At 39.1% G+C, this 72,089-nt stretch overlaps 1 protein-coding gene across 1 annotated transcript; it reads left to right on the plus strand.

Annotated features, from left to right (window-relative positions):
• Positions 1-2,395: 2,395 nt before the first annotated feature.
• On the plus strand, positions 2,396-52,844 carry Tmem182 (transmembrane protein 182). Its single transcript, XM_076833518.2, has 5 exons — positions 2,396-2,685; positions 2,919-3,018; positions 4,624-4,722; positions 35,165-35,302; positions 52,366-52,844. The coding sequence occupies exons 1-5, from the start codon at positions 2,554-2,556 to the stop codon at positions 52,584-52,586; spliced, it is 690 nt and encodes a 229-aa protein (XP_076689633.1). The 5' UTR covers positions 2,396-2,553; the 3' UTR covers positions 52,587-52,844.
• Positions 52,845-72,089: the final 19,245 nt, after the last annotated feature.

A 72,089-nucleotide genomic window follows, 5' to 3' on the forward strand; every position in this document is an offset into this window, starting at 1 on the left:
TATATTTTTAAGTTGCCTTGGCATCCACCTTTAAGAATAAATTTAGCTTTCTCATCTCCAGAAACAGGTATCCATGGCTCTTAACAGTTTTTAATTCTACACCACACCCAAATGGCTCAAGCTGATGGCCAGAGGTAACAATTCAGAGGCATCTCTCCTGCCTTGCTGGCTGCACTCCCCACTTTTGTGCCACTTCTTTAAAAGAACTATTTAGATATATGTCCATGCTTTTCACCTGTCAGACATAACATGGTTGTCTACGTCCAGTGCCTCTGGCATTTAAACCCACCAATCACAGCTCCCTGAAGGAAATCTGTTTGGGTGAGGGTCTGGCCCCAGCAAAGGAGTGGGCCCACAAGTGTGTCTCTCAATCTGCCTGTGTTCCCTGACCTCCCTGTGTGGAGGTCATTCTGAACATGGCATATACCCTTTAGGGGGTATACGTACTGAAAAAAAACTTAAAATTTCACATTATGGTTGTGTCATTGGAATAGTGCCTGCACTCTGAGTCTGATGATGAGGCACCGAGGAGAGACTTATGCAGGTGGATCTCCTGTACTCCTTCTTCCGTCTTCGCTTCTGGTGGTTATTAGAAGCAGCAGCAGCAGCCAGATTCATTCAAAACAATCATATCCAGAATATTTCATTATGCCTCACTTTGATCAAGTGCCTGAGAATTGTAGGAAAGAACCAGAAAAGAGAGATGTGGAATTATGTCCATGAAAAGGATATGTCAAGGAATAGAATGCTTAACACTGAAAAAAAAAAAAAAAAGACCGTATTAAGAGTGGATGTTTATCATTTCAAGTTGGAGAGGGATCAAGGCAATGGGTTAAGGAGGCATGAGATGATTATAAAATATCTTCAAGTTCTGTCCCACAACAGAGGATTTAAACGTGTGCAGTCTATTCTCAGAGGACAGATCAGGACCAATTCTCTGCAAACTCCTTTGACACAAACTTTGGCACAATTTTTGGCAGGACATGTAACAAAGCAGTATTACCATTATTGGTGTTCTTAAATGGTACAGTCTAAAATTGCTATAGCTGAATGGTGTGGAAAGTCTTATGAAAAAGCTTTGAGCATTAGATGAGGGATCATCTCAGATCAGCTTTCAAATTCAATTTAACCCCTACAGTTACTGAGTCTTTGGCTAGGATTTCACTCCTGGCTTTTGAACACTTCTAGTTGCATATAAGTGTAAATGAACAAGGATTGAAAGGGGGAAGGTGTTCAAGTGAACATAATATGTGTTTCTTCTTCAAAATACTGATGCATTTGCTACTGAGGAGGACAGCACTAGGCATACTTCCTAGGAGCTTTTGGCCTTCGACAGAATCCATCGTAAGAGTTCATCCTATGCCCACAAAAAGGGGATGCTGTGTAAATGGTTGTTTACATTCAGATGCCTCCTGAAAATATTGAGTGATCTGTGCTATTATTGAGAAACAATACTGTCCCCAGCCAGAAGGACAGTAGAGAATCAAAAATAGCACACAAATATTTTAAAAAGAACACTCTCTGGCATATTCAAATGTGAACACCAAACAAACAAATGAACTAGGAACAGGTAAGACTTTAAGAAAATGTAGATGCATTGCATTGGGTGGTCCGTATGGGCATTTAGTGTGACTTGTATATTGAGGAAGTTACATATTTTAAATGGAAGAAGAAAATTAAAAAAAAAAAAATAGACCAGATCATTTCATCTTATGCCTGAAGACAATCATTATTTTGAGTTATTTTTTTTACCAGTTCACTTTGGGGATGATTATTTGGATTCACTTACATCAGTTCTATGAGCTTCCATAGAAAGTGTTGTTTTTATGTCATTATGTGGATGCTGCTTATGAGTATTTCTTTAATATTTTTAGTAATTATGTTATCATTCATTTTCTTGATCTTTTCAAGGCATACCTACATTTTAAAATTATAAACCGAAACAAAAATTATTTTCTATCTCAGAAATGTCCACAGAAATTAAGAGGTTAGTTAGAATTTCAGTTGTATTTCAGAGAAATCTCCATCATTACTTTTAGCTGCGATTTATGTATCTTCAAGGAGAATCTGAAGTGTCTTTGAAGTTGTAATGGTCATTCTAGACTAAGAGGAGCTTGTTCTGACACTTAAGTTTTGTGTCCAATACGGTCAATGACTTCATAGCCTTTCCATCTTCTTTCCACTTCTACGGGTTACCCTACAGCAATAATGCTAATCCAAGTCAGCTCCTGATACGCTTTCTCTGTAGTCAGGGGAAGGTCAGCTATTTTTTGATCCCCATGGGAGAAAAGACAGCTCCTCAATCAGTATCTTAAAATAACCAGCCATTCTCAGCTGCCAGGTTGGAGTCCCTCCAGCGGGGACCAAAGGGAATTCAAATCCACGGGCTGGGTCTAAGGAGAGAAGCCACCAAAACATGAACTAGAACTGGCTTCTTGGGAAGATCTTGCATCCTCAAAGATCTTATTCTTTCTTTCTATTGTTGTTGAGAAGCTACGTGTCTGCCCTACTGCAATTTCTTATTTTATTTAAGAGGAAACCAGTGGACCGAAAATGAGACTAAATGTTGCCATCTTCTTTGGGGCTCTCTTCGGAGCTTTGGGGGTTTTACTGTTTTTAGTGGCTTTTGGATCGGACTACTGGCTTCTGGCAACGGAAGTGGGAAGGTGTTCAGGTGAACACAATGTGCGTTTCTTCTTCAAAATACTGATGTATTTGCTAGTGAGGAGGACAGCACTATGCATCCCCTTGAAGTCAGAGAATAGCAGTGGGGTGTCTTTCTGTATAGAAGAGATCTGTAGGAAGCTACTGGTCATCATTACAGGGAAAGAAGACATTTCTTTAAAATTTTCTGGATGCGGGAATTTTGATTATATTCTGTGAGTCGATGGCAAGTTACTGCCTCTGTTTCCTTACAGATAGAGAATATCACTTTCCACCATGAAGGATTCTTTTGGAGATGTTGGTTTAATGGGATGGTGGAAGAAAATAACTCCAACGTCTGGAAGTTCTGGTACAGTAAGTACAATTTAGCTTTATTTCACCCCTTGTCTATGAAACAAAAAAGCAGACTGTTTCCTGTTTAGTACATATCCCTTACGAAAGTACTGGATTCTTGATTATAAAATCTCAATGAGATGTTTTCAAAGGTCCCAAAGAGAAATGTCTGTAGGTATAATTATTTTATTTTCTACCATAAATTTAGGAATCTGAATGCTTATGGAAAAATGGAGGTATCTGCTGATGTTCTGCTCACATTTAAAATATACTAACTCTAACAAACAAAACAGATATTATCTACGGTGTTCCTTTTCAAGTGTCTATTTCTATGTTGCAAATAAATGTTCTTTTGCGGGGGCCTATAAACACATGAAATCTCAAATGTAAAAATTCAGAAATAATGGTATTATTTTATATTCATAGCTTCAAAGTTTTTTAAAAAATGTCTTTTTTTATGTAATGAAACTTAATTACCAGCAGTGGCACATGAAAGCTTTTTCATTTGGTCTTCACCCAAGTTTGTAGGCAATATCAAGAAACAGTTTGCTTTTGATGTTTTTATTCTTGTATAGAAACTTTAAAGTTCCCTTTTGAAGTCAAGTAACTTTCTAAGACAATGATGCACCCTTTCAACTGTATTCCTTATACTATAATAATCTTTGAAAACCAATTCATTGACAATAGCTAGCATTTATTTTATTGCCTCCCACAATGAAAGAATTGTTTATTAGCCCAAAGCCTATTGAGGGTTGAAATTGTTAGTGTGCTTATCAAATACTCCTGTGAAAAATCAAAGTGTGTATTTACACAGTAGTCAAGGTTACAGAATATATAATAAGAACATAAGGTCACTGAAGACTTATGGCACGTTGTTATATACAAAAGGAACAAAGTAGAGATGAAGTGGTCTTTTGAGAGGGGTGCCTGCACTGTCCTACAGAGCATTTGGGGCTGGAGAATAAGCATGCAAATTGCCAATGGAAACTTTTTAGACTCTATTTAATAAAGTGGAGTAAGTTGGAATGTGCAAGAGGAAGATTTTGCCAGAGACACAGAGAAAGAGAGGATATATTCCTCCACCTTACATTACACACAACGATATTTTTTCAGACAACATAAATTTCCTTCATGTGGTTTCCTCAAATGCTAAAAATTTATTTGAATCATTAACTTGGACTATCTATCATTTGTATCTTTTCTGTAAAATAGAATGGGTATAGAAAAAATTATGTTAATTGGAATCGATCTAAGTTATATCTAATTTTATTAGATTTTTTAAAGTTGCTTTTGAATACCTACTGTGTTAGGCATTATGCTAGGTATTGGGGAACATGTGAAAACAAATGAAACATAATGCCTTTGATTTTAAGATGATACAAAGGGCATTTATTTCATTAAATTATGTCATGCAGCTAGATGTTCTAGATCAGTCTAACTTCCAGGTCCCCTGTGCTATTCGGTAGAGGTTTTGTTTCTCATATAGAAAGTCTGTGCATTTGTTGATGGAACCGACAGTTTCACTGTGCTTGTATACCCCTGGCCCCATATTTCTGCTCCATTGGCAAAATGTGTCGTCTCAGAGCCTCTCAGTAACTAATAGCATTGGTGTGCTTTTCTTCCTAGCCAATCAGCCACCATCCAAGAACTGCACACATGCTTACCTGTCACCATACCCCTTCATGAGAGGCGAGCACAACTCAACTTCCTACGACTCTGCCATTAGTAAGTACCCCACACTCCACGTGCCTCTAAAAGTAACTTAACCTTCTGTTGTGAAATTTTTCTGGGAAATTAAAAAATAACTTAATACTTATAATTCTAATGCTTTACCTCATATTAATCTGTTAAATGTTAAAATACATTATCCTAACACATTGTTTATAATTTTAATATGACATAACTTTCATCTAAAAACAGAGCTATTTTGCCAGGCATAGTGGTGCATACCTGTGATCTCAGCTACTTGGGAGGCTGAGGCAGGAGGATTTCAAGTTAGAGGCCAGCATGGCAATTTAGTAAGACCCTGTCTCCAAAACAAACAAACAAAAAACAGGGCAGGCTGGGGATGTAATTATGTGGTAGAGTGCTATCCTCGTACCTCTAAATAAGTAAATCAAATAAAATCAATAAACAAAAGCAGAGCTATTTTGATTCACTTTTTTGCATATAAAAATAATATGGTTTTCAATATGAAGACAATGATGGATGTTTCTAAGAAGCCTAAGAGCTTAACTGACCTAAAACTAGTCTTATAACTCAAAACATTATAATACATATACTAGGTTTTTTTTTTATTTTGGAACCAGGAATTGAGTTCAGGGGCACTTGATTATTGAGCCATATCCCCAGCCCCATTTATTATTTTATTTGGAGACAGGGTCTCACTGAGTTGCTTAGTGCCTCAACTTTGCTAGGGCTGGCTTTGAACTCACGATCCTCAGGTGTGCTACACCATGCCAAGCTACACAGTTTTTAAGACATATGAGAATATGATTATTTTATTGTGTTCATATAAAATGGCTGAACTCTTTAGAGTGTGATATCCCACAAAAGATAGATAATCAAGCAGTCTTAACTGGAAGACATATTAGAAACATTTAGCTTTCAGTAACTAAAACCAAGGGTTTATACCTACTATCAATGCCATAAACAAGGCCAAAGAGTAAGTGTTTGTAAAAAAAAAATACCTAATATATTTAATTCTCTGCATAAACTGAAATAGAGCTCTCTGGAGATGGAGAACCAATTGAATATTTATGCAGTTGTTCTGCCATATCCTTGGTGGACAGGTCTTCTGCAGATACCCAAATCTCGGATGCCCAAGTCCCTGTATGTAAAATGGTATTGAATTTACATATAACCTGCACCCATGGTCCTGTTTATTTTATACTCTAGATGACTTATAATATCTAATATAATGTAAATGCTATGTAAATAGTTGCTATGTAGTATTGTTTATGGCATAATGACACAAATAAAAAGTCTGTACATGTTCAGTACAGGCACAATATTTTTCTGAATATTTTCAACCAGTGGCTGGGTAAATCCATATATGTGGAGTCTCCAGATATAGAAGACTGACTGCATGTGTGTGTGTGTATGTGTGTGTATGTGTGTGTGTGTGTTTACATGCAAAAAGAGAGGAAAAGGAAGGGGTAGAGAAAATTATTGGAATAATTTGTTTATCTATCTATCTATCAAACTATCTATCTATCTATCATCTATCCATTCATCTATATATTTAATGAGAGGTTGGTTTTAAGGATTTGGCTCATGCGATTGTGGGTCCTGGCAAGTCTGAAGTCTGCTGAGCAAGCTGGCAGGCTGGAGATTCAGATAAGAGTTGATGTGGCAGTCTCGAGTCTGAAGCCTCGAAACTCCAGCAGAATTTTTATGTTGCAGTCTGGTGGCTGAATTCCTTCCTCCTTAGGAAAACTTTGCTCTTCAGGCCTTTGACAAATTGGATGAGGCTCACCCACATTATGGAGAATAATCTGCTTTGCTCAAAATGAACTGATTATAAATGCTAATCAAATCTAAAAATACCTTCCTGGAAACATCTAGCTTAGTGTTTGACCCAACCACGGGGCACCGTAGTCTAACCAAGTTGACACATAACATTTACCATCCTAGAACTTAGCACATAGTGGATTCATCTGTTTTTCCAAGTTTGTCAAATAAGCATTTCCATACATTGTAATTTCACTTTGAGTTTGTCAAAGATCTTGCCTTTATCATATTAACACGACTCTTTAAGCAATGGGTTTGGGTTCTGGAGGGAAAAAGAGATGAGGTGATCTGCTTGTGCACCGAGGAATTCTTGGGTTCAGAAGACTGTGGCTGCTGGCCTTGGAAATGTGTGAGGTGTGAGTGTCCCTTCCCGTTAGAAGCACACCAGGCATCTCATCCACACTTGTCTGGACCCTGTTTCATGTAGAATGTGGATGATCTTACTGCTGTGAAAAGAGATGGTGGTATAGGAAAGAGTGGAAAAAACTACTTTTGGTTTATGGAAAAATTACAAAGAAGGGGTCCCCTTCCAGATATTCTTTCTTTTGTAAAATAAACTCAGAAGTCATGCAGGGATGACTTTCCAGAACACAAGGTATTTGCATTAATATAAGTATTGACATTGTTTTTCGTCTGTTGAGGTCCTTCTATGAGTCATGTATTATTGACACTATATATTTTTAAAAGAATCTACATATTTGAAAATTCTATACCTCAAAAAGGATAGTGGAGAAGTAGAAAAACAAGGTAACATAATCTATGCATAATAATTATGATGGAGATGGATAGTAAATACATGTCAGAGAAATTACACTGCAATTACACTTAGAATTATTATGTAGCACTGCATATAATTACTGTGTCATTTTTTGGATCTAGTGACAAAACCATTTCCAATTTTTTTTTTAAATTATCAAACTCTTCTTTGGCATACATATTGTAACTCCTTATTCACTTTAAGCTACTTTATCAGAAACTTTAAATAAAAATGACTGAGATGTGCAATACAGGTCCTATGACAGAAGTAATACAAGAATTTCTTATTTCCTCATAATAATGTACAAAGATCTCTAATGTTAGTATGCTCTGTGTTTTTCCTTGTTTCCTGTATCTAAGAGAATGACATAGATTTTTTTAAAAAATTGTTTTACTTATTGACGGACCTTTTTTAAAAATTCATTTATTTATATGTGGTGTGAGAATCAAATCCAGTGCCTCACACAACATGTGAGGCAAGCACTCTACCACTGAGCCACAACCCCAGCCGAAGAATGACATAGGTTTAACTAATAAAAGTATTCTACCTGGCTTTTCTGAATGCATTTCCTAGTTAATGAGACTACCTAGTCTTCAATACACTCCACAGCTACTACTTAGCTTTGGAGCTACTACTTAGCTTCATAATTATCAGGTATTGTATACTTACCAAGTTATTTCCAGTAAGTAGCAAGTATTGTTTATTAAATCTGATGCATTATGACCCAGAACATTGTTGGCAAAACTATCCTGAGTTCTCCTGAGCTTTTACAATACATGTGTCAGCGACAAATTCAGTGAAAATAATATCATGGTCTTTGATTGTTTTTTGAATGCTTATTTTTATTCTTTCAGAGTGTCAGAGGACAGTACTAACGGCATCAGTAACTGAGACTTGGAGAAAGCATGAGACCCCTTCACACAGTTGATTATTGGTAGAACCTAAGACAAAGATTCAAGTCTCTGGTCTTATTTCAATTGACAATCTTATAAACTCCAATAAAGCAAAAGAGTGAAAGCAGTGCTCACTTGTAAGAAGTGTAATTCTTCTATTTGTATCTTAATCAAAACCCAAATTAAACCCACATTGGCTTTTTTCTGCCTTTCTATCTGCAGGTGCAGATACACAGGTGACCTGTGTATATGCTCAGGTCTAATTCACTATTTCCTTCAGTTATTCTTTTTAACTCTTAAATACATATTCTGAAATCCAGTTTTTCTCAATTATAATTATTTGAATGATTGGCCAAGGCTAGGGAGAGTGGCCTAATTCTCAGACTTGTCTGTGACACAGGCTTACTATTTCAAAGTCCCTTAAATCATTCTATTACCTTTTGAGATTTGTTAGAGTTTAGATTTTCTGGTTTATTTTTTGCTTACATTCAGTCATAGTTCACTTTTTTTGGTATCATATGGTAATGATATACTGGACATAAATTAATTTTCAACATAATTCAACGCTGAGGGAATTAATTTTCCCTTTCTTGGGGTTCACATAATCTCTGACACTCCGCTCCCCTCATATCAAAGTGCTGTTAGCTTAGCTGTAATTGTTCACCTTAGAGTCTTTATTATTTCTTCTAGCTCCCTAATGGTACAGAAGATAAGTTATTTGTAGTTTTATCCCTAGGACTTTAAGTTATTTGTAGTTTTAAGATAAGTTATTTGTAGTTTTATCCCTAGGACTTTATCCCTAGGACTGGTAATTGAGAGATACTTAAAAATTTGTGTAGAATAGCTTTAAGCAAAAAAAAAAAAAAAAAAAAAAAAATTGCATTTAGTATTTTCATCAATAAGTCACTTAAATTTTAGGGTTTTTTTTTCAGGTGGAAAATTTTAGAAACTTAATTGTATTGTACTATTTTTTTTCAAGGGAGGACAGTGCTGGGGATTGAATCAGGGCCTCATACATGTTCTACCACCAAACCACAGACTCTGCTCTAATTTTCATACTTAGCCACATGTATTGAACATAATTTCACTTTTTCTTGGCAGATTGAAACACACACACACACACACAGCTAGCCACCCTAGCCTTTGAGTGTTGCAAATTCAGTGCTTGTCTCTGTCTTCAGGGCCTTTGTGCATTCTAAGACCTTCCCACAACGCAATTCCTGTTTTTGTATCCCATCCTCCCTTCATTTCTTTAAACAGATTTATTCTTTTGCTAATTCAAGTTCAAACCTCAGTGTTCAGAGGAAGGCTCCTTTGCTGTCCCTCTACCCCAGTAACATATGGACTAGATCAGCTTCTCCTTTATGAAAACATTTTTTCAGATAATTTATACAAAATAGTTTAATTATTTATTTGCATAATTACTGTGCTCATGTATTCTATTTGCAATTCAGTCTAAATTCCATGAGGATGGTAGTCTCATGTGACCAGCACACTGCTGTATTGTACCCACTCTAGGCTAAACTCCCAGCGAATATTTTGGGGACTTCTCCATTATTATACTGCATATGCCCAAGTATATATTGATGTGTGGAAGATTCCTTGAACGCTTTACAAAATGATCCCATATTTCTCACACATCTATTTTTGCATGCTTTGTAACTTTTGGTCTTTAGCATTGTTTCCACCTTTCAGTTGTGCTTTGTTTTTATTGCCAGTGTTTGTTTATGCATCTAGTTTTCTTTCCCAGTCTTTCCTTTTTTTCACACTTATAGAAATTGTAAACGGATGGGAAGAATGGGAGACTAGCAGGAGGAAGATAGTGGGTGTGCTATTAGTCAGCAGTGCAAGTAAGAGAAAACACAAATCGTAGCTAGAAAATAAGGACTACTTGGGTCCCGCAGCCAGAAGATCGGATGCAGCTGCCATAGTGATGCTCTCAGGGACCCTGGCCATCTTTGGCAAGAGGACAGTCATCTTCATGCTTTATTAGCGTCAAGGTTGCTAGAATTTTCCAGTAGGATTCTGTCAGTGTTTTATTTATCAGAGTGCTGATGGATGCTGCCACATGTCCCTCAGGCTGGGACATAGAGGAGGAGAAGGAAGAAGAGCTGGGAGTGAGTGTTGAGAGAATCAACTGGAGGAATCCTCCTCAGGGGACAGAATGATAGCCTTGCCAGAAAATCATCAGGGGTTGCACAGGTTGTGAGAATAAAGAGGAGGGGGGAATAATGGGCATAAATGATATTTGACGTGTTAATGAGTGAAATTTGGTAGCCCAATGCAAGAAAGCTTGAGAAGTCTAGGGTAAAACTTCTTTTGAAGAAGGGGTCAATCAGTTTAAACAACATACACTAAAAGGTAATATAGTGACTTACCTCCAAAGGATCAGTCATATTTTAGTCTTTTTTCTTTCCAGTCCTTTTTAGGTGAATAGTTGTAGTCACTCTGCATACTGATGTATATCTTGCTTTTATATTTTTATGTTAGCAAACATTTCCCCCATGTTTCTGCTGGTTTCTCAAATTTTCTGTAACAGTTTGTATTCCCAGATTAAAAATAATTTTGTGTCTAATATATTTCAAAATTTTTATTAATGTTTCAGGTAATATTTCCAGAAGGATGAACGGTGAATCCAAAGATAGAAATGGGTTTTCTTTGTTTCTGTTTTCCAACTGGTACTTGTTGGAAATGTACCAACAGTACCAATTGGAAAATGATTTTCACCTGAGAAAATTAGGTGGGGAGGGAGGACAGAAATGTGAGAGTTAAGAGAAGGAGTTGTGTTTCAAGGTGGAGGACAGAGTGTTAGGGGTTTGGACATAATTTGAGTTGATGATGGCATACCAGTTGAAGTAATTTGGCAGGTCATATGGTGTGCAAAATTGTTTGGTTTTGTTTTGTTTTTCCTGAAAGGCATCGTCATCAGCACAACAGGTACTGATGTGAAAGTTGCAGGGGTAAGTTTTGGATATCAGATGTAATCTTTCAGGAAAAATGTCGCAGGGAAAAAAAGACTGTAAAATATCAATTATACCTAGAGCAAGAAGGAAAAACCAAAGGCAGCTCACAAACAACAAAGAGAAAGACACAGGGAGGAAATGGAGGAACAGTCCAATGCAAGGTCAAAGGAGACCCTGGAGGGAGCAGTTGGGGAAGCAGGTCCTGGTCCTTCATGACCCCTCAGAACTCAGACAGAGAAAGGAGCACCTGCTGCCCAGACAGAAGTTCTGAAGGAGCCTCCTCATCCCCTCCCCACCAAGGGTTCAGCTTTATGTCCATAAAGACGCCTCTCTCCAGGTACTGCTCGCACCCCTACACCTGCAGGCCCCAAGGGTCAGCCTGAGACTTCCTGAGCTTCTGCCCTGGGGCCAGTTCCAGTTCACCGCCCATTCTCTCAGGCTGAACTCCAGGTCTCTTTCCCAGGTGAGACCCTTCCTCCCCGCCAGGGAACTCTTTCCTTTTTCTGGCACATTTCCTTGCCTGACGATCCTCCAGAGACCCAAGCCCCACCCCAGGCTTCTTCTTCCCTGCTGCGGGAAGCTGTGACCCTCCCAAAGGGGTAGGGCAGCAGAATGCTGGGAATGTGAAAGCTCACACCACCGCTGGGCAAGGCGTGGGCGGTGAGAGAGTGGAGACCTTGGTCTGCAGCCAAGTTTGTGCCTGGAATAGCTGCCATGGAAGACGGTATTGCAGAGAGTGTGAGTCTACGAAACAACCACACACACACACACACACACACACACACACACACGTCTTTATTATATAGTACAAAATATAATAATGAACGTCTTTACATTTGACAGCTTGAAACAATACCCGAATGAATTAGGGTTTGAATCAAAGTTAATATAAATGTAAATACTTAAGTTATTTAGGAAACATAGTCACTTGCCCTGGGTATCTAATAATCTCATTGACTTCCTCCTGCTTACCCCTCTCAAACTGATTTTCTGGGGTAGCCGGTCTGTTACTTTGAACTCAGGTTTTGGGATCCCAAACTTGTAGACTAACATTATGCTCAGAAAGGATTTGCACACAGGCTTAACTGTTAGGGACTTCTGCTCAAGCAGAGAGAGTCACAGCACTTGCAGGGAGGTGCCAGGGCCAGACAAGTGAGAACCAAGGGGAACAGCTTCTGTGACCTCTATGGGCAAGGCATGGAACTCGGTCACACGTAAAGGTGGGACTTTAGGGACACGCTGTTCTCTTCTTCATCCTGCCTTTCACATGCTGCCTGAATCACTACCATCCCAAGTCCCTGCCTAGGGGTGCCAGTTTTACTATGCTACTAAGGTCAAGGTAACTGTGGGTACTTTAGTTGACTTTTCTACACAGGCATTTGTCCCTCATCACTAAGAATTGCCTTCTCATCTAGAAAAGTCTCTAATATTATTTTTTTTATTTAATTTGTTTATTTTAATTAGGTATATATATATATATATATATATATATATATATGGAAGTCTCAGAAGAATGCATTTTGATTCATTGTACACAATTGCAGCAAAATTTTTCATTTCTCTGATTGTACATGATGCAGTATTGCACCATATGTGCAGTCATACATGTACCTAGGGTAATAATGTCCATCTCATTCTACCATATTTCCTGCCCCCCATCCCTCCCTCCTCCATTTTCCCCATGCCACCCCCTTACCCCCCCAACCCCCGCCATTATAGATCAGCATCCATTTATCAGAGAGAACATATGGCCTTTGGTTTTGGGGATTGGCTTACTTCACTTAGCATGATATTCTCCAACTACATCCATTTATTGGCAAATGCCACACTTTTATTCTCTTTTAATGCTGAGTGATATTACTCATTGTGTATATATACTACAGTTTCTTTGTCCATTCGTCTACTGATGGGCATCTAGGTTGCTTCCACAGTTTAGCTATTGTGAATTGAGCAGCCAAAAACATTGATGTGGTTGCATCAGTATAGTTTTCTGATCTTTCAGAATAGTGTAGACTCTGCTCTGTCTGGCAGGAACTGGCATTTTTGCTAATCACAGTCTTGAAAGGCCCAGCTGACCTTCCCAGCCTCCCATCTCCTGGTGGGTCATCTCACTCCCAGAGACTTGGAGACTAGTCTACCTTTTAATTCCTGCTTTTTCTGGTATGGCTAGTAACCCCATAAGACTGAGAGCTGGCTTGGCTCTCTTATTTCTCATGAGACATGTCCTTCTTTTAATACTGAGGGGTCCTGTTTTTAACTATATCAATTTTTAAAATATATTTTTATATGTTAATTCTGGACATTTAAAACATTTTCCCCAAATATGTTTAAACTGTCCTCTTCCACTTTTGTTGTGAAGAAAAAATAATGTATTACAAAATTTAATGGAAAATGCAATCTAGTCAATGCCAGGTACTTAGGTATCCAAAAATGTCTTAGTGTCCCCTGAATTTCCTGCTATTCATTCAAACATGTGATATATCACACAGTCATGACCACAGACCCAGCATATTACAGGGGTGGTTGCAATTCTTGATCAACAGCTGACTTTCCATGTAGGACCCAGGGCAGGCCCCCTGGTGCCCAGGTGTGAGAGCCACCCTCATGGTCCACACTGCTTTCTCATACGGCTCCTGAGAATAGAGGTAGCTTTGTACTCACAAGGCCCAACATTGAAGTTGTGGTTAATAATCTGTCCCTTTCTGGAGGGTGCCATTTCATGTTGTCTACAATTTATTCACGGGATTCTCAGGATTGTTGGCAGTTTATGAAACTTTGCTCCAATAATAGAAGGTGATTATATTGTGAAAACAAGACCATGTGGTCACTCACAGCACTGGGATGTGGCTTTCTTTTGGGAAGGACAGTCTCCCAACTCTACGGAGCTTTCTGGTGGTCTCTATGGAAATTTCACGCTGAAGTGGTGAAATGTCCCCTCATGGGGAACCCAGAGCAGCGTTTCTCAACCTGGGTGGTCTACGCATTGCTGACTACATCATTCTTTTTTCGGGTTGGGGGTGGTCTAGGAATTGAACTCAGGGGTATTCAACCACTAAGCCACATCCCCAGCCATATTTTATATTTTATTTATAGACAGGGTCTCACTGAGTTGCTTAGTGCCTCACCTTCACTGAGGCTGCCTTTGAACTCCCCATCCTCTTGCCTCAGCCTCCCAAGCTACTGGGATGACAGGCATGTGCACCACCCCTGGCCAACTAGATCACTTTATGTGCATTGTCAGATGTTCAGCAGCTCCCCTGGCTGCCAGTAACAACCCCTCAGTGTGACATCCAAAAAAATCTTCCAATATTGACAGATGCGCTGGGAGGGGTGGTCAGGTTGGGGATGTGCACAAAAATCACCCTGTAAGCAGAACCCTGAGACCTTTTAAACCTCCACTCCTGACCCAGGGTCCAAGCTTTTCTTTGGAATTACAGTTGTCCCTTGACATCTATAAGGAATTGGTTCCAGTATCCCCCATGGATACCAAAATCTAAGAGTGCTCAAGTTGCTTGATAAAATGGTATTGTTTGCACAGAGCTGACACACAACCTCCTATATGCACTAAATCATCTCTAAATGACTTATAAGACCTATACAATGTAAATGTCCTACACACAGTAGTCATATGTGTTGTTTAGAGAATAATGACAAAAAAAGTCTGTTGGTGTTCAGTTCAGAGATTTTTTTTTTCCTGAAGACTTTCCATCCTTGGTTGAATCCATGGATATGGAGCCTGCAGCTACGGAGGGCTGATTGGTACTCTTCCTACCCACACTCCACCCAGCTCCAGTTCTGGGACAGAAATCACATAATAATGCTTAGTTTTCTTCTGCCTCCTTCTTTCCCGCAGAATAGCAACTTAGCAAGACTCTCTCAAAATTAAAAATAATAATAATTAAAATGGCTGGGAATGTGGCTCAGTGGTAAAGCACCCCTGGGTTCAATCCCTAATACAAACAAACAAAAACCACAAAGATCTTGCTCCTGTTACCCCTTTACCTTAACCTCCACCACAACCCACCCTTAGCAACCACTGTAATTTTCCCATTTCAACAGTGTTACTTAAAAAGAATCATACAGTATGTGACCTTCAGAGACTTTCTTTTTTAAAGCATATGCCCTTGTGATTCACCCAAGTTGTTACATCATGTATCATTAATCCATTTCTTTTTATTACTAAAGAGCTTGTTTAATCAATCACCTACTGTAGAGCACATGGGTGATACTACAAAGAATGGGTACTGGGGCTAAGGGATGTAGATCAGTGGCAGAGCAGTTGCCCAGCATGTGTGAGGCCCTGGGCTTGATCCTGAGCACCATGTAAAAATGAAACAAAGAAAATAAAGACATGCTGTGCATCTACAACTACAAAAAAAAAAATGTATACCACTTTTGTAAGGATATGCATTTTGGTTTACTTGGGAGACATGCCCAGCAGTGCCACCACAGCGTCCTATGGTGATTGGATATTCAGGTTGCTTATGAACTGCTACTGCTGGCCAGAGGACCCACATCCTAAACAGCTTTTGATATGGTCTCGGTTTTTCACATTTGCCAGATTCTTTTGGTCTATGTCCCCTTTTCTTATTTTATTTTTTTGTTACATTCCAGTTTGGTCTATGTCCCCTTTCCTTAACGTCCAGTGGTGTGAACATCTACTCTTGTGCTTTGCTACCGACCCCAGATCCCCATGAGCAGAATTCTCCTACCATCTCTTGTTCATTTTCTAACTGGATTATTTACTGTTGAGTGTGGAAAGTGCTTTATCATCTACATAAAAATCTTTTATAAGATATGTAGTTTATAAATCTCTACCCGTAAACAGCTTGCATTTTTATCACCTTAACAGAGACCTTTGTAGAATGAAAGTAGTGAATTTTGATAAAGTTTAATTTATTGATTAAAAAAAAAAGAAGAAGGAAAACAGCCTGTAATCTCAGCAACTCTGGAGGCTGAGTTCAAAGCCAGCCTCAGTAACTTAGTGAGGCCCTAAGCAACTCAGCGAGGCCCTGTCTCTAAATAAAATATACAAAAGGGGCTGGGAATTTGACTTAGTAGTTAATGCCCCTGGGTTCAATCCTGGTACCAAAATAAATAAATAAATAAATAAATGAAATGAAATAAAAAAAAAAAAAACAACAGACCACTCTTTTGGAATCTCGTTTAAGGACTTCACTAATCAAGTCTTGAAGACTTTCTTTCATGTTTTCTTCTAAAAGTTTTATGGTTTTATGATTTATAATTAAATTCATGATGCATTTTGAGTTAATTTTTAAGTAAGATGTGAGGTTTTTGTTTTGTCAGTGTTTGCTCAGTTCTTCCAGCTCCTTTTGTTGGAAAAGACCTTACTTCTTCCACAGAGTCATTTTTGTATCTATGTCAAAAAGTAGCTAATCATACTTGGGTGCCACATTTTTTGAATTCTGTTTCATGACCTGTGTATCTGTTTCACTACCAGTACCATACTATCTTGAATGGCTAAGCTATATAATATGTGCCTAATTGAATACAGTGATTTCTCTATTCTTTTTTTTCAAAATTGTTTATACTGTATCCTTTGATTTGCTGTATAGTTTTTTAAAAGTTCACACACACACACAGTCTTGTTTGGATTTTTGATAGAAATGAAGTTATATCTTTATACTGATTTGGGGAGATTTGATGTCTTTCTGATATTGATTCTTCCAATCTGTGAACATGGTATATACCCATATATTTAGGGTTTTTTTTAATTTCTTCAGCATTTTACAGTCTTCAGCTTACAAATACAATGTGTGATTTGTTACATTTTTGTCTAATTGAATCCATTTATTATGAGCAATTATAAATGATATTGTGTTTTAAAGCTTAATTTTCATGTGTTTTTTTTTCTTTTGCTAGTATAAGAAACTTTCATTGATTTTAAAATATTTAACAGACTATTTTTAGAATAATTTTATTTTACAGAAAAATTGAGTGGAAAATATAGAAAGTTCCATTCCTATTACCTGTACAGTTTCTCTTGTTACTGAAGTCTTGTCTTACCATGGTACATTTGTTACAATTAATGAATTTATTTCAGTACTTTGTTATCAACTAAAGTCTATCATTTATATTAAGGTTCATGTTTTGTGTTATAAATTCTGAGGGTTTGGCCAAATGTGTAATGGAATGTGCCTGCCATTATAATATGGCGGGCATATGTCACCCTGGAAGTCCACTGTGTTCATCCATCTCTCCCCCCAACTCCCAGAAAAGATCTTTAAAGATGTATCTATAGTGCTTTTGAGTGAATCTCTTTGTATAGCTTCTGTGATCATTGCTGTAGGTATTGCATTATAAATATGTTATCACAGTCTATTATTTTGACATTTACCCACAGTGCAATGCAAAACCTTATCTCCCTTTATGTCCATTTGCGCGCTGACAACTATAATTGTCTCACCTATTTCTTTCACATACATTGAGAAACACGTGGCACATGACATTTTCTTTTTTTTTTTTTTTTAACTTTAATTGTCAGCCGTAATGGAAGACTTACGAGGAGGAGGCAATATGTATTGTGCAGACTAGGACTTTTTTAATCATCAAGTGCTCCTGGCTTCCTGGGTGTTTGATTAGCTCGCCACAGTTGCTCAATTGTTTCTCCCACTAAGGTGTTTCTTCTCCATTGTTCACTTTGGGATACTTTTGTCTTTGCCTTTTTATGAAAGAAGTTTGATTATTGTGTGTTTCATCAGGAGTTTCTTTGGCTATATCCTGTGTAGTTTTGCTCATCGCCTCAGATCTTTATGTCTTCTGAGAACTTTTAAAATATTCAACCATTTTTCTTTGAAGGTTTTCAGTCCTGTCCTATTTCTTCTCTTCCCATAAAACTCAAGGAAAAAAAATTACTTTTGGATCTTTTGTTACAATTCCATGGATCTCTGAGTCTCTTTCATTTTTTTTTTCAATTCCATTTTCACTCTTGTTCAGATGGGGTAATTTCCAACATCTGATTTGGAAGTTCATTGATCATTTTCTCTCTTCCCTTCATTTTTTGGCAAAAACTTAATTGTCAATTTTTAAAAACTTTTAATTTCATATCTTCCAAATACAAATGTTCCATTTTTTATTCTATTTTCTGATTTTTCATTTGGTCCAAGTATTTTTTATATTTGCTATTGAGGCAATTCTGTTTTGAATATCGCTGCTTCCAATCCTCTCCCGTGTTCCCATGTCTCTCATCTTGGTGCTGGTGTCTCTGGACTGTCCTTTTGCATGGAAGTTGTGGTTTTCCTGGTTCTTGCTATCACTAGTGATTTTTTTTTAATGCAAATGGGACTTTCTGAATATCATGTTATGGAATATGGTTCTTATTTTAGTTTTTGTTACACTCCTCTCTTCTGGACACCACTCTGGTGAGGGAAGAGGTGGGCGTGGTCTCATTCATGCCAGCTGGGGTGGAATTCCAGGCTCCTCCCTTGCTCCTCTGACCTTGGGTTGGAGAGATGCTCTTTGCTGCTGCTGCACAGCGACAGTGAGGGCTGTGTCCTCCCACTGTGCTTCCTCAGAGAGCAGGGTGGCTGGGTGAGGCCCATGACGGCTCCATCATATCCTTTGGGGACAAGGTGGGGCAGGTGGGCAGTGTGAGAAGGTGGTGCCAGTCCTGGCTCTCCAGTGGGCATCCTACAACTCCCTTGTGGGAGGGTCCTACCTCATTCACACCATAGGGCTGGAAGGCTGGATGCCCTGTCTGCTCTCTGCTGGAGGGTGGTTTTATTGCCAACTGTGGGGATGGAAGTCAGGTTCCTTGGAGGTTGAGACATCTTGTTACAGACCATTGGGTAGAAGTATAGAGGGATTAATATAGAAGTACATTAATCCCTCTACTGTAGCCAAATATCAGAGGAATATTTGGCTACAGTAGAGGGATTAATCTCTTGCTGTACTATCCCTCACTTAGTCTCTTGACTAGACATATTTTTTTTGGTTAATATTTTATTTTATTTTTCGTCTGTGTCTGTTATTGATTCTGATTCTGGTATCCTACATGGGGCACTAAGAAAACTCAACAAATTAAACTATAGTGCTGTTCCTTGTCCTACGGTCCCTATCTGGTCTGTCTTCTGCTGTCCACCTCTAATGTTTTCCTTACCCTTATCTTATGCATACTATTCAGGGTGTTGTGTTGTACTTAATGGAAGAAATAGATACAGGTGTGTCTACTTCATCTTCCTGGATGCAAACAATCTCTTTATCTGGTTGTATTCTAAAGGGACAGCTGGCTGGATTTGCTGATGGATTGGGTGTGCGGTGTGAGGGAAAGAACAACCAATGACAACTCTCTTTTTGTCTCAGCAAGTGGAGAGATGATGTTCTTATTAGTAGAGATGGGGAAGGCTCCGAAACTTTGGAAGTTTTTGTGCATGTTAAGTTAAGATGCCTGGTGGAGAGGTGAGGTCAGCTTTGGGGTTAGAGAGTCTGGTGTTAAAGGTGGGAATTGCATGTTTGGGAGTCATTGCACGGAGGGATATGGAAAGCCATGGAACAAGATGAGACTATTTGTGGAGTGAGTGTAGACAGAAAGGAGGTCAGTCAAAAAACAAGCCCTAGGATGCCTCAACAGCAAGAGGTCAGAGAAGAGGAGCTAAGGAGGCTACAGGTGGATGGGCAGCTTGGGAGGCAGGAAGAACACCAGAGGAGCACAGTGTTCTGGAAACCAGGTGAAGACAGTTGGTTGTAAGAGCAGGCATGAAGGGTGGGCCATGCTGCTTGAGGTAGAGAGAGGCACATGGAAACCTGACTCTCGGGTTTGGCAGGTTGTCCAGAGCAGGGGACAAAGGTGCCTGTCCCAGTGTTTCGCTTCACGAGTTTCTTCTTTGCCAGGCTCACTACCACAGTTCACATGATTCATGAAGGATAAATATGAGAACTGCTTGAATTCCAGATGAGGAACTTGACCTAATGAAATTATAAACAACTGGACACATAAAATGCTCAGAAACACCATCATAATTTCTTAAGGGCTATTTATTTATATTATTCTTTTCTCTGTGTATTGAAACCCAGAAACACATCAATAATTTACAAAAAGAAAAAGAAGAGTTTTGTTGCTTTATAAAACTTGCTAATACCACTCTAAAATGACTTCATTTCACTTTTTTTTTCCCCATGGGATATGGGAATAGTGGAATCTGACCTAAATTTCCTAAGTGCATATATGAATATACCACAGTGAATCTCACCATCATCTACATCCACAAGACCCTAACTAAAATTTAAAAAAAAAGCAAAACTAAAAGTAAATAGCAGAAAGATCAGTAGAGGGAAGGGAATGTAGGGAGGGGGAGGAAGGAGGAAAGAAAAGGGATATACTGGGGACTGCATTAGAGCAAATTTTATTCCATGCTTTTAAAATTATGTCAAAATGAATTCTAATGTTTAATTAAAAGACCCCCCCATATAAACTATAAAAATAGACTAAGTTCTATTAGAATTGTTGAAAAAAATTCAAAGTTAATGGAAAGTAACTGTGAATTTGTTTCCAGAGCAACAGCAATTACTGTGGAATACTGAGGGTGTTTACTCTAACAACTTGCTGAGTTAATAGCTGGGGAAGAGAGACTTCCAAAGATGTACCCTACCATGACAAATAAACCATAAAGCCAAACCCTTCCAAACCACAGGCAAGTGGCTATGGGAACACTCTGTCTGATCTTTGCAAAGATTTTCTCTTTCAAATGGGCAGTTTAGACGATCGGTCCTTTCCAGTGGAGACTTTGAAGTTTGGTGCATGCTGTTCATTAGTAAAGGGACGCATGGACCATCTGCTTGCCTGGGACTCTATAAACAGAAGGACTAAGGTGACTTCTGAGGTCAGATGTACTTTTTAATAGAGTAGTAAACAGAAAACCACACAGGTTGGTTAAGTGACCTGCTTCTAGAAATAGACAGTCACCTAGTTAGTGAGGGGAACAAACTCAAAGTTGCCAGGAGACATTTCCATCACATTCCTTCAGCTCCATCTTTGGAAGAGGCCAAGTGAGTGAAAGATGTTCAAAGAAGATTTGGGCATTGTTCTTAGGGAGTGCTGACTTTGAATACCAGAGATCACATTTCTTTTTTTTTTTTTTTTTTTGAGAGAGAGGAGAGAGAGAGAGAAAGAGAGAGAGAATTTTTAATATTTATTTTTTAGTTATTGGCGACATAACATCTTTGTATGTGGTGCTGAGGATCGAACCCGGGCCGCACGCTTGCCAGCGAGCGTGCTACTGCTTGAGCCACATCCCCAGCCCCCACATTTCTTGCTAAGTGGAGAAAATGTAACTTGGTCTGTTCACTGTGAGGGCAGGGACCAAAGGAAGCCTTTTGAAATGATGATGGAGTTAAGAAAAGATACACTGATTTATTATGTATCACAAAGTCCAAGTACCAGCAGCCTAGCATGGGTGATTATAAACATACACACCCCTTCTCCATAGGGAAGGAGGAGGAGAATGAAACCCATTTTAGGACAGTAGTGAATTATATTCAGGTGAATGTAGTAGGCCTGGAGACACATCCAAAGTCCCCTGTGCTCTAAGAGCCAACAATGGCTTTTAAATGATTCTCTTTGGAATATTTAGTGGGACTTAAATACAAGACAGTAGTATGTAACAAAAGTTTGTCCAAATGTGGTGACAGAGTTCAGTCTTTCTTCATATATTTAGAGTTTACTTAAATGAAATCTCAGGGAAGGAATCAGAAATAATCTCTTTGTTTCTTGGTGGGTCCAGACTTTCACTAGACAAGGAGCTATCATAAGAATGCCCCTTCTGTCATTTGCCACTTTTTATGTTCCAGTAATTTAAAATGATGAGTACATCAGGGTGCCATATTTTGGGGTGTCAAGTTCTTGACTCCTTCATCAGGAATAAGCAAATTGAAAAAGTTTTTTCTAGAGTAAATGCGCTGGTGGTGATGCTAGTGATGTCCCAGCTATCTTTTCTGTTCCAAGAAGATACTCATTTCGCTTCAGCTGTGCTCAGACTCATTTCTTGCATGCAAGGTTCATATCTCACCCTACACAGGTCCCGATTCTGCATTGGTCAAATGATTTTCCAAGGTATCTGCTGGCAGACACAGGTCACAAATGCCAGCACAAATTCCCAGTGCAGACAATGGCTCCTCTCATCTCTGTATCTTTAGTTTCTTCCAAGAGAAATATTTTTGCTCCTTTTCCATTTTCTTCTAACTCCATCATAAAATCTCTTGCTCATTTCATCATCCCCACGAGGCAGGTCAGTTTCCAGAAAGTATTGTCAGAGATTTTGGTGCCTTATCTCAAAATATTTTACTCCTTAAGGAAAAAAAGATGAAGGAAAAAAGTTCTGTAAGAAAGAAAAGGAAGTATGCAAGTACTTGCTTTTTTCTTTATGGATATTTCTCACTGAAAACAACCGTGTGCAAACTTTTCCTCCATTGTTTTGATACTCAGAGATCGAAGATCCATCCACGTGGGCAAAAAGACCTAGCTTATTTAAATTTTTAACATTATTTAATCATATTTAATATGATTTTAAATATTATTATTAGGGTAAAGTTATTGAACTTAAACCAAAAATATTTTGCTGGAAAAAGACCTCATGCTACAAGGAATTTCATTCTGTCTCCCACCTTCTCCCTCCTGCCACCTCCTTAGCACTCAAGCTTTCCATCTCTCTGCATTTTCACACTGAGCCACTGGCAGGCACCATTCCCCCCTCCTCCTGGGTTCCCTTGTTTGTTCTGACTGCTGGACCAGCTCCATTTCCTGCCGAGTCAAGAAGCTTTATGTAGTATCTAAGATGGGGTATCTTAGTATCTAAGATGGGGTATCTTAGTATCTAAGATGGGGTCAGGTACTCCCTCTACCCTTGCATAACATCCTCCTCCCTTGAACTTGGTGTAGCTGATGGCTGGCAGCCATCTGATGGTGCGTTTTTATCCCCTTAGACTACTGGATGGCACATATTGTACATTTTGGAGATTATAACACCAATAATTGAGTGCTTATTGCAGCCTGATAGAAGCTAGATTTTCAATCAGTATCCAGGCATGAGTGAATGCAAGGGTGGAATCCAGTTCAGTTGTTAACCACTTCCTTCATGGGTAGTCTTATGACACAAATAGAGGGAAAATACCAAATCATTTTATCACTGTGGAATTCCTAAACTCACTTTTCTGGTGTGAAAAGTTACACCAGTCACATTGCTCGGAGGAAGATTCCTGAGTGTATAACACCATTGTACAATAAGGGACCTCAAGATTCCCTAGAGAAATATGATTTCTAGGGTATTAGAAATTTGTAGAGGAAAATTGAAAGACATGAAATTAAATGTTCAGCAATCCTAGAATATTTAGACTAGAATACTTGCAACTAGATAAGTAAGTTTTCAATATAATTATTTACTGCTGTACAAAAGCTTTTGGGCAAGTAGATTCCAATTTGGGTTCAAAAAAGTGCATGAATAGAATAGAATGCTCTTAAAAGTGTTCCTTTCATGGCTCTTAGCCATGCAGATCTTTCCAGGTGTACATCAGCTTTTTTTTTTTTTTTTTTTAATAAAATGGAAAAGAGAAGAATGAGGAAATTTGACTGTCTTCTGGTATTTTGCGTTGGACAGAAACACTCCCAGAATCTCTCATACTCTTGACTTATTTTTATGCACTGGTATTCAGGGGATGAAAAAGAAGATCATGCACCCTCAGGTAAAAATCATCTGTGCCTTGATTTCTCAGCTCTTCTTTTCTTTTTCATAGGGATTCAGGCCATATAACCTCTCCAGCCATGGTGACAATGAGGTCAAGACCATAGATTTATTTCCATTGGAATGAATTTCCTTCATTCAGTTGCATAGCCATTGCATAGCCCATTAACCTTAAGATGACAGTGTGTATAGAGTGTAAATTAATGATTATTCACTCACTCAATATTTTATTGAGCACCCAATACATGGCAGGTATAAAGCTTCCGCTTGAGTAAAAACCATGAGCAAGACTGAGTCTCTGCCCTGAAGGAATTCATAGCCTGAAAATGGAGATGGTTCAGTAAAGAGAGATTACCATGCAGACTGATCAATCCAGAGACCGTGTGTCAAGAACTTGAGTCAGGTACTGTGCAAAGTGCTGACCAGCACTATGAAATGGGTAACATTTTAGGGAAGGAAACTGAGGCATAGAGAGGCCATTTAACTTGCCCACGGTCACACTGCTGGTGAGGGACATCTGGATTCCTACTGATTCCAGTCTCTCCTGCATTTCGGTGGAGGTGAGGTAGCAACCCTACCATGTCCCCTCAAGAAAAGAGGGATGCTTAAACAGCTTTGGAAGGACAAGGAGCACAGTAGCTAGGGCTGTTATGACAAAATCCCACCGCCTGGCACCGTCATCTATTTATCCTAGTGCTGGAGGCTGGAAGTGCAGGATCAGTGTGTCAGCATGGTGGGGCCTCAGGGGGCCCTCTTCAGGGGACAATAGCTGCTGTCTCACAGTGTCCTCACCTGGCAGAGAGAGATCTCCTCCTCTTCTTACCATGTAATGAATTCCATGATAAGAACTTCCACCTCCTGACCTCATCCAGACTTTGAATTTGGGTGAGCAGGGAGGAACCACAGCATTCCATTCATAACAAGTAGGAAGACGGTTTGTTCCAGTGAGAAAAAAGAGAAATGCAAAGTCCCTTTCTCCCAGGGAACTTTGGCACAATTTCAGTTTTAATTTATGGAGGCGGAGGTGGGAAAACTTAGAGTGTGAAAATTTGATCCTAGAAGACTTAGAAAGATCACTGACCACTTATTTGAAAGACACAAGAGATAGAGGCAGAAGGCAGCCGAGATTCCAAGCAGCCCTGAAATAAAATCTTCAATTTGCTTTTAATGATTGTTTAATTTTGGGGTGACACTCTCTGAGCCTCATCTGCAAAACACAAAATAGCAATAGATATGATGATAAAGAAAATAATATCTGTAAAAGCTAAACTGCTGTATGTACAGAGGCACTTTTCCAATAAAAATAGTGGCTTAGAGAAATGAGAAGTCTGTTGATTCTCAACCAGACGACTGTCTGTTACCGTTTCCTAGTGGGTTTAATTTAATTTATTTATTTTTGGTACCAAGGGTTGAACCCAGGGACATTCTACCACTAAGCCATAGCCCCAACCTTTTTATTTTTGAGATAGGGTCTCACCAAGTTGTTTAAAGACTCGCTAAATTGCTTAGGGACTTGCTAAGTTGCTGAGGCTGGCTTTGAACTTGTGATTCTCTTGCCTCAGCCTGTCTAGCTGAGCTACCATGACAGGCATCCTAGTAGGTTTTAAAAGAGACTGACGCTTGTGTCCAATCTTAGAGGTTCTCATTCAGAGAACTGGAATCTTGGCCCAGGTGTAAAGCTAAAGCTCTGCTAGTGCAGGGGAGAAGCTGATTCAACTCACCACACCTGCCCCTGAGGTGGGGGCAGAAGGCGACCTTGGAGCCAAAGAATAAGCTCTAGCTCCTCTTGATTGAGCATCAAGTGGCTTCATATGTGTTGCCTAGTTCCTCACCACTGGGCCTGAGCATGCTGATACCTACTACTACTGTTCCAGGTGCTCCTTGACTTACAGTGGGGTGATGACCCCATACTCTTAACCTACTGAAAGGATCCTAAGTCAAAAATGCATTTAATGCGCCTGACTTGGCCGCACACCCTAACGCAGCAACCCAGCACGCTGCCAAGTGTCGGTCATCTTTCCTCCTCCTTGAGCTTGAGCTACCTTCAAATGCCACTGCCCAGTCTTGCCAGAGAGGATCAGAATGCAGAGCGCTGGCCAGGAAAAGATCCAGATTTAAAGTATCATCCCCACCTAGTGTGTACTGCTTTTGCACCATTGTAAAGTCAAAAATTCCTAAGTGGAACCATTAGAAGTTGAGAACAATCTGAACTGCTCTCACTGAAGCACCTCCTCAACTGCCTCCAGTAAGGCAAAGTCACCCTTCCCAGGCCTCAGAGGGCTCCCTGCCCATCCTGCTTAGGAGGAGGAATAAGTGCGGTGATGAACAGGGATGCAATTTCAAACCTGAAGGCTCTGGCCACCTGGGAAGACACCCAGAATTTGCTTCAAGGACTGTCCCAAGGTCACGGCCCAAGTGGAAGGTAGAGACTCTGCCCCTCCTGCTGGTGTGCTTCCTCCCCGGCCACTGGGCCAGTTGTTAGAGTGGGGAGGTGCATGAACTCCATTGGGTCTCTCAGGGTTCTTTCTGTGTTGAAAGATAAAAGAAAACATCAGCGGACCGTGGGGAAAGAGGAGCAGTTGACTTTGCTTGGCACCTCGGCAACTGCAGAGTTCAGACGCGGACATATTGTACAATCCTTCCTGCTGCCCTGGTGCAGGGCTTTCTGTATTTTTAGTCTTTCCTGACACTGCCAAGACAAGCAGTGCATGGAGAGGAGGACAGGCTTGCTGGCCTGCACGACAGAAGTGTCTCGCCTAGAGCGATGGCAACATATGCTGGAGGCCCCTGTTTGCCGTGGGGGCCGGGGAGGGGCAGCGTGCTTTGTTTTGGCTTCATTTAGAGCATTTACAGCACTTCACACTCGGTGCCCCAGGATGTGTCGGAACAGAGGATTAGCTGGATGAACTAGCTTTGTGGGTGTCTGAGGCAATATAGCAAGTTTTGAAAAAATGGATAACACTTAAGTTTATCTTTAAGCTGCAAATAAAATATTTACATTTGGGTACGTACATACAGCAAAATAGCTGATCAAAACACTACGAATTTGGAATTGTGATCACTTGGGTTGACTTCTCCCTCTGTACTCTGAATAAAAGAAGGTTGGTTGTGTAAATTATAAGTGTGAAAAATCCAGTAGAAATTGGTAAGATGTTAACTGAACCAACTGTGTAGACTGTAAACGAAAATGACCAACCCGGTTTCAGTATCGTTATGAAAACAGAAATAACGGGGACGGTAGCAGACCCCAAATGGATCAGCAAGGTTTCCTTTGTTCTGCAAAGGAGTCAATCAATCGGGCACTGGCAGGGCTCATTTTCTGGGTACGAAAATGGCCCACTGGTTACAGAAGGAGTCTGCACTTAATAGGTTACAATAAGGGTGAATTAATCATTGGAGACCAAGGCAGGACTTGTTGTTTGGGGCAGTCAGGAAAGAAGTTGTAAAAACTCCAAAATTCACTGAACCTGGGAAAAGCTCAGAACACTGCTTATCTTCCTTCCTCTGGGACCCATTGTTACCCAGAGCTTCACTATTTGCTTTTCTTCTTCCAGGATTCACCGACTCTGGGTAATGGTTAAAGTCCACAGCTCACCTTTCAGTATCTGCCTCCCTCCTTCAGGGCCCATAGTTCCTGGAAGACAATTTGCTGGGAGAGGTTTAGTGTTTGGCTAATTCCCTCCCTCCTCCAGAGCCACAGATCTTTCCGTTGTTCTTAGGGGTTGTCTCATAGAAATATCATTTTCCATAACCCTTCATATACAAATCAAAACTCATAAAAACATCCTTTATTCTTTCTGGTTTCTTACCCTCTGTAACAGTAGTAATACCAAACCTAATTTCATCTCTACCCCATGAGCTCCCACTGGGTTTACTACAATAACTGCCTAACTAGTCTCCCTCTTCTATACTTTTTCCTAGCAAATCATTCTCTATGCACTGATAAGAATTATATTGTAATACCAATTTGGTCATTATGTCTGGTTCGTGATGTTCTGTGTCTCCCCAGCAGCAGTATAAGAGAGCAGCTCTTTGGAACTGCACACTTCTTCCATGGATGTTTCTGACTCTGATTAGACTGACTTTGTCTCTGGCTTTGTGAAACTCTAGGAAAACATTAAGACCTAGCACAATGTGACTTTTCTCATTGCTACTCACCTTCCAAAAAGTGTGCTCTTGGTGCAGTAGTTCATCAGGTGGGGTGATATTCCTGCACCTCCATCAGGGTACTGGCCACAAGCTGTTAGACCTGTTTGTTTTTCCCCTGCTAGGATGAATACAGGAGGGTAAGGATTATGTCTTACTCTGGCAGCTTTTGGTGCCTTGCATGTGGGGAGCCCTCGGCATATGTTTGCTAAACTAAGTGGCTTCTGGTTGTCAGCCATGTGCCCATTTGCCAAGCGAGCCTGGCAAGGCTGCTCTTGGGGTCCCTGGTGAGACACCAGTTTGAGTTATAGGATTAATGTGAATGGCTTGGAATGGAACTTTTTCTAAAACAACCCACACTTAGGCTTCAGGCTTCTTTTGCCCATCATCTAAATTAATGAGATTGTGGTGTATTTTATTATATTCTAGTGAAAAAATAAACACTCGGGGCTTTATTTTTCTAACCCTTTACACAGAAATCAAAATAGGTGCCCATTCTGCTATTCACTTCCTGTCTGTGCCAATCAGCACACACACACACACACACACACACACACACAGCCATAGAGGAACACACCTACTGACATAGACTAATACACACAGATGCACTCGTACTAACACATTGACACATATGCACAGATGTACAGCCACACACACACACACACACACACACACACTCAGGCACACTCATGCACACTCCCACGTGCACATATACTAATGTGCACGCTTAATTAATAGTCCATTTGATTTCATGTTCCACACTGTCCTGTAGTTTTGTTTTTTCCCTGAAGAATTCTTAACAGTTTATTTTTCCTACGCTTCCTACTTAGGCCTTTTTGGATTTTGACCTTTTGGATGTACTCAAGATGCGAGTTCCTTTGATAACTGTTTGAATCTCAAATGTGAAGTTGCAATGCTTGATGAATAAAACAGGTATCATGAATATAGTTTTGCATTCCATGCGCACTTTTGTAGCACGCTAGACAGTCTCTAATGACTTGATGGCACTTCTGTATGAGTAAACAACAGAATACTCCTCAAACGAAAGGAGATACTGAGTATAAGGGAAATGTTATAAAATATGAAATGGTATAGAGAATATGTCAATGTCCTATTTCAGTATGCTTTGGGAGGATGAATTTCATTCGACATCTACTAGGATGAAGTTACTAAGTAAATTACTGGGGAAAGTAATACCACAAGGGGAAAAGTTTAATCTGTTAGGAAAATAAAGTCTAGATGAGCCATTTACGTAATATCTGAGGTGAGACTCATTACTAGCCATCTTCCTCATTTCAACCACCTCACACCCGCCAAAGACCTCGGTTAGGTCAATTTATTTAAAATCAACCAATTTATTTAAAATCAACAGAACTTAATTTCTTTGAAAATAGTATTTGATTCTGGTCTTTCATGGATTCAGATAAAGCTTTCCTTTAATTAATCCAAATTGTAATAATATAGATTGCATGTAAATCTATTTACATTGTAAATCTTCATGTTTCATAGAATTAATAAATATTCAATACTGTTTAAGTTAAACATTGAATTGTGTGAGATGGATTTTTAGATGTTTTCTCTAGGCACACTCCAAAACCATCAAAGACAAGGCCTAGCAGCTCTCACAGGCTCTCAGCAAAAACCGGGAAAGAAACTCAGGTTTCTCTGAGATCTGTTTAAGATCTCAGCATCTGAAACAATTAAAAAAAAACAAAAAAAAAAAAAAAAAAACCACTACCTAGACATAAACATGCTCCCCTCAAAATTGTATAAGTATACAAATAATTTTAAATGCCTACCTATATAAATAACACAATTGTTATTATGTAAAACATAATATACAATTATTACATAAATATAATTAAATATTAAATTATATTAATTGTATATATACAAATATATGAACTCTACACACACACATATGCACATAAAGACTACACATGGGATGCCTGGGGAATCTTCTAATACAGGTATTACGATGGAAAGCCTGTCCCCATCTTAGATCTATGAAATTAGAAGTTATCTGTGTCAACTGTATTGTTGATAACAATGTTTAATATTAGAGTTTTGATAATTAACAATAATCACAGAAAATATACTGAGGACTTACTGCATTCAGTCACTTTTCATATGTTATCTCATTTAATATTTACTGCAAACCTATGAAAAGATATCACATTCCAGGTAAGGTCTATTTGAATCACCCCATTAGTAAGCAGAAGCACCTCCACATGGATTTGACTCCCTAGAAAGTGCACTTCATTCACTTTTTGGGTAAGATGCTCCTAGCTTTACTTAGACAGTGAATAAACATGACCAAACCCCACAAGTCAATTCATGATTGGGAATGGCCATTTTTAATTATGGAATCAAAGTGTGAAATGCAGAGGAAAAGTACACAGTTATAAAAAGTTATAAAATTATATAGTTATCTCAAGAAACAGGAAGTTCTAAGCTTTGAAATGTGCATGATGCTGTCTATGCACTTTTGAATGTTAGATGCATAAGCAGAAAAATAAAGTCCATGGTGACATGCCCTTGGAGGATATTTCTGTGTGGTCAAACCTCTCCAGGGAGCCAGCTGCTCCCTCTCTTTCTGTAAATACCAATCTGTGATTCCTTCTTTTTAAAAGAGAGTCATAATTAGAAGTCAGGGTATTTTCCTAGAGCAGATGAGAGGACAGGATCTAGCGGTTGACAGTCTGGGGAACATCTATTCATAATTATCATTTCTTTCTTGATTTCCTTCCCCATGTGTTTTCTCAGTCTGATGTCTCCTCTGCTTCTCTCTGTGTACAGACTTACCCTGATTCCTCTGCTCTCTGTGTAATCTGAGCCCTTCACTTTGGCTTACTGTCTCCCTGTGGTCCCAGCTACTAGGGCTTCCTCTCAGCTCAGCTTCTGAAGTTTCCAGGTTTCCAGTCCTCAGGGAATCACCCTTTTCAAACTGTAGGTCAGAAGGTCTGGTTTGGAGGTCACCAGGTATTGGCTGTTTGCTTTCAGTTATTTGTGTTTTGGGAGTTTAGGAGTAGAATGACATGATATAAAAAACATGGCCAATGATTTCTTAGAAGGTTAGTGGACAAGGATCCCATGGGAGACAGTATAATATCTTTTGGGATCTTTCTGTATTAGTGATCTACTTTGCTAAAGTATGACTGTTATATGCACTGTAAGCCATACAAGAGACTTTTTACCTCGGTGGAACATAAAAAACACGTACAAGCCTTTCTAGGGGAGTAAATTCAGTTTCCTATTTTGAGCCCATTATCACCTGCTTGTAGGGACAATGAAACTTGAACAAGAGCAACAATAAAAACTACCACAAAAATGTTATTCATTGGTCTCTTTTTATATAGATTATGAATAATATTTCTAATAGATCTAAAGAATGAATATAAATATCTATATTTTACAAGAAAAAGAGACAGAGGTTCAAGAATCTTCAGTGACTGGTCCATGGTTAAGAATGTTAAGACTGTGGTAAACACTCCAGACCCTCTGATTCCCAAACCTATGTTTTTCTACTATTTTTATTATATTGATAATACTTTCAAATTGTAACATTAAATATACTTTAAAGAAATAGGAGAAAAATGCCCTACTATATTCATACAGATATCAGCCATTTCTGTTTCTTTTCCCTCATTTCTTAATATTTCACCTTTATTTCTCTAAGATATCACTAGATGGAGAGTTTTAGGTTGACAGGTCATCTCTTTGGGCACCTTGAAAAGTTTGTATGGTGATACAAATGGTGGTCCATGCCTATAATCCCAGCTGCTTAGGAGGCTGAGGCATGAGGATTGCAAGTTCAAAGCCAGCCTCAGCAACTTAGGGAGGCCTAAATAACTCAGTGACATGCTGTCTCAAAATAAAAATTTAGAATAAAGGGCTGGGGATGTTGCTCAGTGATTAAACACTCCTGGGTTCCATTCCTGATTACCCACCCTTGCACCCCACAAATAATAAAATAAAAAAGTTGTACTGTCTTTTGGCCTCCATTATCTTTTTAAAAAATTTTTTTTTTAGTTGTAGATGAACCTTTATTTTATGTATTTACATGCTTTGCTGAGGATCGAACCCAGGGCCTCATGCATGCTAGGCAAGTCCTCCATCACTGAGCCACAACCCACCCGGCCTCCATCATCCTTGATGAGAAATTTTCAGTCCATGAGGATTGCCATTCCCTGTATGTAGTGTGTCATATCTTCCCCCTCTGGCTACTTTGAAGGCTTTAAATATAGTTTTCAGTAATTTTATTTTTATGCATCAGTACTAATTTCTTTGAATTTTTCCTCTCTGGATTTGTGTGTGTGTGTGTGTGTGTGTGTGTGTGTGTCTGCAACTTTGACTTTCACCACTTTAGGGAAATTTTTAGACATTTTATATTTTCCTACACTATTATCTCTTGCCTCCAATGACAGTCAATTTGTCCCCCAAATCTCTGGAATTACACTCATGTTTGTTCATTATTTTTTTTTTCCCTTGCTATGCTTCATATTGCTGGTGACTGTATAAGTTGCAATACAGAACTTCACAGTCACTTCTCCAGCTCTCTCCCCTGGGGGGTTTCCTTCACATCCTCTGGCTTCTAGAGTCCCCTTTTCCCAGTTTCTCTGGCCATCAGGATTGAATTCTCTTATTAGAGTTTTGGCCTTCTGTGCTGTGGTCAGTTGCCTACATTTGGGCCACAGAACTACACAGCAAAAGAAAGGAGACAATCTAACAAGGCCTCCTCCACTGTCACTACAACACAGGTCCCTTCTGCTTCCCCTGAAGCAAGGGTCAGATCACCTTTCAAAACCTTTAATGATCTTTCCTCCACTGGGTGCAGATCTATATACGAAGCTGATCTGGAGGTGGAAGTACCCACGTGCCCCCACCAACCACCACCACTGGCTTGCAGAGGCCTCTTTCTCTTGATCTCTATCCACGCTGATGCACTTAACTAATTTTTTTTCTTTGCTATTTGCCCTTTTCACCGTTGCATGGTTCCTAATTTGGCTTGCCTCCAGGCCAAATCCAGGTGGAGAAAAATAAAGAAAAAGAGAAAAACAAAATGTGAAAACCCTGCTCAGCCAACTTGACCTTTCTGATTTCCCTTCTCAATCTGCTGGCTACTATTCACTTGGAGGGTCTTCAGCCGGTTGTTGGTCATACATATCCAGATTTAGTTGTGATCGGCAGAATCACAAAATGAGATCCTTATTCCTTGGACTGCGTCTTGGTCGTGTTTCTCTCCTCCGAGCACGGGCTTGGCACAGAGCCCACCGTGTGATAGACAGCGCCAACCATTCTGCGAGTGAAGTGAATGAAAATGAAAAATGTGAGACTCATCACTTATCCCTTAAAGTCTGGCAAATATTTGGCCTGTAGTCTGCCACTCTCACTTCCCACGCTCAAAGCTGCCATTGATGATGCTTGTTCTTTGGTCTCCACTAGAGATCTGTTCCAGGACTGCAAGAATACCAAAAACCCACGGATACCCAAGCCCCCTATATGAAATGACATAGTATTTGTATATCCTCTGCACATCCTCCCTTATCTTTACACCATCTCTAGATGACTTAGAATACATAAAGCAATGTGCATGCTATGTAACTAGTTGTTATATATATCGTTTAGGGGTTAATGCCAAGGGAAAAATGTCTATGCATGTTCATTGCCGGCATGATTTTGTTTTTTAAATATTTTCTATCCAAGGTTGGTTAAACCCTTAGATACAGAGCTCATGCATTTGGAGGGACAACTGTATTTCTTTGCCGCTCTACTCCTTCTGAGCCTAAAAACAGCTGCAGGATACTTTTAACAGCAGAGTTGGAAGCACTGGGGAGTGAGGTAAATGCTGACCTTTTGTTCCCATCGAGGTCTAACATAACCCACAGAAACCCTCTAGCCTTCCTCTCGCATTCAGCTGTGAGGGCTTCTCAAATCTCATCTGGCCATCCTCTGTTCTCCAAGGTTCCAGCTGATTGATATAGTTCTTCCTTGCAAGCAGGACTGTTGAGAAAAATAACTTTTCACTTTGCAATAAAGTTCCTATGTTATTTTTTAATTATAATTTGACGAATATGTTTCACTGAGTTTTTTTTTTTTTTCTTTTACATGAACAAGAATTCATTTTCTTCTTTTAGCCTTAGGGAAATTGTGACTTTGTTTAATAGATTGGTAATTATCCAGCTCAAAAGAGATTATTAGAATTCCTTTTCATTTGATTACTATATATCTCCAAACCTACAGTCCATTTATCAGCAGCTGCATCCATTCACTTGGCCTTGCTTGTCCTTGACTATGAGACTCTTGAGCTTCTCCTTTTGACTGTTCCTAAATACAAACATTAATAGAATGTGGTATTCCTTAAGTATATCTGATATAAAATTTCAGTTTTTTTTTTAAACAGACCTGTACAAATCTTTTTATAATTGTATCGATTGTATCGGTCATTTTTTAAATTTTATTGCCTTAGTTATTTCCAACTGAGCTATGATCTAAATAGAAATGTATTTTTTGCTTAGGGGCTTGGGGTGATTATCATCAGCTTTCAGAGAATCATTTCTGTACAAAGTGCTTGGGAAGTGTTTGTGATGTGAATGTCTATTCATGCCTTTGTACATTTGCTGGGAAATACCCACGTCTAACTAGCAACTGGCACTTGCTCAAGAGAGCTTGGTCTGGAATTTTAAGTGTTGCCACTTTTAAAATGGGGAATCTGGTCAGGAAAATGAGCTCCTCTTGTGTATGAGGTATGTGTGTGGTGCAAATTCTGAACATAAGTTGGGCACAGTGGCACATGTCTGTAATCCCAGCAGCTCTGGAGGCTGAGGCAAGAGAATCACAAGTTCAAAGCCAGCCTCAGCAACTTAGCAAGGCCCCAAGAAGCTATAGTGAGACCCTGTCTCAGGAAAAAAAAAAAAAAAGTGCTGGGGATGAGGCACAGTGGTAAAGTGCCCCTTGGTTCAATCTCTGGTACCAAAAAAAAAAAAAAGAAAAGAAAAAATTTGGAGCTCAAGACTTATTGAAGGTCACCATCATTGTCATCACTGAGTCCAAGGTCACCTGGCAAGGAGTCCTGTTTAAAATAATTCAGGACCAAAGCCTAGGATTTCATCTAGCAGTGCTAAGAAACTTACCATGTGACAGCCTGCTGTGTCCATAATCTAAGTGTGTTTTTCTTTCCTTCTTTTCTCCTGTGATGTCCAGTTTACCGTGGTTTCTGGGCAGTCTTGATGCTCCTGGGGGTGGTCACAGTGGTGACCGCCAGCTTTCTGATTATCTGCGCAGCCCCCTTCGCCAGCCACTTTCTCTATAAAGCCGGAGGAGGCTCCTACATTGCGGCAGGTACGTATAGAGAAAAGGGTGAGATTCTGGCCTTGGATTTTCTCTATATGTTTGTTATTCCACTTCTAGATATTTGTCTAGATTCTGGTCTTCTAGTAATAGTAATACAATAATGTGCATGTGCAAAAATTCCCAGGTGCTAGCTGTGTGTCTGACTCTATTTTGCACTTGTCACCACAATGACCCTCTTGATTCTCTGTGTTGTCGTTACATAACAAGAATACTGAGGCTCAGAGGGGAGAGGTCAGCAGGAGCCTTTTTATCTTTCTTGCTCCATTGATTTCCTATCGGTAGAACAACAGAGGGCACAACATGTCAGGCTATAGGTACATTTTGTATGCTCTTGAACACATAGCTCCTTGATGATATTTTTGAAAGATATGTCAGCATGATTTACTTATAATAGGAAAACATGTTTTTCTACATCATCACCACTGAGTTTTCTTAATTGTGGTTCACCTGCATTATCTAAACACACACTTTTCTGTGCAACACCTGCATTTATTTAAGTTGCACTCCAACAAATTTTTCTAATTTCTGCAAAGATGATCATAATATAGATAGAAAAACATGAGATAGATGACTTTTGTGATTTTTTTCATTTAATTAGGAAGTAAAACCAGACCACTCTTATGAAAATACAAGCACAAGGCTGGTATTTGTAAAGATGACAATTGTAGAAAGGTAGATGGGCTCCAATATGACTGGACCAAATTGCCCAAGACTGTGCTGTATTTCGGCATCAGGTCAGACAGAGCATTTCTATGGAGACTGTAGTGACAGGTGATGAGAACAGAACGGGGAGCTTTGCTACCTTTGTAATCATAATTTAATCAATGGTCATTTAGCAAAACCCTCTAGATAATATGATGCTTAATTCTGCTGAGGACATAAAACAATGATCAGATATGGATCCTCTGTAAAAAGCCAAAAGAAAAAAAAAGTCATTCTAGAAGAAGCCTGTTTAACTGATCTTTTCTTCCATTGACTTTACCCACCAGGGCTTGTCAGTTTTTAGTAACCCTTTTTGGTTGAGGTAGAAGTCACACACCATACAGTTGACCATTTTGAAGTATATACTTCAGGGTTTTTTTTAAAATATATTCACAGATGTGTACAAATATCACCACGCTCTGGATTCAGAACCTTTTCAGTGTGTCACAGAGAAGCCCCAGGCTTCCTTCCCCTTGCTCCCTACCTGCCCTGAGAAGTCCGCAGCCTACTCACTATCACCCTGGGTTTGCTTCCTTCACATAATTGGACTCATATACCTGTGACCTTCATGTCTGGCTTCTTTCACTTAGATATCAACATTTATAATCTCTCTGCTTTAATTCATAATCTGTAAGACCAAACCCACTATGTGTGTTCCCTAGCATCTTCCTCACCAAATAGTTTATCTCCCCTACACCACATTTTATCCTTGACTCCAACAAAATTCTAGTTTGGGTGCATGTTTGTCTTCCTAGAAATAAAATCACTTGCCTAAAAATGTGTAAACGTGTTCCTTCTGATTCTTTTTTTTTTTTTTTTTTTTTAAGAATTTGTTTTTTTAAGTCTTTGGCTGTTTGTATTTTTGGTGGTGCTAAGGATTGAGCCCAGGGTCTGGCCTGCGCCAGGCAAGCCTCTGCCATTTAGCAACACCCACCCCTACTTTTCTTATCTCAGTTCCTTATCAAAGGGAATATGTAATCACAATAGTACTAACACATCATAAGTAGCAAATTTGTTTTAAACTTTTATTTGATCCTGGGTTTAATCCTGTTATAGAATTGCATAAGAGTTTGCATGTGTGTATTTAGTATTTTTGAAAAATAGTTACTTTGGGTCATTTTTTTTTTCATTTTATAATTTGTGCAAGGAAGTAGTATATCCGGAGAATTAAACTTGGCTGAGAACATTGCAGGAAGACTAAGCAAGCGCCTGCTATGTACTCACATAATCCTAAAAATGTGACCAGGGGATTTTCTTCATTCTGCAGGTCTCCTGTTAAATACCCTAAAGCCTTCCCTTCTTTGTGCTTCATGCAGATGACTCCTGAGAGTTTTTCAGTATCTGGGGGTTCTGGGTACCCTATTTTGAAAGCAAGACAACTAGATGATTATGAGAATCCTTTCTTTAAATTTGACTTTTAATTTCCTTGATGAGACAATTCTATGTTCTTTGTGTCTGATCATTTGTTTTGCAAGAGCAGAGAGAAATATTCTGTTGCATAAGATAAAATGCTACTATTCATTGTATGATCTTGGGCAGGAAAAGTCATGTGCTTACAGATAACTAAAGATGATTGTCCACTAGCAATTTCTTCCACTAAAGAATCCTTTAAAGCACTTTTGAAGCCAATAAATCAGCCTTCAACACTTCTCCACAGAAGGATTTTTAAAATCTTATAGCTGTGTATTATTAACAATCCCTGGTAATAAGGATAGGCATTCTACCCCTTCAAAATCAAAGACGAAATCTTACACACTATCCTAGGAAAAGATGAAGAAAAAATGGAGGATTTTTCTTGTGCTAGGTTTGTCAGCCAGCCAAGTTCTTTTCTGTGCTACATTTAATACAGATCCATGCATGTAGTCATTTACTGAGCTAAATTGAATTGAATTTCCAATGCTTTCTTTGGTTAGACTTTATATTTTCAAAATGAAGACATCTCAAAGGATGTCTAAATCTCCTTCTTTTAGGGCCTGCCTTGCCATCGCCCACCTCGTCTCCTGTGCCTGCTGTGTGCCAGCCTTGTGCTCTGCAGAGCAGTTAGGAACAGGTGCAGCGCAGGCTCAGGGTGCTTGTGGCTGCTTTATCAATGCCACAAACAGGACTGGACACTCTTTATCTAGGCAGATGGCCTTAGGGAAGGGCACGGCCAGATTCCAAATGGCCATTGCTGGGTGTGTGCACATAGAAAGACTCTTTGGCATCAGTAAGATGACTGTTTGGGGCATTCCATGCTTGGCAGATGATGCCGATGTCACAGCTGTCGGATGGGAGCGGAGGGTGGGCTCCTGGTTTTCCCCGCCCGTGCTGGGCCAACAGTCTCCGGGCCAGGCTTGGGGGACAGCTTCTTTCTTAGGCAGGGCAGGCCATGTATCTCCTGGGGAGGGTCAGTTCCTCACAGAGTATACAGTCACTGTCAGGACATTGCAACCCCAAGCTTGTGTTTCAGTGACTTGTTATTCACCTCAACAAACCTCAACAAGCACTTGAGATCTGTTTTCATGTGGACTCATGGAGAATTCTGAAAGGGGTTGACCTTTGTCTTGTCTTGCCAGAGGGAAAGCATCAACCCTTTATCAGGGGAGGCAGGAAAGCTGCAGAAGGAGTCAGAATGGGCAGGCAAGGCGGTCCAGACATTGGGTTGTACAGAGAAAACCACCACATAGCCGATGCTTCCTAATTCCAGTGACACAAAGGGACATCAGGACACATGTTGCTGTTTGAGGAAAATGTGGAAGTACCCGAGAAAGGATTCAGATACTGATATTGAAGGACAAACATGAAAAACCAGAAATGGGCATTTGAAAGCATCATCAGGGTAGAGACGCTTTTCATACTTGAAATCACGTGGTCTGGGATGGTGGTCTGGAACGACTGTAGAGATGGACAGTCTGTCACCTGGATGCTGGGAATCGGGGAGCTTACGCACCTCAGCTAAGTTTCTTGTTAACCCCTTGGGGTGAAGAGATGACTTAGACACCTGGTAATTCAAAGGATGAGACCAGCTTCAGGCCCAGGTGTGCTAAAGGAAGTAAAAGCTGCTTTTGCTGTAGTCTCTTTCTTTTGTGCTGATGGAGGCAAAGCTTTGGCTTGTCCCCAGGCCCAAGTCTGTTTGCTAGGTCCCATTCTGTGACTTTCCCTCTGGGGCAATGGTTTCCTGGACTGTGATTGCTGATCAGGGCCATGAGCAGAGCAAATTATCCTGAGCCATGGAAATCCTCCGCCACGTGGGACAAAGAGCCCGATGCCCAGCCTCCTGTGGACACTCTGTCCCTCCTGCTTCAGAGATGCTTTGTAAATGAGGAGTGATGTGAGCCTCCCCAAAATTCTAGACTAAGAAAGGCCAATGGAATTAAAAGGAATAGAACAATGATATCCCTCACTTAGTTACTTGGAAGCCAGGGGACGTGGTTCTGAGGTCACTTTCCTCCAGTTGAGAGATCACATGGCTCACACAGAGGCGCTCCATGTCATGCCTGTCTTCCTCCAGATAAAGAGGAGTGTGGTATTGCTCAGAGCAGGAGAAGGGTACAGTACCTGGAGGCAACAGAAGACCCAGAGCAGGAAGGGATTAGGAAAGAATTGCTGACCTGGAGGCACCCACGTCTCCTCTGCATCCAGAAAACTCCAGGCTGTCAACAGCCACCGGCGGCCACTGACGCCAAAGGGGACTCTGTGTGAGAGAACAGGCCTGGGTACAAATACTTGGCGATGGTGCCTTTCTAAAGCATCTGTGTTTTCGTAGTGGCTATAGAAACGGGCTTTCAGGTGAAATCAGAAGCCCGACTTTCCAATAGGGAATGGAATATTTCCCCAAAGCCCAGGAGATGGATGGAACACGAAAAAATTATTCATAAAAATGATTTGTGCCTGGCCTACCTATCAGCCAGAAGGACTTCTTACAGTAGAAATAGCCTCCTAATTTTAATGATCTGTAGAAGAGCAGTTTGGATTTCCTCAGAGCTTCTTGTAAGCAAGACCAGACATTCTGGGCCATGCTCTAACTCCTGACCAGACAAATCTAGGGATTAAGAGGCCAGATCAAATTGGTGAAATTTTTCTGGAAAACCTTGAACTTCAAATTGGAGTTAATACACTTCCTCCAACTCGCATATCTTCCTCTTTAAAAAAAAAATCTGTTTTCTTCTGAGAATTAGAGCTAAGGCTGGTAAGTGAATATTTTCACTCAAATGAAATCCTAGTTATCCTGAAGTTTATGTAAGGGTCTGCCATGTGCCTTGCAGTGTGCTGCCTCTTGTCCTATTTGGGAATTTATCTAGAAAAGCTGTTAGATTACAGTGTGGGAAGGCTTTCCTTCAGGTGAGTGTAGTTTTTCTGACATCCTCAGTCTGACATTTTTCATAAATGTCAAGTGCTAAAATCAACCTTGTTCAATATTACATAGGAAATAGTTGCAAAGAGTTTTAATTGCAAACATATTTTGAAATGTTGCTACTTTTCTTTCTCCGATTTTTCCATGGGTGTTTTTTCCCTTCCCTCTCCCACCAGTGCTTTTCAATTTAAATGTGTCTGACGGATTCTCAGAACCTGTTTCCAGTGGGGTATCCACACGTGACACGTGGAGAAGGGACCCAAAGCCCTAGAGGAAGAATTCCAAATGCATATTTCAAACTCTATTCTGAGCTTGGAACCTCTCAGCCAGGGCAAGTGGGAAGGAATGAGTGGGAGAAGAAGCAGAGACAGAGTAGTGGTTTCTCCAGGGAGAGAGGTGACTGTCCTGGGGGCCCCTCACATGGCTCTTCTGTGTCCTTGTTGGAGACATTCTGGGCCATGCTCTAACTCCTGTCCAGACAAATCTAGGAATCAGATCAGAGACCAGATCAAATATAAATTTGGTGGAATTTTTCTGGGAAACCTTGAACTTCAAATTGAAGTAAATACACTTCTCCCAACTCTCATATCTCCCTCTTTAAAAAAAAAAAATCTGTTTTCTTCTGAGAATTAGAGCTAAGGCAGGTAAGTGAATATTTTCATTCACATGACAGATTATTACGGGGTACAATAAATCTTCATTAATTTCAGGGAGTTTTCAGATAAGTAATATGTCAAGATTATTACTGGCCATGGAAAGACAGAACGAATTCCCAAAGTTTTATTCTTTTGCTAAACTCTCTGTGTTACTAGCATCTACTATTTACTCAGGATAGTAAGAATTTAATTTGCCTTTCATTCCACATCTCCCCACAAATAGTCAATTTGATCAGAAACAACTAGAATGGCTAAAGAATTTTTTTTGGCTTTTTAACTCAATTGTATAATTTTTATGAGACTTTTTCTTCTTCTTCATATTTTCTTGTTATGGAAAAAGGCACATTTGGTATAGTCTCATTAGAATTACCATATTGATTTATGCTCAGAGCTTGTTCTAGAAATAATTTTTACTTTCTATAACTAAAGGCCTGGTAGAGAGGGGCAGGGGACTTACTTGACTGAACTCTTAAAGCAGAAAACTTCCTTAATGTGAATGAGTAAAAGTCTGGATTCACCTTCTGTTCAAGATGTTCAGTACTAGGACTGTGGGATGACTGGTGCCACCTTGTGGAGAGTTGTAGTAAGACACTGAGGTAATCATTTCCTCACTTTGCCATGGGAGATGATTCTTCTGCTTCTTGGCCATCCTGAAATAACTCAGTCACATGCAACACTTTAAAAGATTTCAGAGAGTGATAGTTTCTAGACATTAGCAGTAGCTCATGCCAGAGCTTAAGAAGGATGATGATAGCAAACACAGCCTAATGTTTATCAGGTGTTGCTATGTTTCAAGTATGGTGCCAGGTGTTGTATCTCATTCCGTTCCTCAAGACTGTTTTCTGAAGGGACACTTGCCCTTCATTTCTATTTTCCCAATGAAGACACTTAGATGAAGGAGTAACAAAACTTCTCAAGTGTACTGAGTAAAGTGTAGAGTTTTCTGGCCACTAAAACTTTAGGGTGAGATTTGAACCAGTGTGGTCAGAATCTAGGCTTGTGCCCATCAACAATATCCTGAGGGCTGGGCTGGGGCTCAGTGGTACAGCACTTGCCTAGCATGTGTGAGGCACTGGGTTTGATTTGACTCAGCACCACGGTAAAAACAAATAAATAAGTAAAAGTCCATCAATAACTAATAAATATTTTAAAAAAGACAATATCCTGAAAATCAGTTATTGTGAGTAATAACATTCAATGAAACCCTGCTTTCCAGGTTAAATCCTAATTGTAAGGATGCATAAAACCTCAGGATCATAATTGTCAATAGAGAACAGAGTATTGAGTATACAGATGTATAATGCCGATAATTATCATGCCAACCTCAGAAAGTCAGAAATGTTTGGGAAATCCAATATACTTTATGTGGGTTCAAAAATATGAGTCTGGAAAAATGAAAGAGAAGAGGCAATTAATGAATTTGGAAGGTGGTGTGGAAAATTCAAATTAATGAATTTGGAATGTGCAGCAGGGAATATTGGGAAATCAGATAGGTGTAACCATGATATTACCATGTAAGGGATTACAGTTGTCTCAGACAATTGGAGAAAAATCAGCAGGAAACAAGTTCTGAGAAACTGAAGAATGGAGGGAAGCATTAGTTGCTCTACATTTTTCTGAAATATGATACATCAAAATGAGCATAAGCTTAGTATAAGAGAAAACAATAGCCTATTAATGTAAAGAAGAAAGAACTAATTGTTACAAAACACAATCCAAACTGTTTTTTAAAAATTGAGCTTATTTTCCCAGAAAAACTATCTCATTCTTTAATGAATGCAGTAATTATGAGATTGCTTTGGATATATGTTACAATATGATGATAAGTTTTACGTTTTAACAAATGTGGAATTGGCATTCTCCCTTTTACTTTATCTAACATGTAGAGAGAAGTGTATGTGCTGGACCTAGGGCTCCGGCTCTGAGAGCAAGTCAGCCTGCTGGATCCCCATCCTTTGCTAGTATGATACCTGGGGCCTCCTGGGGACTGAGAAAGGCCTCAAGCACAGCAATTCTTAAGGTTTCTAGCACATAAAAGGGGAAAACAGGCTTGCAAATACTTGGCATTTTAAAAGTGCTTGTATTTAATTACTTAATGCTCTATACTTAAAAAAAATGCATAGGTGAAATGACCCTATATGTGATAGTCCCCCACCACACTCAGGGGGTATATTTTAAGATTTCCCATGAATTCCTGAAAACTATGCATAATATGTTTTTTTTTCCTATGCATGTGTCCTGATGATAAAGTTTAATTTCTAAATTAACCCATTTTGTCCCACTGTTACAGATGTGGAACATCTAAAACACTTACATATAGTAAATAATATAATTATACAATAATGACAATATAATTATGTAACTAATAATTGTAATGATAATTAATATTAATTAACATAATAATATATATGTTCTAGATTAACATTTCCAACCTATATTAATGCTCCTGTGTTAATTTTATTGAAATATTTATAAAATTAAAAATTTGAGGCTTAATGAGTTAAGCACAGTAAGAAATTGAGAGCAATAACTACCCAATAAAATGGAATAATTGCAACAATATACTGTAATAAAAGTCATTTAAAATTTATGAATTACTTATTTCTAGAATTTTCAACTCAATATGTTTGGCCTACAGTTGACCCTGGGAATCTGAAACCATTGAAAACAAAACCACAGGTAATAGGGGACTGTTATAGAATATAATTTGCAGATATCATCCAAAGTCTAATTGGGAGTCTTTCCTGAATGCAGGACTCAAATCCAATAATCCCCAGGGGCCCCAGGGCATAGTGTGAAGGAGCACTCCTGGGAGGTGAAGCCGCCTGCCGGTCTTCACAAAGCCAGCTTCTTCTCCTTTTTGGTACCCTAATTGAGGGTCCCCAAGTATTTTGAGAGTCACTTCTCTTTCCAAAGGAGTCCAGGAAAAAAATGGTGAGAGAGTGAGTGATGCTGTGTTCCCAGGTTGAGACCTGTTGACAGTGTGCATTTCACACTTAAGCTGCATGATGTTCATTTACATGTCATTTTAAAATGTTTCCAGTAATAATGAAAGTTTTAAAATGAATGAAGGGACTAAAAACAACCAGTCACAAAACAATCCTTGTGCCTCAGGCACTTGGAAAACTTAATCACTCTGAGTGCTTTTAAGCAACTGTCAAAAGTTTTGTTTGGAAAACTGTTGTTTGAGGGAAGATAATTAAGGCAATTTTTAAAAGAACTGTGTTCTCAGCTTTAGCAAGTCTCATTGAAGAGAAGGGAAGGACCTTTAGCCTGTGTGGACTTCAGGTCTCTACCTACTCTATCAGTAGGACCTGGTGTTCTTAGTGCAATTAAGAAAAAAAAAAAAATTTGTCTAAGCAAATGCTGTCCATCATTTCAAAACTCTCTATATATCTTAGAACATAGCAAAGCAACATATCCCTAGTTGCTTAATTCTTAATAGTTGAAATCAAGAAGCAACTCAATTGTTCATCAGAAGATGACCAGATAGACAAGTTGGGGTGTACTCAGGCAATGGAGTAGCACCTCCAAGGCACAGATGGATCCTCAGTCGTTATGGTCAGTAAAACAGCTGAAAGCATCGGGCAGCATATCATTATGATTTCACTTACAGGATGTTCTAAGGGCAAAACTAAGCCATTGTCTAGAGGCTTTGGTGGGTGGAGAAACGATGGGCATACAGGACCTCTCTGAGTGAGGAGTACATTGTTAGTGGGTTGGGACTACACTGGTGTTTACATTTGTTAAAATTTATCAAATCACACACTGGGAATATGTACATTTTACTCTATAAAACATACATCAATTAAATGAATAAGAAAGAGAGACAAGAGATGGGAATGTCTTCACCCATTAGAAAAACCTTCAGACTATTGGGGTTTAATATAATACCTTCAAATATCAAGAATTGGCTCATTGAATGAGTGCTCACATGAGAAAGATCAAAACCTGCAAAAGCTCCCCACAGGCATGTTGTTAGTTGGCTGTTCAGTGTCCAGCACACAGATGTAGGAAAAGCATTCATGACCACTGCTCCTCTGATTTTTTTTTTTTTTTTTTTTTTTTTTTTTAGTACTGAGGATTAAACCCAGGGGCACTTAACCCTGGAGCCACATCCCCACCCTGCTTTTAATTTGTTTATTTAGAGACAGGCTCTCCTTAAGTTGCTCAGGGCCTTGCTCAGCCACTGAGGCTGGCTTTGAACTTGTGATCCTCCTGCCTGTGTGCTTGAGTGGCTGGGATCACAGGCGTGTGCCACGACACCCAGCCGTGATTACCATGCTGAATGAATCGCTATGCTTCTTCTTAGAAAATTAGAACAAACAGATCCCTTATAAGTTTACTCTTGGCTACAAGTTCACCACTCTACTACGGCTGCTCTCCTTGACACTCTCACACCCCCAGGTTTTGTCTTGGTCTCTGTACTTAGCACAAACTCCCCTGGTAGCTCACCAGCAGTTCCACCTAAAATTCTACCTGCCACCCGCCGCCCCCCCCCCCCACACACACTGCCTCCTTATTTTTTCCCTACTGCTGGGAGGTCCTGAATGTCTCCATCCTAATGGCCACACCTGCCTTGAGTTCTAGTCTGAGATGTGCCTCAGGGGAAATGTGTGACCCTGGTGGACAATTAATCAGAGAAGACCTCTTTCTCATCTTCTGAAAATAGCCTCCATGAGTCAGCTGATGCTATCATCTCCGGATTTTATGATGTCTACTTCATACTTGTAGGTGGACGCGCTTGCTGGATCACATCCTGTGTCTAGTGTGGTTGCACCCTCCAAGGAGAGGAAAGACCATTTTCTAATTCTAAATTTCTTTCCACCTTCACTTCCTTCATAACACTTTCTTTTTTTTTTTTTTAATTACAACCTCCAATGGCCTTTCTTAAGCCTATTGGAAGTTGACATGAGTCGCCACTGTGTTTGTCTGGAAGCCAAAGAAGAGGCTCGAATTGATGCTTCTTCCCCAAGCAGCTGATCACTGCCTTTGATTTAATCTAAATCACCTTCAGAGAAAGTTTAGTTATATCCAAATGGTTCAAGATCAAGGTTATCATTCTTAAGTAAATTTAAAACACCCTCTCTTTAAAACAAAAGCGTGTCTGTACAAGACAAGAATAAAGAAGTTCCATTTGCCTATTTTTTTTTTTTTTTTAGAAGAAAAGTTTCATTTCTGTGGTTAATTTTCTCTCAAGGGAAAGTATTTTTAACTCTGTTTTTTTTTTTAATAAAAGCAGTAAAAAAGATTTTTACAGCATGCATTATTTTATGTCCTTGTTTTTGTGAAATATTAAGGAGGCACACTTTTATTTCTCAGTGTTTAACCTGGACTTGGGGTAATTCTCATGTTTTTGTTCCATATGGTGACTATCATATGCCGTTTATGTATATTTTATATTTTGTTTTCATAGTTCAATTACATTCCTATGTATTTGTGATGTAATTTTATATGTCCATTGTCTCAAAAAAGAGTTCCTTTGGGAAAAATTTTTAACTTTGTAAGATAATCCATACAAAATCATAAGTTTGAATGATTTTTCTGCATGGTACCAATAAGAGACTCAGTGTTCTCTTTGTGCCAATTATTCACCCCTGGTTTTATTATGATCATAAATCTTCTTGGGCTTTGGTGTCACATTTTTTTTTTCAACATGTTACTTTTTTTTTATTAGTTGTAGATGGACACAGTACTGTGTTTTATTTTTATGTGGTGCTAAGGATCGAACCCAGTGCCTCACATGTGCCAGGCAAGTGTTCTACCACCCAGCACAACCCCAGCCCCTGGTGTCAAGTTTTGATTCTGCCTCCAGTGACCTATTTCATGAATTTTAAAATTTGACTTTAAAAAATAGTATAAAAATTTAATTGTAAATAAATTTGTGCTTTAAAAATATATGATAAAATTTAAGAATAATATTATTTAAAAACAAATTGCTACCTAAATGTTAGCAATAATTTCTATTTCTGCTAAAAATCACTGGGGCAAATGAGTTGGAAATGTAACTTATCTGTTCCTTAAGCCAGTTATTGTTTCTATTTATATAAATGAGAGTCTTAAGGGATATCAAGGAATAATAGTCTTCTATTTTGTCCCAGTGGGGACATTCTACCTGGTAAGTGGACCACATCAAGGCGGTTACTGCCCATTAATAGTCACGCTGTCCCACCAAAGGGAGACAGGTACTGCTGGGTGGATGCACACCCTGACTCGCCTCCTCCCTGTCTCCCCCTCCTCTATCTTCCTCCCAACCTACAAGGCCACAGACTTCTGCCACACTTTTGCTTTCAAGTCATTCATTTGGGCTTGATGAAGACTATCTCCAGATCAACTGCGAATCCTTTCACCCAGAGTCTCCATTTGAGTTTTGCTAATGTCCCTTCAATGTCTTTGTTGCAGAAGGATCTAATCCTGAATTGTGGATTGTCTTTCCTTTTTTTGTTACTGGAGTCTCCACCAAACCAGAGCAAGTCCTTCAGTGGCCTTCATGACCTTGACACTTGAAAAAATAAAGGTCTTTGATTTTGTAGGATGATCTTGAATTTGGGTGTTTGCTGTTTCTTTGTGACTGAACTTGGGCTTTGCATTTGGGGGTACACTATCATAGCAGTGATGCTGGGTTCTCCCCAATGCAGTCCATCGAGTGACATGTGATGTTGATTTGTCACAGCCCTGGTGATGTTAACTTTGATCACTTGAATATGGTGGTAATGCACTGCATTTCTTTAGGATAAAGTTAATATATCCCCCTTTACAACCATCAAGTATTTTGTGGAGAGAAATTCTGAGCCTATGTAAATATCTTTTTATTCTATCCAAATTCAACTCCTGTTTTAGTGTCACTTTTAGTTTCTTGTCTGAGTTATTGAATGAATGCCAAGTGGTGATCTCTAATTCTTCCATTTCTTCTACTTTCATCATTTGGTTTACTACTATTAGGGATAGCTTTCCCTTCTTTGCATTTATTTATTCACTAATCTGTTTCTATTTCTGTGGCTTCCTATTTTATTCAATAAGACATAATGTGGCAGTATTTGATGATCGTTGTCTCAGTTTGGGCTATAGGAGGCCCCATCAAACTGGCTACTAGAAACACCACTATGTTAGCCAGCATTTTGATGCTGTTGTCAAAATAACTGACAGAAACACGGGAGAGGAGGAGAAGTTTATTCTGTGCTCACACTTTCAGAGGTGGAATCCGTGGTTGGCTGACTCCATTGCCCTGGGCCTGAGGTGAGGAAGAACATCATGGTAGAAGGGGTGGTGAAGGGAGGTTGCACATTCATGATGGCCAGGAAGCAGAGAGCGGAAGGAGAAGGGGCCACCGGGAAGATGAACCCTTCCAGGGTACACCCCCAGTGACCTGCTTCCTCTAGTCACCCCCTCCCCACTTGCTTAAGTCACCTCCCACGCACTAGACCTGTCAAGCTAGGAGGGTCTGAGTGGGCTACAGGTCTCACAATCCAATCATTTCACCTCTGAACACTCCTGTGTTCACCCAGGAGCTTTGGGGAAGCACCTCACATCCATCTTTCTTCCAACACGTCTTTACTTTCTGATATTTCAAGATGTCCAGGGTCATGGTGCACATCTTGACACAGCCTGGCTTCACTTATTTCCTTGAGAAGTCAAGGTCTGGACACTTGGTATACCCATGCTACTGGTGATGATGCTTTTAGACCCTCTCAGAGAACAGAGCCAGAACCTATTAGACATGCATGTTTTAAAAGAAACACATAGACACTTTTGCTTCTACATTTGCTTCTCTCCTGTCTAATCTATCTATCCATCCATCCATCTATCACTCTCTATCCATTCATCCAATGGAAATCATGAATTCACACTGATATTCAATTTTAGTCCAATGCCATAGGGCTTATTTTAGCTTTCCATCCCTTTCAAATTTGTAACTGAATTTTCTGGTGATAGGATACATGACGCGAATTAGTTTTAAAGCATTTATTTCTGTATCAGTGCAGCTATAAATAGTAGCCTCTGCCTCTTGTCTTGGCTACAGACCTCATGTAAGGCCCTGTGATAAATTCTTGCTGCGTTATCAGCTAAATCTTTGCCCTTTGGTGTAAACACTTTACCAATGTTGGTTAGCTCGTTTTCCATCTCTCTTTCTCTCTCTCTCTCTCGCTCTCTCTCTCACTCTCGCTCTCTCTCTCTCTTTCTCAACACACACACTCACATGCACACATATACACACATACCACAAGCACCACTTATCATTTAATGGGTAGGGAGGCACTGAGTACTTTACCCCATGGGTGAGATATAATCATAAACTGATTTGATACAAATTAAATGTACTGCATCTTCAATTAGTAAACAAGTTAAAGGCTGTTGTAATAGAAATGACTATTCTTCAATGCTTTTCTAATTTGATTCCTTCTCAAATAATGACAATGTTTAAATGTAAGTTAATTCTTCATTATTAAGAGTCATCTATGTGATTACCCGCAATACACTTTTAATCATCTTAATTGAGTTGAGTTTTACAACTTTTGATGTGTATAGAGCTACTGGCTTTTCACAAGGGCGATTTCCCTTTATCATAAAATATATGAAAGCATGAGATTCACATCATGTAAAAAAGATAAAAACCACAACACTAAGGTGTGCACGGTGTTTGCATAAGCCAAAAGATATTTTGCAAATAACTAAACCAGACCTTCACATTACCAGAGAACTGTGTGTATGTATTTGCTGGAAAATGTATTGGAAGGCAAAGTCACTAGACCGCACACAGCGTGGCCATATTGTCAAAATCTGCTGTACAGCTTTCTAAGGAGTTGGTTTGCTGACATCTATGACTTTACTATTTCTTTGTGAGATACTTGTTGTTCAGTGGCTTTCCCTCTCTGATCTGGGCACCAGTATTTGTATGCACACTGGAGACTACTATGTGAAAGATGTTTCTTATTAGTGAAGCATCTAGGCTGATTCCTCCTTGCTCTGTACCTGGTATCCTGATTATGAGAAAAGTTTAAGCTCTAGTACTGGCACACTGAAACATATTTATGAACCTTTCTTCTGTGTTAATGCCTCAAGATTCTTTATAAAATTGATCGCTCAGTTGGGGTGAGGCATCCACAGTACAGTAGGAATGCAATTAATATGCACAGTGTGATAGATGGCCAGGCTCTTAAAAGTTGATCTCTTCTATCAATAAGCCTCTGTTTCTGCTCTGAGTAGCAGAGTTGCATTACTTTTGAGACATATTAGCATTAGAATATGGAGATTTATACCCCCTAGAGTTTGGATTTGCAATGCCCCTAAAGGCCATGTAATAAAACTTTGATTGGCAGCCTGTGGTGCTACTGAGAAGTGGTGGAACTTTTAGGAGGTGGGGTCTAATTGGAGGATTCCTCAGAATGGGGGGTCCTTGAAGGCGAAATTAGGACCCTAGCCCATTCCCTGTTTTTGCCTCCTGGCCACCATGAGCTGAGCCTTTTTTCTTTGCCACACACTTTTGCCATGATCTTCTGCTTCACCGAAGATACAACAGCAACAGATGTTGGGGATGTGACTCAGTGGTTAAGCACCCCAGGGTTCAATTTCCAGAAAAAAAATACATACTGAAGATTGATTGCACTGTTTTCAAATAGTGTCTTGAAAGTTTGAGGGAGGGGTTGATGATAAATATTCTGAGGAATATGAAACCCCAGGTTCAAGATCAAGAGCCTTATGAAATGGAAGGAAGGAAAGAAGGAAGGAAGGGAGGGAGGGAGGAAGGAAGGAAGGGAGGGAGGGAGGGAGGGAGGGAGGGAGGCTTATTGATAGAAGTCCAAGCAAGCATGGACTTGAACTTCTGAAACCATGAGCCAGAACAATTATTCTTATAAACTGATTGTTTCAGGCATTTTGTCATAGTGACAGAAATCTGATTAACACAATACCTAATGGTTTGGCTGAGTAATTCAATGAGTGTAATAATCCTTAGCATGTTCGAGTTTGGACTTTTGGACAAATAACATTTGCCTTCAAATATATTTTGCTTTGGGACACATCTGAATCCCTAGGCTGTGTGTCTTATGTGTGGAGTTTTCACTTGGTCGGAAATCAGCATAAGTGACTCTCTGTAGTCTGTAGCTTGGTGCAGAGGTGTTAGTCTCCTCTGGTAATTATAGTAACAGTTACTTGAAAATTATATGGCTAAGAGGTATTCTTCCAACTTCAGAGTTCACGAAACAGTCTGTGATATCACATGTCAAGGTCAATGGTTCAGCATGTAATACTTTCTCTACTCTCAAAACCAAGTATGGTTTTTGCCTGGTGTATTATAGTTACATGGAAGTTGTTGATAAATTGTTATGTTGGCTTCTATTACCATCTCTCTCCCTCCCTCCCTCCCTCCCTTCCTTCCTTCCTGATTTCCTTCCTTCCATTTCATAAGGCTCTTGATCTTGAACCTGGGGTTTCATATTCCTCAGAAGATTTATCATCAACCCCTCCCTCAAACTTTCAAGACACTATTTGAAAATGGTGCAATCAATCTTCAGTATGTATTTTTTTTTTAACTGGAAATTGAAGCCTGGGGTGCTTAACCACCGAGTCACATCCCCAGCCCTTTTGATTTTGAGACAGGGCCTCACAAAGTTCCTTCAGATCTCACAAAGTTGCTGAGGCTGGCTTTGAACTCTCAATCCCCCTGCCTCAGCCTTCCAAGCTACTGGGATTACAGGCGTGTGCCGCCGTGCCCAGCAGTATGTACATTTCATGTTTTAAAGAATCATGGATGTTCTTCTCTCTGTATTCAGCACTTTCTTCTCTGTCTTTTGCTGGCACCCATCTTGGCTTCTACTTTCATGGTCCTAATTAATTGCATCTCTCCATAGCTGGGTTATGATGGTATAACTACAATCAGAAAGACCTGGGCTGAAAACTAGCTCTGAAAACCACCATCTGGGTCTGTGTGTTCTTAAAAATGGGAGCAGGGAGTAATGGTACATATTTTGCTGTTTTATTTGATAAGTTAAGAGAGAGAATGTATTGCAGTGCTCACCCCAAACCAGGCATACAATGAAAGAACCAACAAGCGTTAGAGTGCCATCCCACAAGGACTGGGATTTGGACTCTGAAGTCTTCAAACAGGCAACACACATCTGGCGTGTGGTAAGTACTGTTAAATGCACATCAGCAGTGACTATTATTCATCTGCTGAATTAGGCTTTCCCGCAAGACTCTGAAAATCGAAGGTGAAGGGTGAGCCTACTACGAGTACATCATCCCATATATGAGGCAGCTAGTGATACCTGTAGAGGCAGAGCCTCAAGTGATGGTTGGATTTCATGCAGTATTTCTGCGACAACAAGTTCAGAAAGTGACAGTGTTTGTTTTGTCTTTCTCAGGTGTCCTGTTTTCACTGGTGGTGTTGCTGTATGTCATCTGGGTCCAGGCAGTGGCCGACATGGAAAGCTATACGAGCATGAAAATGAAAGACTGCTTGGAGTTCACCCCTTCCGTCCTGTATGGCTGGTCATTTTTCCTGGCTCCAGCTGGGATTTTTTTTTCTCTGATGGCTGGGTTGCTCTTCCTACTTGTTGGACGACATATTCAGATACATCACTAATCAAACCATTGCCTCCCGCATTTTTTGAGAGATTTTTAAAACAGAGCTTATTTGTGTTTTCATAATGGTATCAACATAATGTTAGTTGATTTACCTTTTGTTATCTTGAAGGAATCATTTTACTTATTATTTCCTCTGTAAGAAGGTTCTAGAATTTCTCTGAATACCAACATGTTTGCATCTTTTTTAAGTACTAGCAAGGACTTAATCTCTAGGGAGCAGGTAAATAGGCCTTCCTTTCATTTCATATTTTGGATTTAACAGGGATTGCAAAGGTCTGACAGTAGCATGGGACCCTTACCTGGTCAAATCAAGGTTGGTTTAAAGTCTCCTTGCTCACATCCACTTCTGCCACTGATTGAGAAAAAAAAAAACAACTTAGGAGAAAAATTAAAGATGGAAAATAAATGTCAGAAAATGTATTTCATTTCTTCTCTACCCACATATATATCCATGTACCCCATCGACAGTCTCCTGTAAATTACTATTTTTAAGTAATTATTCATTACTTAAAAATAGACTGCAGTTGTTCCTGTTTACAGGAGCCAGGGACTCCCAAGTTAAAATGGGCAGCAGCAAACGAAACCAAGAGTAAGTTTATTCTACTTTCTTACCAACAATAGTTTGATCACCTAACTTTATTCTCCTAACTGTACATGCTTACACAAACCTTCAACTACATTTAAAAGCAGTATATCTGTATACCAACTTCTGTATACTGCAGACGAGAATTTTATGAATTTAAAGGGGATTAATTATGTAATGTAATATGGTTTAAAATATGTGAAAATCAAGCACCTCAGCTTGGTACATAATTCTATTTGATATTTTAAAATTCTCACTTAAAAATTATATTGCTAAGATTTTCTGCCTGTGAAAATTTATAGATGAAGCATGCTTCTAATATTCTCTAGCTATAAAGTTTCAAAATACTTCCATATGAGGATTATAATAGTCTTGCTTTATGAAAGAACATGAAATACTAACTTTCTCCCAGATTTTGTGGGTTCCAATTCTTCTGCTCACTTGATTCCCTTAGTTACTGGCCCTCAATTTCTTCATCTTTACCATAGATGTGTTAACATTTACAGATCCATAATTTTCTTTAACCTCCTGGAAGAAAAGGAATAATTTCATGTTCACAGATATTTGCATATCAAAGACGTTTGTTTGGCTCGAATGTTGATTGAAATCAAACCCATCTGAGGGGCACAGGTTGTGTTTTCATTCTGGAAGCTTCCATCAAGGAGAAATTTGGAGCAAAGGAATGGAGGAACAGCACAGCGCAAGAGCTTTGTTGGAAGCTGAGTTTCATTTTGTAACTGTGGTGAAATGGAAAGTGGGACTGAGGCAAAGGAGGGATCACCTGGATGCTGCTTTGGGAAAGACGGACTCTCCCTTCGCATCCAGCTGTTGCTGCAATGGAGAACTTTCACTAGCCCTTTCTGTACATCATATGCTCTATCATTACTCCTGTTTCCAGGGGAGGGAACTTTGGAGAAATAGCAGAGGTCTGATCTATCTACATAATCAGGAGGGTATTTTAGTAACAGGACCTGCCTGTAAATATAATAATTTTTAAAAAGCTCCAGGGGTTTAACTGGTTTCTCAAGTCATTTCAGTGATATCATAAATGTGTTTTTGGTGGAACTTTACCTTTGTCTTTTTCTGTTTCATTTTTATATTGCTCCATTTACTTCTTGGCTTTTTTGGCTTTATTATCAGGAAATTAACTATGGGTTCTGTTATGCTTAATGCCTGTGATATGGTGGCATGCCATTAAGTTTTCCCAGTGATACTGAGATGTATTTGATTAGTTCATGTCATTTGAAAATACAATTCCTTTTCATAGAACTGTGGAGTGAAACCTTTTTCTGGAGTACAGTATGTCATTTAGAGTTCATGTACAAACCTGCTTTCGGTAAAGATTTGAATCTTTCTAAATTTCAGATGATTACCCTCAGTTTCTAATATCCTTAAGTGGCTACCATGTATCTATCATAAGGCAGTTGCCTGAACAGATGATGGGTATGGCACTTTTACAGAGAGCCACAACTTTATGAGTCTTTTCGAGTTGTACCATGTCCATCAAAATAATTTCAAGTGCCTATTTTCATCAATTTACCTAGGTGAAGGAATGAAGGTAAGGTGTAACTATACATAAAAATAGTATGCATATTTAGTACATTGTTGCAACAGCCTTATATCTGATTTGAAACACTATTTCCACGTGTCCTTACTATATTCATGTGTATAATGAGTGGATTGGTTACTTTTCAGAAGCCCTCAATGCAAAGTGTGAAATCGTTTTTCCAACTGGACATGGTGGCACATGCCTGCAATCCCAGAGGCTCTAGAGGTTGAGGCAGGAGAATTGTGAGTTCAAAGCCAGTCTTAGCAACTTAGCGAGGCCCTAATTCAGCAAGACCCTGTCTTTAAATAAAAGAAAGGACTGGGGATGTGGCTCAGTGGTTAAGTTCCCCTGGATTCAATCCCTGTACCAAAAAAAAAAAAAAAAAGTTTTCCAAAGTGTTGAACTAACATCATAAAATTTCAATTGAACAAACATGATACATTTTCAGTGATGATTCTAAAAAGAGTGATGAAAGAGAGCAGAGAATGATGGGGAATGATCCCTGGGACACTTGGGAAGGCGGTGAGCTTTTCCACTGGTATCTGTTCAGCTGGCTTGGGGCAGTCAGATAGCAGGAGGCACAGTTGGAGATGGGTACAGGGAAGCTCAAGGGTTATGCCCAATTTATGTGCTGATGGTAAAACTTAAAAAAATGCTATCAGATCATTTGGTCATTTTTACCACTAATCTATGAAATGTAGTTACTGAATTTGAAGGTAATACCTACTTATAAATGGCTATGATAGAGAATAAAGTATTGTTTAGAATAATCATCAAGATGTAGGTTGTGTGTGTGCATGTGTGAGTGAATTTGTGTGTGTGTGTGTGTGTGTGTGTGTGTGTGTGTGTGTGAGAGAGAGAGAGAGAGAGAGAGAGAGAGAGAGAGAACATTATAAGTTTGGGCAGAAAAAGATTAATTGAGTGGCTTAAGTCAATATATTTCAGCTAAGCAAAATTTTAAAAACCAAGTTCTCTTGGGGGACAGTAATATAGTTGAGTTTTCCTGGAGGCCACTTTAACTGTTTTGCTCAACTGATGATGGTTTATTCAGCCAATGTGGAACTTGATTTATATGTTCACAGAAGTTACCCAACTGGGCTTATAAAGAAACTTACAATGTCTGAGGTGCAAACACATATACGATACTAGTAAAATGAGGTAGATGTGATCTGTATGTTATTGGAATTGTGGGAAAAGACCAATAGTGTCACAGCTATAAGAACAAATCTGTTCATAGGCAAAAATCAAAACCTGATTTGATTTTGGTTGGACTTCACTTGGAATGGGGAGCTCATATAAAAGAGATAAAATAGAAAACTGAATTTTGTTATTGTTGTTGTTGTTGTTGCCAGAGATCGAACCCAGAGGGGCTCAACCACTGAGCATCATCCCCAGCCCTTTCCTAATTTTTTTAAAAATTAAAAAAAAAATCTCATTTTTAGTTTCAGACAGGGTCTTACAAAATTGCTTAGGGCTTCACTAAGTCGCCGAGGTGGGCTTTGAAGTTGGGATCCTCCTGCCTCAGACTCCCAAGCCGCTGGGATTACAGGTGTCTAAAGGAGTCGCTTCCTCCGTGATGAGAAAATGTAGGTGGAATAAAGCCCCACAAGAATCTAGGAAGACAGAATCTTAGCTATTTAACAATCAAGGAAGGTGGGGAAACAGTGGAGGAGTTTCCTATGATTAATAGATCTGTGTGGTTAGCAGGAAGAAGAAGGAAGACGAGTGTCCAGTTAGAGTGCAGAGTTTCTGAACTGGCTAAGGGACCGCGAGGGACATGGTACTCCAGGAGCAGTGGATGGGTGAGAGGAGAGTCTGAAGTCAGGTGGAAACACACCAGAGACCCATTCTAGACTCAAATGCTGCGCTCTATGCTGTGTGCTGTTAAGCCTGTTCTGTGTGGCAGGAAGGTAAGGGACCCGTGTCTGAAGACCTGAATTCCAATCCTTCATTGTTTTATTTTATTGATCAATTGATGATTGATTATATTGGGGATTGAACCCAGGGGCGTGTAACCACTAAGCTACATCCCAGATCTTCTATTTTTTATTTTGAGTCAGGGTCTTTCTAAGTTGCTTAGGACCTAATCCTTCATTGTTTTAAAGAGGCAACTGAAGGATGGAGTTTCATGAAAGAATCTGTCTCTGGATATGAAGAACAGTAGGATAAATCTAATATTTCTATTTAATTCAATCTAAATTATGTAGGTGATTTGACCCTCTTCTATGTAAATTATACATATTACAATTTATTTATAATTATATATAATTTATAAAGTGTCTTTAAAAATAAATGGATTCAGTGATTTTAGTTTCTTCTTCTGGCTAAATCAGAATGAGGGTGGGACTCTTGGTGTACACAGGTGATAGGGATTGTCTAAATTGGCTTTATGAAACAAACACGGTGGGAGTAATTGGTATCCTGCACCAATGTTGATATTATGCAGATAATTCAGTGGGGAGAGGCCTCACTGGGATCAAATGAATGCACACACAGCCACGGTTATAATATCCTCAGGCTTTGGGGAGTCCAGAGTTATTGTGACATAATTCATAGAAACTGTAGGATGGTTTTCCCTTCACATGACAATTCTTTTCTGAGCATTTATTTTTCCATTAATTTTAAAGAGAGACTGCCACTGTTAAAAAATTCACCAATGCTTACAGATACTATTGGCATTAAAAAATCTCTAAACAAATAGGCATTTAAACAGCATAGTTTAAAAAGAGTGATGTGCCAAGAGGAATGCTTATTGCCTTATATTTTAGCATAGTGCACACAAAGAAATATAAGGAATATCAATAGAGTGTCTTTACCTTCCAAAAATACAAGGGAACTTTCTCACTATGATGTTGCAGGTGTAGGTTAGTACCTGGGAGAGGTGTGAAATAGAAAGTAGGATTAACATGTATGTGTCCATATACATATCTAGGCATGTTTATACGTATACATAATACATATATATATCTGTGACATGTATGCATATGTATGCATGTATCTGGATAAACCTCTTTATACATCACACAAGTGGTGTGAGTATATGCACATATATGTCTGAATACGAACACACATATTCACATACATATACATGCAGTATGTGTATTTATAAAAATAGAAAATATAAATATATTTCATGTACTATAATATACGTATCCTGTATATAAGAAATGCCTGTTAAACATACGTGTGCACATGTCTGTGTGTCTCAGAATTTCCTATGCTCTTGAGGTTTGCGAAAAAGAAGGGCCCATTTCATCTGGAGGATATTCCATGCCTATCCTGGGTGGCGAGTGAGGGGACAGACTCGGTGACGGCTCTCACAACCTTCTCTGACTGGGGTCAGGCACGGGCAGTGATGTAGGTGCCACCGGCTGATTGTGTTTCCCTGCAATTCACAACAGCACCGATTGTGTTGATGAACATCTTCTTGGAACCACCTTGCAATCGATAACTTTATAAATGTTTATTTAATATTTATAAGCTTTTCTGAACAAAATTTCCTTTCTAAAGAAGTATGCCATGGTTGGTTTTTTCTTTCAATTCCCTTGCAGAAAATTAAGCCAATTGGGTTTCCTGTGAGCTCCTTACTTGGGTCCCCTATATGGAGACAGATATGGTGTAAAGGGAAGAGTAAGGAGCCTGTGTCTAAAAACCTGAATTCTAATCCTGTATTTTAACCATATATCAACAAGTTATTCCACCTCACTTTGGGTCAATGTCTTCCTCTAAAATATTTGCTAGTTTGTTCAATAAATGGGAATTGTGTCCTATGATAAGTGTCATGAATGGTGCCAAATATTGAATATTTTACTAAACAAAACATAAAGAGTCATTTCATTCTTCAAATGAGAGCTCAAGCAAGGAATGTAGACAAGAAACAAGTGAACAAAAATAGATATGAAACACAAGACAATGACATAAGAAACCATGCTTGTTGTATACTCAGAGGTTTCTCTAAAAGGAGAGAGTTCTGAACATTCTGATGCATGAAAGTATCAAAGGGTTATCTGTGTGAAAAAAAAATGACAGCAAGAAGATTTCAGGTAGGGGGAAAAGTGGAAAAGAGCCAGATGTGATCTAGGAACTGCAAGGCAGCTTATGTGGCCAGGAATCGAAAGAACAGGTTTGTGACGGCGACGGAGGAATTGGGAGGCTCCATTCCTTTGCACCATTGGGCCATTACAGTATATTTTCAGGGTCAAAATGGAAAGGCCTTGCTGGTGTATTGGATATGGGTAGAGGAAAGGGAGGAATCCAGCATGACTTAGATTTGTAAGGCATCTGGGTAGAAAAGAGTGTGTGAAAGCAAGCAGTCTTTAAGACCTAGGAAAATGCAGTAAGTTCAAGTGTTGTTTTAGTCAACATTTTTGATAAAAGCTGTGACCAAAAGACCCAATATGAGCAATTTTAGAGTAGAATATGTTTATTTGGGGGCTCATGTTTTCAGATGTCTCAGTCCTTAGACCGTCAGCTCCATGGCTCCAAGATGAGGCAGAACATCATGGCAGAAGATTGCGGAGGAAGGAAGCAGCTCAGGACATGACAATCAGAAATCAGAAAGAGAGGAACAGAATGTACACGCCCCAGGGACCCACCTCCCCCAGCCACACCCTACCTGCCTACAGTTACCACCCAGTTAAGCCCTATCAGGGGATCAATGCTAGAGTGTGGAATGGAGCATGCCAATGTACACGTGGAGGGACCGTGGTACCAACCTTACCGCAAAGGATGTCAGGATGTTGACAATACCTGGAATGTAGAAAGCCCTCATTGCATTCAACTTGACAAAACAAAACAATCAAACAAAAATCCTACTGAATATGTACAAAGTACTAGTTCCAGTATTAGGTGTTGGTGTTACAAAAAGTCTGGCAAATCCCTTTGTATAGATCTAATGCCATAGTTTTCACTGCTCAGAAACAAAACACATTAATCAGACCCCCAAAGAGTCAACACAGTGGTCAGATCTGTTATAGTTTTGAGTAGTAATAGAAAGGGACAGCAGACTGTTTGAGAAGGTTACTGTATATCTAGACCATTCCACGAATTGCCAATATAGTTAAATGATCCCTGACTTTCTTCCCTAGGTAAGTATTGAGAAGGAAATTTCTTGTTCATATCTGGTGGCATTAGTTTTATTCCTATCTGAAAGAATCACAGTGACTCTCAGAAGGCCATCCCCTGGTTTAATGAGAATTCTCAGCTTCCTATTTAAAGACTATCAGAATATGTGATGCTACTGCGCTGGAATCCAGGACTGGGATTCCATATACTTACGCTGTCCATTGTGATACAGAATACTTTAAGATAAAAGACAAAGCATTGTGTAGGAAAAAGCTGTTCTGAAATAATCAGAAAGGAGATTTTTAAAAAAGGGTTAATTTGAATTTTCAGATTTATCTAAATTCATTATTTCCAAAGTTATTTATTTATTTTTTCTTCTGCTGTGCTGGGAATCAAAACCAAGGCCTCGTGCAGGCTAGGCAAGCATTTCACCACTGATTTGGCTCCTTAGTCCTTAAATCATTTATTCCTAAGAATTCAGACAAATAGTTGTCTTTGCTGTACTCTATATATTTGGCCTCAGTGTCTACCAGCACCATCAATGCCTAAATCTTTTGCTTGTAGATACTGTGGTTTTTGACTTATTGATTGACTGCATTTCAATAGTTTACATTTTCTAGTATTTTTCTCTGTTGGTCACAGGTGACAAAGTATACCAAGTTAATTTGGTTGTTATTGTTTGAATCATAAAAATTGAGCCCGATGGCTAAATATGTTGCTATCTACCAAGTCCCTCCCTACAAATAGTTCCCAAGTTCTGTGCCTGCCTATGCAAAGATGCAATAGGACAGAGAGAAAAAAAAAATGTTAAAGACATATTTTAATTCTCCAAACTGATTTTCTTTATGAATAAAAGTAATAATAGAGGTATTCATTAGGCATGCAGAGAGCACAGAGGGACAACAAGAAAGAAGCAAATTTCATCCATAAGCCTGCCACTAGGCATCATGGGGTGGTTCGGATAGGTAATTAGAAGACAGTCATGCAAAGTTTTGTGAACTTAGTTTTTCACCCAATACCATAGTTTTGACATGGTTTTGTGTCCCTAAATATATTTCAAAAATTATCTATACCCTTTCAACCACAGTCAAGCCTGCACAGCCCAGCTACATGCTGACCTGGTCAGTGCTAGATCTTTGACCTTTGGAGAGTGTCCTGGCTGTTTTAGTCACTTCACTATTCTCCGAGTTGAATAGAGATGGAGGAATAATAGTGACCATCCATTCAAGGGTGTGGTGAGTGAAATAAATGTAGGTAAATGAAGTCATGGTTGTGCGTGCTTATAACCCCAGCAGCTTCCGAGACTGAGATAGGAGGATCACAAGTTCTAAGCCAGCCTCAGCAACTTCGCAAAGTCCTAAACAATGTAGTGAGACCCTGTCTCAAAAACAAACAAACAAACAAAAATAAAATAACAAAAAAACAAAACCCAAAAAAGTGCTGAGGATGTAGCTCAGTGGTAAAACACTCTGGGTTGAATCCCCAAACAAATGAACAAATAAATTGTGCTCTCTAAATTTCTACTGAAGGAAAGTCAAGACAAATTTAACAACAGTGATAACTCTGATTTTTGAGCTCTTTCTTTGTACTGATAGTACTTTTATTTTATTTACTTTTTTACATTGTGGGGTGGTATCTTTTCTTTTTTTTCTTTTTAAATTATATTTGTTTTAATTAGTTATACATGACAATAGAATGCATTTATGCACTTTGATATATCATACATAGACGGGGTATAATTTCTCATTTTTCTGACTATACACGTTGCAGGATCATATTGATCATGCAGTGACATACATACATACAGTAATAATGTCTGTTTCATTCTACTATCTTTTCTATCCCTATACCCCCTTCCCTCCCCTCCCATCACTTTCCTCTACCTAATCTAAGGTAATGCTATTCTTCCCTAGTGCCCTCCCACCTTATTGTGAATTAGCATCAGCATATTAGAGGAAACATTTGGTCTTTGGTTTTGTAGGATTGGCTTATTTCACTTGGCATGATATTCTCCAACTCCAACCATTTACTGGCAAATGCCATAATTTCACTCTTCTTTACAGCTGAGTAATATTCCGTTGAGTATATATACCAACATTTTCTTTATCCATTCATCTATTGAGGGACACCTATCATGACTTCACAGTCTAGCTATTGTGAATTGAGCTGCTATAAACACTGATGTGGCTGTATCACTATCATATGCTGATGTTAAGTCCTTTGGGTATAAACCAAAGAGTGGGATAGCTGGGTCAAATGGTGGTTCCATTCCCAGTTTTCTGAAGAATCGACATATTGCTTTCCATAGTGGTTGCACCAATTTGCATTCCCACCAGCAGTGTATGAGTATACCTTGTTCACCGCATCTTTGCCAACATTTATTGTTCCCTGTATTCTTGATGATTGCCATTCTGACAGGATTGAGATGAAATCTTAGAATATTTTTGATTTGCATTTCTCTAATTGCTAGAGATGTTGAACATTTTTTCATATATTTGTTGATCATTTATATTTCTTCTTCTTTGAATTGTCTGCTCAGTTTCTTAGCCCATTTATTGATTGGGTTATTTGGTGGTTTTTTTTTTTTTTTTTTTGGTGTTAAGTTTTTGAGTTCTTTGTATATCCTAGAGATTAAAGCTGTATCAGAGGTGCATGTGGTGAAGAGTTTCTCCCAATCTGTAGGCTCTCTCTTCATGTTATTGATCATTTTCTTTGCTGAGAAGAAGCTCTTTAATTTGCATCTATCCCATTTATTAATTCTTGATTTTACATCTTGTGCTTTAGGAGTCTTGTTAAGGAAGTTAGATCCGACGTGGTAAAGATTTGGGCCTATTTTTTCTTCTATTAGGCGCAGGGTCTCTGTTCTAGTGCCTAAGTCTTTGATCCACTTTGAGTTGATTTTTATACGGGGTGAGAGATTGAGGTTTAATTTCATTTTGCCACATATGGATTTCCAGTTTTGCCAATGCCATTTGTTGAATACGCTATCTTTTCTCCAGTGAATGTTTTTGGCACTGTTGTCTAGTATTTACGTGCATTTGTGTCTGTGTCCTCTATTCTGTACCATTGGTCTACAAGTCTATTTTGGTGCCAATACTGTGCTGTTTTTGTTACTGTAGGTCTGTAGTTTATAGTTTAAGGTCTGGTATTGTGACGCCTACTGTTTCACTTTTTTTTTTTTTCTTGCTAAAGATTGCTTTAGCTATTCTGGGTCTCTTATTTTTTCAAATAAATTTCATGATTGATTTTTCTATTTCTATGAAGAATGTCATTGGGATTTTAATAGGAATTGTATTAAATCTGTATAATGCGTTTGGTAACTTGATCATTTTGACAATATTAATTCTGCCTATTCAGGAACATGGGAGATCTTTCCATTTTCTGAGGTTTTCTTCAATTTCTTTCTTTAGTGTTCTGTAGTTTTCACCTCTTTTGTTAGACTGATTCTCTGTTTTTTTTTTTTTTTTTTTTTGAGGCTATTGTGAATGGAGTAGTTTTTCTAATTTCTCTTTCAGTGGATTTCTCGCTGATGTATAGAAATGTGTTTGATAAATGGGTGTTGATTTTTTATATCCCGCTAGTTTGCTGAATTCATTTATTAGTTCTAGAAGTTTTCCGGTAGAATTTTTGGATCTTCTAGATACAGAATGTCATCAACAAATAGTGATTGTTTGTATCTATTTAATTTCTTTCTTTTGTCTAATTACTCTGGCTAGAGTTTCAAGGATGATGTTGAATAGAAGTGGTGAAAGAGTACATCCTTGTCTTGTTCCAGATTTTAGTGGGAATGCTTTCAATTTTTCTTTATTTAGAATGATTCTGGCCTTGGGTTTATCATGCATACCTTTTACAATGTTGAGGTATGTTCCTACTATCCCTAGTTTTTCTAGTGTTTTTAACATGAAGATGTGCTGTATTTTGTCAAATGCTTTTTCTGCATCTATTGAGATGATCATATGATTATTGTTTTTAAGTCTGTTAATATGATGAATATGTTTATTAATTTCTGTATATTGAACCAACCTTGCATCCCTGGGGTGAATCCCACTTGATCGGGGTGCACTCTCTTTTTAATATGTTTTTGTATGCAATTTGCCAGAATATTTTTGAGAATGTTTGCATCTATGTTCATCAGGGATATTGGTCTAAAATTTTCTTTCCTTGATGTTTCTTTGTCTGGTTTTGGTATCAGGGTGATATTAACCTCATAGAATGAGTTTGGAAGGGTTCCCTCCTTTTCTATTTCATGGAATACTTTGAGGAGTATTGGTGTTAATTATTCTTTGAATGTCTTATAGTACTTGGCTGAAAATCCATCTGATCCTGGGCTTTTCTTGGTTGGTAGGATTTTGATTTTTTTTCTGTTTCATTACATGGAATTGATCTGTTTAAATTATGTATGCTATCCTCATTCAGTTTGAGTAGGTCATATATCTCTAGAAATTTGTCAATGTCTTTGATATTTTCTATTTTATTCAAGTATAAATTTACAAAATAGTTTCAAATTATCTTCTGTATTTCAGATGTGTTCGTTGTGATATTTTCTTCTGCATCTTGTATTTTAGTAATTTGAGTTTTTCTCTTTATCTCTTTATTAGCATGGCCAGGGGTTTATCTATTTTATTTATTTTTTCAAAAACCAACTTTTTGTTTTTTCAATTGTTTCTTTTGTTTCAATTTCATTAATTTCAGTTCTGATTTTAATTATTTCCGTCTTCTGCTTTTGATGTTGAATTGTTCTTCTTTTTCTTGGGCTTTCAGATGTAGTGTTAGATCATTTATTTATTAACTTTTTATTCTTTTAATGAATGCACTCAATGCAATAAATTTTCCTCTTAGTATTGCCTTCATAGTGTTCCAGAGATTTTAATATGTTGTATCAGTGTTCTTCTTTACCTCTAAGAATTTTCTTATTTCAACCTTGATTTCTTCTACTATCCATTCATCATTCAATTGTGTATTATTTAGTCTTCATTTATAACAGTAATTTCTATTTTTAATTTAATCATTGATTTCTAATTTCATTCCATTGTGGTCTGATAGAATGCAGGGTATTAATTTTGCTTTTTGTATTTACTAAGAGTTGCTTTGTGGCATAAGATATGGTCTATTTAAAAAAAAATAAAAAGGAAGCAATATAGAAGTTTATAATAGGAAAATAATATGGCAAATTTGGAAGTATTATGATATTATGCAATCATTGGAAAGATAAACTATGTGAACACATGGAAGATGTTTATTAAAGCAAAAAAGTAAACAATGTAATGACATGCATATATTAATTGCAATAATTAAATACACATATATGGATCCGATACTAAGAAATTATATGTAAAAATCAAAGTAGCTTTTATGGTTATGAGATCATAGACATTGTTTTTTAAATTTATTTTAGTTTCACATTATTTTTTTTAAGTAATCATTAAGTACGTGTATGAAGACACAAATGGTGTGGCTCTACTTTGTGTACAACCAGAAATATGAGAAATTATGCTCTATATGTATAACATGAACTGTGATGCATTCTGCTATCATATATAACAAATTAGAATAAAATATAATAAAAATTTTAAAAAAAGGAAAAATACAACAAGCAAAAAGTAGATAGTGTCCAATTGTGGTTTAAGATCATTGACTCTTGAGTTGGGACTATCTGAGTTTCAATCAGACTACAAGAACAACAATTTTGTTTTATGAGCTTTCATTATAAATGCATATTAAAGTAATACCTTAGAGCTTGTATGGTAGAAAATTACAAATAATGAACATTTGTTATTAGTTATTGTCACCATGTTACCATTAAGTGTTTTATTTAGTTAGTTGTTCTTCCATCCAAGGAAGTTGTTGCTTTGTTTGAGAGTATGTTATTTTTGGTTTATTAGTAAATTCATGAAACTCTAGTGAAATCTTTGAGTTAAATGGGAATTTAACTTCACCACTAGGGTTCTGCCAAGCATAATAAACACTTCCAAGGATGAGAAAAAAAAAAAAAAAGATATGGTCTATTTTAGCCCAGGAGCCATGTGCTGCTGAGCAGAAAGTATATTTGCTCATTGATGGATGAAATATTCTATATATGTGTTAAGTCTAAATTATTAATTGTATTATTTAGTTCTATAGTTACCTTACTTAGTTATCGTTTGGAAGATCTGTCCAGTAGTGAGAGAGGTGTGTTAAATCACCCAGTATTATTGTGTTGTGGTCCATTTGACTCTTGAAATCAAGAAGGGTTTGTTTGATATACATAGATGCTCCATTGTTTGGGGCATAAATATTTATAATTGTTATGTCCTGCTTATATATACTTCCCTTAAGAAGTATGAAATGTCCTTCTTTGTCTCTTCTGATTAACTTTGGTTTGAAGTCTACTTTGTCTGAAACGAGAATGGAAATGCCTGCTTGTTTACACAATCCATAGGAGTGATAAGTTAACTCCCACCCTTTCACCTCAGCCTGTGGATGATTTTGCCCATGAGGTGAGTCTCTTGAAGACAGCATATTGTGGGTCTTTCTTTTAATTCAATCTGCCAGTCTATGTCTTTTAATTGATGAGTTTAGGCCATTAACATTCAAGGTTATTATTGAGATATGATTTGTATTCCTTTTTATTTTGATTTATTTCTGGTTTTTTAGTTGTCTTAGTTTCTCATTAGGTTGAATGTCCCTTTAGTGTAGATCCTCACCTTGCTAGTGTTTAGTTTTTTTTCCCCTCTTCATCCTCATGGAATGTTTGTTGAGAATGCTCTGTAGTGCAGTCTTTCTAGTTGTGAATTCTTTTAATTTTTGTTTATCATGGAATATTTTAATTTCATCTTCAAATCTGAAACTTAATTTTGCTGGATATAAAACTCTTGGTTGGCATCCATTTTATCTCAGAGCTTGAAATATATTATTCCAGGACCTCCTAGCTTTGAGGGTCTGGGCTGAGAAATCAGTTGAGATCTGAATTGGTTTCCCCCTACAAGTAATTTGATTTTGTTTTCTCTCACAGCCTTTAAGATTTTATCTTTATTCTCTGTGTTAGTCATTCTCATTTTAATGAGTCTCCTGTCAATCAACCGCCACCTGCACCACTACTGCCATTGCTGTTGCCTCTGATTCTGCTGCTGCAGCTGAGGTTGCCTGGAGGTCTTCTTTCTTGGTACTGCTGCCACAGAGAAAACCAGTGCCCCGAATGCAACTGAAGCCGACACTGCTGCTGAGCCCCGAAGATTACCTGGTGACGCTGCCCCCACAATTGCAGTTGCAACTGCCACTGCAGCCGCTGATACTGCTGACCCGCTGCCTGCTGCCAACAACCACCACCACTACGGCTGCTATCATGACCTAGAGTACTGCTTTGGGGGAGACTCCAGGTTTGGTTGCACCCATTTTGGGACACCAGCCAGGGCCTGGGGCCTGAGTACCAGCAGGTTTACCACAACAAGAGCTTCTGTCTGGGGACTCCAGCTGGGACCTGCAGGTCCAGTGTGGGGATGCCTGTGGGTTTGGAGGAGCCTGGGGTCTTCCTGCTAAGAGTGCTGGTGGCCCTTGTCTTGCTCCTGCATCTCGGGGGTTGCTCCTTTGCATGAGGGTATCCCTGGTGGTTTCTCTGCAAGCAGGAGCAGCATTGAGATCTTGGGACTGCAGTGTGGCTGAGCCTAAGGTATCAGAAGCCCAGATTGGTGGGATAGAGACTGGGTTTATGGGGGCTGCTCTGGGTTTGGTGATCCCGAGAGACATCAGAGACAGAGCTGAGAAACTGTTGAACACTGACAGAGACAGTTCAACTTTCTATAAGTTTTATTTTATTTTTTGATTCCCTTATCTCTTTACCATATTTGGAACAGGATGTTTTTTATGCATCAGTGTGTGGAAGACAATGATATATGAATGGTGTTTTGCATTTTCGTTGTATTCTTATGTCTCTATTTTTTTTCTCTTTGTCCATATTCTTCCTCTCTCTTATCTATTTTCTTGGAGTTTTTTTCCAAGTTTTCTCCAACCAACAGCCAGTCTCTGTCGGCTCCTCTTCCACTCTTCTTATGAAGTTTTACTTCTAGCTTCTGTCTTCCTCCCTTACAAATATTGCATACTACACTATGTCTGTTCTCTCATTCACCATTTGAAATTGCAAATCATTTTAACAAATATTCTTTTTGTAGTATACATGGTTATTGAACTCATCATTTTGGTTTAACACGAGAAAGCAGTAGATGCGTTAGTGGGAGTTATTAGGTTTAAGGCTATATATTGTGTACACTGGGTGCTGTTGATATTGATCTCACCAGTAAAGGCACTGTAGGTCTACAAGGTAGAATTACAAGGTAGAATTTATCCTACCTTAGATCCATACTTTTAGATGGGAAAGCACACTAACAACATGAAAAAACAAGGGAATAAAGTGCCCCAAACAAACCAAGATGCTTCAACAACAGAAGCCACTGATAACACAGTAGAAGAAATGTCCAAGAAGGAGTTCAGATGGTATATAGTTAAATTGATATGTGAGGTAAAGTATAAGAAGTGAAATCAAAGAAAAAATAAAGGAAGTGAAAGACCACTTCAATAAAGAGTTAAAAAAAAAACAACAACAAGCAGAAATCCTCAAAATGAAGGAATCAGTAAGCCAAATTATAAATTCAATAGAAAGCATCACCAACAGACTAGACCACTTGGAAGACAGAACCTAAGACAATGAAGACAAAATATTTAATCTTGAAAGTAGAATTGAACATGCGGAGAAGATGGTAAGAAACCGTGGACAAAACATCCAAGAATTATGGGATAACAAGAAAAGACCAAATTTAAGAATTATTAGAATATAGATGAAGAAGCAGAGATACAAACCAAAGGAATGCACAATCTTCTCTATGATATAATAGCAGGGAATTTCCCAAACCTAAAGAATGGAATGGAAAATGACAGGACCCCAAATGAACAAAATTACAGCAGACCCACACCAAGACACATTATAATGAGAATGGCGGTATCTTTTCTGTTGAGGAATTGATGGAACTAAAATAGAGAGGGTATGTCATTTTCTCAAGGTCACACAGCTAAGAAGAATCGGAGGTACTTGCCAGGTGTTCAACTCTCTGTGTCTATGATGCTACTGGTTTTTCCCTAGTGGAAAGAAAATATTGTGAACATTTCTTAGGGCTACTTGTTGTATTAGTTGCATGAATGAAAAACCAAGTTGCACAAAGTGAATCCTTTTCGATCCTTGGCTGGCCACTCATTGATTTAGTATTTGGTCTTGCAATGAATGGGTCTGAATGTTATGTCTAGGTCTCTGTGACATGTGCGGTGACCTCAGTGACTTAGACTCTGGTGTGAGGCAATAGGCATTCCGAATCCACTAGAATGTCTTTTTTTCTTACACAAAGTTCCCACACCATGCAGGGTAGCAGGGGGGGCCGTTATAGTTCAGAGAGAGCTCTGGAAAAAGAAGAGATGGCCAAGGTTGGAATCTAAGTTTCATCATTAGCAGTTCCAGGTCGAGAAATCATGGAATATCCCTGTGCCTCAGTCTCCTCATCCACAGAGTGGGACCGTGAAGTGTTCAGTCAAGGTATTGGGCCCAGTGCCTGTCCCAGAGGTTAAGTGCCCAGTAAATGTCGCCTACTGTTACCATTGTTGCTGTCCTCGTTATTTTCATTTTGAATGGCCTTGCTTCCGTCATTGCTGATCCTGGGCTTCCTATGTTACTATTCTGAGGTTACTGGGGACATTCCCCACCCTGCCAAGCCATCGCTGTCTTACTCATCCCCATCCTCATCTTGAGAACATTGCACATCTCATTGCATCTGCTGGACGAAGATTGCCCCAGGGGACGTGGAGAGAGCCCCCAAAACCCGAGAGAGAGGGTGGCCATGGTAATGTCAGAAAACAGACCACCCAAGAAGAGAAATCATCTTAGCAATGACCTGGGTGGGTCTCTCCCCTTGAGTGGGTCTTTAACATGACAAGGTCGGTCAAGTTAAAAAGAAAGAAAGAAAAGTCCAAATTGAATTAATGCCCTTTTAAAATGGGGAATACATTTAAGTAGATATAAAATGAGAAACACAGGCAGATAACGAAAAAAGTCCCCCTGCGCATCGGTCTCAGGAGCCCTCCTGTTTTGTGGCTTCACTTTGAAGCCAGTCGCTCTCCTCGCCACACATAGCAGCCTGCCAGCCACCACATGGCTATTTGGCAGCTATTTAAAGCACAGATCATGTTACTGTGTTGGAGCGGCAGGCACCCATGTTCCAACTGGTATATCGCTGATCTAAACAGAAAGCAACATCAGGTCCTTTTCTCTGAAATGAAATGTGAAGCCATGGTCCCTCCGACCCCCTTTTTCTTTCTTTTTGCATTATTTCTTTTGGAACGGTGTCTTGCTCACACCACAGGAGGAATTCAGGTTGTCAGCCTGGTACACCGTATTATCGGATAGGTTAGCTTTTCCTCCTTTCTAAATTTGCTTAAGAGCTTATAAACCACAGAGAATTAAAAAGTGCTAACTGGAATGAAATGACCTGTCAAGGGCAGATGCAGCATCTGCGAATAACTTCAAAAACTCCCCGGCTTCAAGGTGCTCCAGTCTTGAGCTCCTGAGCTTTTTTGAAAACTGAATTTTTTTTTTCTTTGCTTTTCCCTCCTCCCACTCCTTTCTTACTGAAGGACTTTTTGCATCATTAATATTGGAAGATTATATTTTCAACAAAGTCCACTTTGCCCCTGCCTAAGAGACGGAAGACAAAATTGGAAAGTGCAGTTGAAAGTTGAGTAACAAGAGAGCAGATTTAAATTTCACCTTCCTTACTATGCACTGGGTTGGAATTTCACAGAATATTCCAGAAAGACAAACAAAGCAACTTTCACTCAGATCTGGCTAATATCTACACCTGACCACGACTTGGTGTTTGAGGGTTAAAGAACTAAAAATGTTTTGGAATGTGACGTGGTTAAAAGAGAGGACTGTTTGCAGCTCTTCACCAGAAAAATCAAATTCTCCTACCTGAGGAGTGGCCAAAGTTTGTTCAGTGTATCTCAGGTCACATGCAGCAGAGTTAGCTCCTGCAGGAACAAATGGAGAGAATCAGTAGGACCTGAGAGAAAGTGGACATGGGGCCCCTGATAAACGCAGCACTCATAGGAAAGATCTTACTTAGTGTTTTTCTGTTTAAAATAGTCATTTAGAGAACTTGAAAAACAAGGTCACAACTGCTGTCCCAGGTGGTCACGTTATCTTTGTAAAAAAGGCCATCAGGGTCCTGATTTTGACATCTCTTTTGGTTCTGAAGAAGGATGACCTGTTAGTTTTGGTGGTTAACGATTGTGTCATGGTCATCATATGGTAGTTCACTCCACCATGAAGGCCACAGCAGTTAACTCTTCCAAATGACCCTCAGAGTAAGGAAAGTGTTACTGATGCCCTGCCCACTATTTCTGAAGGCCTGGCTGCTTCCTGGGCTTTTCCAGTTAAACATCTCCACACAAAGTGGAGAATGAAAACGGGGTGACGGCTTTAAAACACACACACACACACACACACACACACACACACACACACACACAACCTGCAGTGCTAAATGTTTAGCCTGAAATTACCTAAGAACTAATTCCCGAGCACAGGGGATGTATAAGTCAGCACGCACAGACTTAGGCAAGTAGTCTGCGGTACATCGATGTTGTTTAGGAAAAGAACCTTGCTCCTTTGAAGCACTCAAACAGAGAAGAAATCAGTGAATACTCTGGTAGCTATCTTTCCCTAAGATGATCCACTGACGAGAAGGCTGAATATCCCTTTCACAGGATGAGGTGCTGAAGCGAAGGGCTGAGGTGCTGGGTTTAGCTGATGTTCCCAACTGGGTAGCAATGGTTTCTCCCTCTACACTGAATATCGCTGGATTCAGAATTTCTTACCTACCTGGAACAGTTAGTTGAAACGCACTTCATTAGGAAAGGGGCTATTCATGTTACAGAGTTGGTTCTTGTTATGATTTCTAGGGACGAGGTCCCCAGTTTGTGGCAAAGGAAAACAGAGGAACACTCCTCCTCCAATAGGTCAAGGCCCACAGAGCCTGTAGGAGGGATAGCTGAAGGTCAAAGGATGTAGGTTCTTATTGCCTGAATTCCATTGAGGGAATCCAAAAAGCTGTTTATGTGTTGAGAATTCAGTAGTCACCCGTTCAAAGGGTTTATGCCTCTTACAGTAGATTTGATTTTCTAATCTGTCTTTCATTCACTGTCACAGTCCTGGAGATGTTCCACTCCTATTGCTGTTTTCGTGAATCTAAATCTTCACCTATTATCTTCAATACCATAAGCCATGGACT

This window comes from Callospermophilus lateralis, chromosome 14 (genome assembly GCF_048772815.1).
Source record: "Callospermophilus lateralis isolate mCalLat2 chromosome 14, mCalLat2.hap1, whole genome shotgun sequence".
NCBI classification, from domain to species: domain Eukaryota; kingdom Metazoa; phylum Chordata; class Mammalia; order Rodentia; family Sciuridae; genus Callospermophilus; species Callospermophilus lateralis.

Bases quoted from the DNA above. Each gene is read 5' to 3' on its own strand.
- Tmem182 (XM_076833518.2), top strand. From the start codon at position 2,554: ATGAGACTAAATGTTGCCATCTTCTTTGGGGCTCTCTTCGGAGCTTTG. The intron at 3,019-4,623 runs GTAAGTACAATT...TTTTCTTCCTAG, and splicing joins CGTCTGGAAGTTCTGGTACA to CCAATCAGCCACCATCCAAG. The intron at 4,723-35,164 runs GTAAGTACCCCA...TGTGATGTCCAG, and splicing joins TTCCTACGACTCTGCCATTA to TTTACCGTGGTTTCTGGGCA.